This window comes from Tursiops truncatus, chromosome 3 (assembly GCF_011762595.2).
Source record: "Tursiops truncatus isolate mTurTru1 chromosome 3, mTurTru1.mat.Y, whole genome shotgun sequence".
NCBI classification, from domain to species: Eukaryota; Metazoa; Chordata; class Mammalia; order Artiodactyla; family Delphinidae; genus Tursiops; species Tursiops truncatus.
The window spans coordinates 38,110,737-38,173,932 of NC_047036.1; the positions used below are offsets into that span (position 1 = coordinate 38,110,737).

The following is a 63,196-nucleotide window of genomic DNA, read 5'->3' on the forward strand; positions in this document are numbered from 1 at the left end:
CCACACATAAATATTTGTATATTCATGCACAGGGCAAACAGCTGCATTTGAAGCATAAATAAACCCAAAGTAAGACATCAGGAGCTAGATACCAGTTCCAGGAGTGGTTAGTGGTCTCTGGGGCTCTCCTTTTAAGGATGCCAGATGAGCAGTTTGCTTAGTTGTTAGGAAACACTTAGGTGGATTAAGCAACTAGGGTTCACTTCATAAATTACTTTTTCCTGTACCCAAGACTCTGCTTGAATTAGCTTGAGAAACTATAGCCCCCTCAAGGGTAAGTATTTGACCATTAACCCAAAGGCAATGTGATTACTGCATGAGACTAAATACTACGTGGCTTGTCTAATTTGCTTTATACCTTTCAGGATCAGTTCAATAAAATACAGAACCCATAACCAAAGTTTTACACCAGAGGTCAGCAAACGATAGCCTGCAGCCCACAGGCCAAATCCAGCCTGCTGCCGGTTTTTGTAAATAAAAATTTATTGGAACACAGCTACACTCACTTGTTTACTTATTGTCTATGGCTGCTTTCACGTAATAACAGCAGAGGTGAGTAATTGTGACAGAGACTGAATGGCCCACAAAGCCTAAAATATTTACTATCTGGACCTTTAAAGAGCGTCGATCTCTGTTTTACACTAAAACACAGAGTTCAGTGGGAAGCTTATTTGAAATGTGTTTTTCTTCAGGAGTTTTAGTTACCTATTAAAATTAAGGTTCAGGTGACTCAGTAACTAAACACAAGAGATACCCCTTTTTTCATGAATGATATCTATGTATTTTATGGATGTAAAGGGATATTTTCTTTAAAATAAGAAAAGAAAAAGAGAAAGAGGCAGATGTAAAACTAAAGGCTATTTCTCTGTTTAACATCATACTAAAATTAAAATTCCATCTGTGAAATGAACCAAAACTTATACTTAGATTCTCTGCATATACTAAACAAATTACTTTGGGGACGTTGTTATATCTGGACAAAATGGTATCCAAATTGATCAGACATAAAAAGTACACAAATGAAACGAACACACAAGCAGTCAGTTTGTAAGGGGTGTTACGGTCGCCATCGTTGTAAAGCCAGACCCAAACTGCAACTGTAACAAGCTGTCGTCACAAAGGCAAAAATTTGTTAAGCAGTGGTGAGAACCCTAATGTGGTACATATTCAAAACTTCACGATGAGATGTCTATTCGCACAGTGATCTCACAGCCAAGCAAAGTGCAGCTATCAGGACTTGAGGATGTAGCAAATCATTTCTGTGACAATGGAAAGTGACCTTAGAGTGTGGCTGACACATTTATGTTATACTGGTTATCGTTCAAGAGCGGCTGCACAGCCTTGCTTCTATTGCGACGTAGATCGTGCAGTGATGTGGCGGGTGCTTCCAACAAAAAGGCTCCAAAGTAGAAGACGAACACTGTAAAATGGTAAGCAAAACCCAGGAAGTTCCAGCTGGCATTAATCTGAGTCACCACGCCAGAGGGGAACACACCCAGGAAGAGGAGGGAACAGATGAAAGCCGTCACAGACACGAACATGACCCATCCATGCAGTAGAGGTAGAGAAGCATTGGAGGAGGCGACCAGGATCCACACGAGTCCTCCAAACACCTGCTAGTGTTGGAGGGTCTCCTGCAGAGGGGGCGGGGGTGGCAGTGTCTCACCACGGGGACAAGGACACTGGCAGCAGAAGTTCTGGGAAGTACTCCTTGGCGTGAGCCCTCCCAGAGTCCGCCATTAGCCCCACCAAAGAGCCCGGGTAGGCTCCAGTGCTGGGTCACCTCAGGCCAAACAACCAACCTCAAATGTGTTGATATTTATGCATTATGTTCTCTAGCTTTATTTACCAGGCTTGTAAGAATGTTTATTTGTTTTTCAATAAACTATCTCTTAGTTCTGTTGATCATCATTTCTGATATTTGGTTATTATTGCTTCTGTTACTCTTGTCATTTTCTATATTATTAGTGTCTATTTTACTTTTGGTATTTCTTGGTTTACTACATTTCTAACTGTTTGAGACAATTGCTAAGTTTATTTATTCTCGGTTGGTCTTATCTTTTAATTATGAATATAAAATTATACATTTCTATTCAAAGATTAATTTAGGACCACCAGTTGAAACATAAAGTGCCTTTTCTGTTTATTAATTTTAAATATTTAAAAATCTCCATTGTTATTTATTTAGCAGTGTGTTATTTAGCAATATGTTATTTCATTTCCAAAATTATTGTGTTTTATTAGATATCTTTGGTTGCTGGTTTCTAATTTTAATTTATTTTGACTAGAGAGTTATGGACTGTTTGATGTTATTCTTTTGAATCTCTTAAAACTTTTGATCAGACTAATGATTCATTTTTATAAAGGTTGAAAATATGTGCTTAAAAATATACATTCTTTATTGGGTGAGTAGATCTCTAAAATATCTATGGACTAAAAAGTATTAACCAAGTTTGGATATTTGAAGACTTGCTTTTTGTGTGCTTAATCTATCAGTGTCTTAATTAGTTGCTTAAAATATCCTACCATACTTGTAGATTTGAGATTTTTCCTCTGTAATTATATCAGTCTTGCTTTATATATTGCAAAGTTCTGGTTCAGTGCACACAAGTTTCAATTGTCATATTTTGGTTGATTTTTCATTTTATCATTATGAAATTTCCCTTTGTCACTTTGAATGCAGTCCATCTTCTGGCTTCACAGATGGTTCCAACTTCTGATTCCTCACTGTACATGGGGCTTGCAGACTTGGCTTCTCTCTCTCTCCAGGTGCTGAGGCCTTAGCCGCTGTGGATTTTTTAGGTGACAGTCACTGCACAGGTCTAATGGCTTCAAATATGGCTTATTGCTATATGTCTCTTTTCTGTTTCTGGCAGCTAGACATCTAGACACTTTACTTTCTTGTTCTGATATTAAAAATTCTATATCTATACCATTTTCTACATATCTATTAATTTTTCTGTTTTGTGTGTGTATATATATATATATATATATATATACACATACACATTTTATACATACACACATATGTTACATAGCAGGAAGAGATGCATATATGTATGTGTAATGTATACGGAGAGAATGCACACAAGAATTGGTGTATTAACGTGCGTTCCTTCTGCCATCTTGACCTCGAAGTCTATCTAATCTTTTTTTAAATAGAAAATGTGATTACTTGGCATTTCCATTCAACTTCTTGAACTTCAAATGCATTTCTTTCATTTGGAATTAATTTTCCTGAGCAGTTTAGTGAATACCTCATTGCTTTCCTATGAAAGCTGCCCAAAAGATTTCAATATAAGTTAAGTTGCTAATGACTACTTAGTCCTTTCACTAGAAATGCAAAGCTCCCCTTGAGTGATACTACTGATGTATTTCTATAAACACCTTGTTAAATGCTTACTGCTTTTAGAAATGGTACCTGGGCTGATGCCCAAGCTTACATTAAGAAGGGAATGATACTAATATGCCCTTTAAAAAAGCATCTTTTATAGCCTAGCAGGAAGAAAAATCACTTTACTCTCATAATTTGCTTTATGCATTGCTGTTACCATTGCTAATTACAGTATCCCAAAAAAAGCATTTATTTATTAAGTCTCTTCGGTTTAGTTTCCTCAATTAGTAAAATTTATTTTCCTCTCTCAGTAAAATTTTTCTCCCTATTAAAATTTTTATATAATTTGATTGGATACAGAATATAGATGGATGATCAAAGTAACTAATGATAGAGAGATTGGTTAATACTTTATTTGTTTTCTTTTATCATTCTATTCAGACTTAAAAATTCCAGATCTTTTTCCTTTCTAAAAGTAAAAAAGGCTTAAGGAGTTCTAAATCTCATTTAGCCAGACACATCCACTTATGTCTTTAACAATTTAGAATGTGTTTTGACAGATTTTCTTCCTTTCTTTGCTGTCTGTATTATAATTTATGGTTTCATTGCACAGCAGTTAAATATTATAGTCATTTTCAGGAAGAGAAGAAAAGTTATCATAATCTAGCTACCTTTATACTATCATACCTGAATCATTTAGAAAATTTTAGGAATCTATCCAACTGCATTTCTCATAAAGCAATAAAACACTCCCATGTCTGTATGCTGTGCAGTGCCAAGACTTACATCTGTGTAGCTCAGAAAATTGAGATAACTAAGTAAAACAAAAGAAAAGTAATTAAATAGAGCACATTTTGCAGTACCATTGTGACCATGCAACTTGAACAAAGCCTATGAAAGCAAATTTTGTTCAACTGCAATTTCTTACATAACATTTTCCAGCATTTTACATAATATAATATGAATTAAAGATAAAGTAGATCTTTCACATATAAGCCAAAAAAAGCTGACTGATTGTCAATGACTGCTAATTATAGTTGATTGTCAATGACTGCTAATTATAAAAAAGATACAATTCGGGACTTTGCTCGTGGCGCAGTGGTTAAGAATCCACCTGCCAATGCAGGGGACACAGGTTCGAGCCCTGGTCCGGGAAGGTCCCACATGCTGCGGAGCAACTAAGCCAGTGAGCCACAACTACTGAGCCTACGTGCTCCGTGTTGCAACTACTGAAGCCCGCACGCCTAGAGCCGGTGCTCCATAACAAGAGAAGCCACCACGTTGAGAAACCAGTGCACCGCAACAAAGAGTAGCCCCCACTCACCGCAGCTAGAGAAAAAAGCCCGTGTGCAGCGATGGAGACCCAAGGCAGCCAAAAATGAAATAAATAAGTAAAATAAATTTATAAAAAAAAAGATACAAGTCATTTTCTCATCAAGATTAGAATTGTTATCCCAAATATGACTGAGGTTACGATTTTTAAAAGGGTAAAATGAAATAATTTAAGATTATAGAATTATTATAATAGCATAGCTTGCTTTTACAGTATTTTGAATCAGATTTACACATATTTAAAAAGCGGTTTTATATGGGAATATAGGTATATGTATAGCTGATTCACTTTGTTATAAAGCAGAAACTAACACACCATTGTAAAGCAATTATACTCTAATAAAGATGTTTAAATAATTAATTAATTAAAAATTAAAAAGGGGTTTTGTGGTTCAATTTACTAGATAATTTCGGTTATAAATCAGAAAAATCTTTTCTTTAGCATGTGTCCCTTCTGACATTTGACCTTGAAGTCTATCTAATCTTTTCTTCAGCAAAACAAAGTTATTAGTTGGCATTACCATTAAAAATACCTGATGAACTGGCTATTAGTCTATTGGTTTTTCTGATTTTTTATATTGGCTTGATTATCTTAATATATTCTCTTGAGAAAATTGTTTCTTCATGTATGCTTTCAAATTTATAGACATGTATTTATTATGTTCTCTTATAATCTTTAAAATGTTTAATATAGCTTTAGTTTATGTCCCAGTTTTCATTTTCAGCAAAAATGGTTATTTGCAATGTACAATAAAAATAATTACTTTGGTCATATATTAGAACATATTAGTCTCTTCCAATTGTATCATTGACTCTCTTTGATCTTGAAATTTTAACAGTTTCTGACTTTTTTTATTCTAAAATATGTTTATTGAAATTATTTTCCTATATATTGAATGCTTTAAGAGCTTCAAAGGAAAAGATACAATAAAGCAGTTTCACTTTTGATTCATCAAAAGTGTGGATTTCCTCCCAGATGAGTAAAATTTCTGATTGCATTGCTTGTTTTTATAAGTAATCATTTTCCTTTATAACAATGTATTTATAATTGCTTGAAAATATCATGGTGTTATTTTCTTCAGTGGATTTCCCAATTTCCAAATGGTTTTCTTTTGACATCTATAACTGCAATGACTCATGAAACTCCCTCCATAACAGGATATAATTGTTCAGTGGGTAAGAAGACTCAAAGTGAGATAGTGGGTCAAGGATTAAGGGGAGAAAATGAGCATATCTCTAAGCCCAGAGCTCCACAGAACAGTTCTGAAAATCTAACTGTATCCATGGTTTTTGGCTCAGTGGTAAAATGACACAAGGAAAGTGCCTACAGAATGAATAAAAAGGAGGAGAACAAAAAGAAGGAAGAAGAAGGGGAAGATAGAAAGGTAATTGGTGATTCCATTTAAATTCCTTAAATTATTATTACAGAATTTCTTTCCGTTCAGGCTGTGTCTTCAAATGAATGCAATCATAGCTTTGACAAAAAGAGCTTTGTAATTTATAAGGAAAGGGGAAGACATCATGCTTCGCCTATTCCAATTATTTTCAGCATTAAGAATAGGCAGCACAGAGACTGGCAAATGTGGAAGCCATTATGCACTAAATAGGCTTTGCCACTGAGCTTTTACTTTGCTTTATTTTTTGATAATAGAGAAGCTGCTGGCTAGTGCCATACACACACACACACACACACACACACACACACACACACATATATTTGAATGCAAACGAAGAGATGCCTTTGAATTTGAAACAAAGAATAGTCCTGACATTGTGAAAGACTACTCATTTTATGCTCTTATAACTACTCTCAAGTAAGCATTTGAAACACTTTGCAATCTCAACATATTATTAAATAGTCAGGTTGATGCAGCATATTTTAAAATAGTTTGACCTTTCTAACGATTTGGACTTGAACTTTAGGCTTTAACACAAATTACTTGGACATTGAAGTGATCTATGCTCATCTTCCAATACAGTGTCTACAACAGTTGTTTAAAAATATAAATGTTGGGCTTCCCTGGTGGCGCAGTGGTTGAGAGTCCGCCTGCCGATGCAGGGGACACGGGTTCGTGCCCCGGTCCGGGAAGATCCCACATGCCACGGAGCGGCTGGGCCCGTGAGCCATGGCCGCTGAGCCTGCGTGTCCGGAGCCTTGCTCCGCAACGGGAGAGGCCACAACAGTGAGAGGCCCGCGTACAGAAAAAATAAAAAGATATAAATGTTATTTCACTTCCCAGCTTAAATCCTCCAAGGCCAAATTTCTTAACAAAACATTAATAGTCGGGCTTCCCTGGTGGCACAGTGGTTGAGAGTCCACCTGCCATTGCAGGAGACACGGGTTCGTGCCCCGGTCCGGGAAGATCCCACATGCCGTGGAGCGGATAGGCCCGTGAGCCATGGCAGCCTGAGCCTGCGCGTCCGGAGCCTGTGCTTCGCAACAGGAGAGGCCACAACAGTGAGAGGCCCGCGTACCGCAAAAAAAAAAAAAAAAAAAGGACCTTATCAATTTTATTCACCATTTTATCCTCACAACCTAGCACTGTACTTTGGATCGAGTAGGAGGTGCTCAAGAAATATTTCTGACTGAATGCATGAATACATGGCATGATAGTTGTAGCTTTTAAAATATATGTTGATGAAAATATATTACAATCACAAATAAATAGAACTTTCATCATTTTGTAATTTATATAGGTGAATTCAGGTATTTTCAAGAGTCCTACAGTGTTCACAGTGGACATAAGGTTAATTTTTCTGAAAATTGTGGCAACATGTTTCCTTTCTGTGTTCTTTTCTCTCCACCATATTTAGAAATTTTAAGTTACACGAGAAAATATATATAATATGTGGTAGTATCTTAGTTTTACTCCCCTGACAAGTAAACCCTGAAAAAGAAATTCAAGTGTAAATAGTTTAGATAGGAGATGACCTCAGGAAACACTGGTAGCAGAGTGAGAAAGTGAAACGGAATGGAGACAAATTTAATAGCATAAAAATGTGATAACAGCACAGTAACAAGTGTGTCTTATTAAGCAAGTTACTACTTTGGGCTTTGGGACCCATTGTAGAACATGCACCTCAGCATTATCCCAACTGAGGGGCAAGGGAGCTGGGGTATTTAAATACTATCTCCTATCAGTTGTGGTTGAAAGATGTTCCCAAGGGATGTAAATTTACCAGGACTTCCAGCCAGCTACCATGCACCAGCATAGCAGCCTCCAACTGTCAGAGAAAACCCACAAAGAAATGTATGTGCTATTCTTGGATGTCTACTGGCGTGTACTACAATGCTAAGAACCTGGGGGACATGGCAGGGCACAGAGTTTGCTTACAGTAGGCTTCATAAATATTTCTCAGTACACTATGCTATATTTTGATGATTCCAAAGACTGAGGGGGTCTATAATCTTGTTTTAATCATGATATTCCTGAATTGCGTTAAAAATTCTTGGTGGTCCATTTTTAAATATAACAATAAAGAACATGACAGGAATGGACAGGTGTAGATGATAGCAAGTGGCATTGCTAAACCTATACAGAAGCAGGTAGCCTTTAAAAATACTTGGGGAAAGGAATTAGCACAGTATTTGAAGGCTTAATCTAAAATGATTATAAAAATGCTTCCAGACATGTGTGAATACAATTTGAAAAATAATTTGGCAAACAGTAGACCATTTCTTTTCTGTTCTTTTTTACCTCACATGTTGAAGTTGACCAAACTTGCTCTCCAAGTGGAAGCAAACAGAAAGATAAATAAGCATATGGGTCCTAAGGAGATAAAAAAGAGCTGAAATGGAAGAACATCAAAATATAGATATTGGTCATCTTGTGGTGTTTTCACATAAATCTGATAGACTTTGTAATTATTGTATTGGAGTTACTCTTAGACATTTTACATGATACCATTAACTTTCCACCCTAAAAATAAACTACCAAAAGAGACTGTGTATGAATGAATATTATACTTATATTGTATAGTGAAATAAAATATTGAATTTATCTTGTGATTTTAAATAAAATACAATATTTTATATTTATTTAATTAGTCTCACAATATCTCTAGATAATAAATACTGTTACTTATCTGAAAACAAGATTTGGAAACAATGCCACACAGTAAAAAAACCTTTCTGATTATTAAAGAGAATACGATAGTATCCAAATGTACAAGGGTATATCTATAATGAAAATAATTACTGTAAACAATGCTTTCAGTTTCATAGTGCTCTCATATTCATTGTTTCAACTAATCCTCAAAACATTCCATTTTAAAGGTAGGAAACTAAGTCTGACACTAGATGTCTAATTACGATGTCTCCCATCTTCAAAAAAAAAACAAAAGCCATTGGATTGGACCTACCTCAGTTTCTCCCCAATAAATCCACCAATGTTGTCTCCTTCTCCATTCATTTTCTCCTCCTTTAAAGTAGAATAAAGGAACTGACCCTCTTCCTGTTGAAGACCAGTCCTTTCACTGGCACTCTGGATCAACTTGTCTTTTGCCTTCTTAGGAAACTGACACTACCAACTATCCTTCTTGCCTCAGCCATATCAGCTTTTAAATATCTTCATGTCTTTTCCATATTTAAAACCAGGCAAAACAAACACAAACAAAACAGAAAACCTCGCCCCTAAATCCCTCTCTATCTACCCTTTCACAGCCAAACTCTTCTAATAAGTTGTCCATATTCGCTTTCGTTTCCTTCACACCCATTCACTCCTCACTTCCCATTCTCTCCCTTATTAAATGATTAACCTGACAGTTTTTTTCAACTTCATCGTACTTAATCTCCTTATAACTTTCGTACTTGTTGACCATACCTTCCTTCCCTTGGCTTCATTAGTACTGTTCATTCCCAGTCTTCTTCTCATATTCTGCCTGCAACTACTCAATTTCTTTGTCAAGTTTATCCTCCTTTACCCACACATGAAGTACTTCAAGGCTAGTACTTTCTTTCTCCTCTATTTTATCAAAGCAAAGAAGATTGTGTCTGGGGAACTTGTAACTAAAGATAGATGTTTAAGTAATTCAGACAATAGTGACTCTTCAGTTGTGAAGACATTAATTATATGAGACAGTCTGTGGACCTCCAATGTGCCTGAGTTTTGTAGACAACACATTAGAAGAAATTGAAAAACTGACTGCCATCTGTTTTGTTTTTTTTTTTAACTGTAAACGATTCTAGAAACATTAGTAGCTACATTTAGAAAAAACCTTATATTTAAGAAAGCTCTAGTTTGTGGGAAGAGATATTACCTTTCTCTCTTTCTTTCTGGGACTGGCCATATTAGACACAGTCTGACATCTTACATTTCCCCAAATGGACTACTTTTACAATTAAATGCTGCTGCAGTGACACGATCCAACTGCACTCCTCACCATGTGTAAAGGAACAATCTTAGTCTCACTTTACTTCATTGCTGACTACCCTGGAGATGCTCCTCGACAGATCAAATCCCAGTTATTCTTTATCCTTGCCCTTGAATTCCAAAATGTAAATCAAATTCATGTATATTAACTGTCTCACCTACAGCTGCTTTGCAAGCACAGCATGGCTTGCTCGTAAGTACAGATTACAGGTACAAACACAACTGAAATCAGTATCAGTTATTTTTCTGAGGATATTAAGAACACTGAACAGGTGAACTGCTGCTGTGAGTATTTTTCTATGCTAGAATATATGCAGATATCACTGCTATCTTTCTTTTGTTTTATTCCTTACCAAGTAGGCTTGAAATGCAGGTTATTGTCATAGGATACTGGTTCATTTTTACAAGAGTTTCACCATAACATTAGATATTTACAGAACTTGAGGAATAGTGGTATATTAAGACATTTCCTCACAAGTATTGGCTGGTGCTAAACTTGACGGTAAACTGATATGTTAATAAAATGCGTGATCTGAAGAGTTTGCTAAACTTTAACAAAATATTTATGAAGAATAATACACAGAGATACATACTTTATGCTGCTTGTTTTACATAGATATAATGGACTGGGAAAATATTTAACAAGTATTAATATGTATAATATTTATAATAAGGCTAGAAGTGAAAAATTTTAGCATGCCAGACTTCCACCAAGGCTTTTATAATTCTTACTGAGAAAGGATGATGATAAACTTTCACAAATGTAATCACTTAATGTAATCCCTGAAACTAGACATTCTTGATCTATTCTACTAAGTTTTGCTGGCAGTATTATTTCTTATTATTATGGTTATTTTGTCTGCACATTATCAGTAAAGTGTAGAATCAGCTAAAAATGTTAACTATGATTTTTTTCAAGACTGTAGATCTTAGATTTATCAGTCTCATTAATCTCAATGTCAGCAGTCCATAACATTCTAGATTTTTTGTCTAAGTTTTCTAGTTAAATGTTTATTTATATATCCTGTGCTGCTGCACAGTCTTAATAATTAAAATTTTAATAATTAAAATTTTAACTGCCCTGAATAATGGTATTCTGAATAATAATATTAGAAATATTATTAAATATTCTAACTAAAATCCAATAAATATTCTAAAAAAATTAGAAATGTAACTGCCCTGAATAATGTTATTCCACACTGAGTTACCTTAATTTGACTATGCCATCACCCAACTGCTAGTTACATAGTTTGTTTCAATTTATTTATTTGTTTGTTTTTCTGTATTTGGAAACACTAAAATGATTAATTTCCAGCAAATAATTGTTTACAAGATTTGCAAATAACTGTTTCAAAGATTTATTTGAATTTAAAGTATATTTTTTAAAACAATCAACTTTGAGATATAATTTATATATAGTAAAGTGCACATTTTAATTATAAAGACCAATGAGTTTTGACAAATGTACACTTTTATATAACCACCAATACAGGTAATAGAAAATTTTCATCAGCTCAGAGACTTTCTTTGAGCTCCTTTGCAGCCAATCCCACCCTCCCCCCAACTTCCCATCCCAAGGCCACTTACAAGCTTTCTATCATCGTATATTAGTTTGGCCTGTTGTAGAACGAAGTATAAATTAATCATACAGTAGTTATTCTCCTGTCTGGCTTTTTTGGTTCAGTATAATATTTTTGAGATTTATCCATGTTGTCATCTGTCTTGGTAGTTTGTTCATCTTTATTGGTAGCTAGTATTCCGTTGTGTGAATTTGTTCATTCATTCATGTGTTGAAAGACATTTGGGTTGTTTCCAATTTGGGGAGATAATGAATAAAACTGCAATTAACATCTTGTACAAGTCTTTTGTGGACATAGATTTTTATTTCTCCAGGATAAATACTTATTCTGGAATTTATGGGGCGTAGGTATCTTTAATTTTATAACAAATTACTCAACCATTTTCCAGAGTAATTGTACCATTTTACATCCCAACTGGCAACGTATGAACCTTCCAGTTGCTCCACATTCTTAACAACATGTCACTTTTTCTAGTTCTTGTAGTATTACAGGACAGTGAGACCTCACAAATTTATGTCTTGGAGACCACAGGATTTCTGAGATCAGAAGACAACAAAAATAAGAGAGTTTTAAACTGTGAGATTGCAAGGTAATGCCATGTCTTTCGATTTCTGGATTTGATTACTCAGTAACATACTCATGTAAGAGAATTAACTGGAAAGAGCATTTTCTTTGCATCTGAGACTTCCTCAGACTCAAAGCCCTCGCATCAGCTCAGAGGTTCAAAAACGTTTGTCAGGGCTTCCCTGGTGGCGCAGTGGTTGAGAGTCCGCCTGCTGATGCAGGAGACTCGGGTTCATGCCCCGGTCTGGGAAGATCCCACATGCCGCGGATCGGCTGGGCCCGTGAGCCAATGGCCGCTGGGCCTGCGCGTCCGCGTGCGGAGCCTGTGCTCCGCAGCGGGAGAGGCCACAACAGTGAGAGGCCCGTGTACCGCAAAAAAAAAAAAAAAAAAATCTGCCAAAAACGTTCGGCAGGTGTCCCTTACTCAAAGCAAAGATTGTCCTTGTTCTGGAGGCTTGCTCCTCCATCTGTCTTGTCCCCAGCCTCAGCAACTGCACCAGGTAAAAGTGTTCTCTGTCTCTTGTTCAGCTGTGAAGAGTTTATCTCTCTGGACAGTTTAGTTCTAGATTTATTTGTACCAAATAGGATTTTCACAAAATGGTGGTTTTCAACAAACACATCAGTTTTCAGTTTATTGGGTAACTTGTGTCAGTAGGAGTGAAGGTCTTTCACGTTCTTTTACAACCTAACCATAAGGAGGGCTCTTACAAAAAAAAAAAAAAAAAAAATTATTTTTTTGCTAATTTGAATGATTTCCTAAGGATATATTCCCAGAAGAACATTATTAAGTCAAGAATAATAAATGTTTTTGTAACGATTTCCAAAAAGAATGATAATATGATGAGGGTACTATTTGTCAAAAGAAATCCTATGTTCCTTTTTCCACAAAGAGTGTTACTCCACAGAGTTGAAACAGAATTCATTGAATTTTATTGCATTTGTTCTGTTACAATATTTGTATATTGTTTTCAAACTTATTTGCATGATATACTCTCCCCTTACCCACTGATCGTTTATTCAACACTCATTTTTTTCCAAGAGCAATCTTACGACCTTTCCCCACTTTTGCAAGCAAAATGAACTAAATGAGAATAATTGCTAGTGGGTATGTGGTTTCTTTTTGGAGTAATTAAAAGTTTCTAAACTTGATTGTGGTGATGTTTGTACAACTCTGAATATAATAAAAATCATTGAATTATATGTTTTAAATAGATGAATTATATGGTATGTGAATGTTATCACAATAAATCTATTACCTAAAAAATGAACTAAGGGAAGGAAATGTGAATGTCAGTAAAGCTTCTATGTCTCCAACAACTGAATTCTCACCCAACTGAAAACCAAAATCAATTTTATGGGGCAACTTCCTAGCACATTGAAAAAAGAAAGAAAATAATCGGATCTATCAGAACATCATCACAATAAACACAGTAGAATGTACTAAATTTTTGTTTGATGCCAGGTACGGAGCTAAATATTTTAAATGAATTCTCTCATTTAATCTTTATATCAACTCTAGGAAGTTACTATTATTTATGATACTTTTTGTAGGTGAGAAAACTGATATTTAGATCAAAAAATGTAACTGAAAGAGCTAGAGCTCAAATCCTAGGTTTGTCTGATTTAATTGTTTTAATCTATTGCTTCCCAACATTAGAGCATAAGATTCCACTGCTGTTGGCCAAAAAATCTGCACATGCAGAGACCCACACTCAGAGTCACTCAAAGTCCAAAAAAGTAGTATGGACACATCACAGCCTACTCTGCTGAAAACCCAGATCCAGGAATCCTAAAAGCCTAAATTGAGAAATCCTAAATTCTTCGCAGATTAACTGGAAAGCAGGGGGTGCCGAGAGATCTTACACTTAACAGGTATGCTCCTGTTCAACATCAGTTTAAAACCTCATCGATCCTGTGTCCAGCCACAATAACAATACTTTAGGTTCTATGACACTTCATAGTCAATGAAGAGATATGGTAATGGTTAAGATAACTTACGACCAGCCTTTTGAGAATTACTGAATATAAGTTTTGCAAGAAATCTTTGAAATTTTATTTTATAGGTAAGGATACAATTCCCAGAGGAGCTAAGGCAATTTTCCAAGGTAAAGCAACTTTTTGGAAAGAAAATCAGGGAACTATCTCAGGTGTTTTGAGCCAGGGTCCAAGAATTCTTTTACCACATTGTATTGGTTATTACTGATTAATAAGTATTAGTTCCCTTTTTTCTCTCCAGTCCTTTGTGAATGCCCAAACGCTGGGCCAATAATCATTTGCAATACTGCTTCCATGGTCTCTAGTATAGTCTACTCTCTGACTGCAAACTCTGGAAATAAACTTGGCATTATCCCAGACTCTGCTCCTGCCAAGTCCAGTTTCATCAGAGAGTAATAAAGAACAACAATACACATTTTTACTTTAATGTTCAAAGAACACTTCTGGATCATTGAATTTTGGACAGCATTTTATCTGTGGGATGCAAATTATTCTAATTACAACAAGTTTACCTTATAAAAAAGAACACCTGCTTTTTCAGGGCAACATCCCCTAAACAATATTGAAACGAATAAAATTAAATTTTGCTTGCACTTAATAGTAGTTAGGAAAGGATGCAAAAGAAGCAAGGAATTATATTTGCCGCTAGGGAAAGCACTGGATGGTTAGAGAACTTTATGGAAGGAACATTTTAGAATTTTATACTGTGTGCCTTTGTACCATGTGCATTCAATCAAAAAAAAAAAGAAATAATAGCATGTAAAAATTCTTCAGTGTTGACATTCTAACAATGAACTTCTCCTTTTAGAAATAAAATTAAACCGTCAGTAACTGAGGTTTGCATATTTATACATAGTAAGTTTTCCAGCTAACTAAAGCTTTCAGCTCCAAGGTGCATCACTGAGTATATTTCACTATTTCCTTCTATAAGTATAAATTCTGTATAAGGCTGCTGTGTTTGCCAGGCATGGGACTAACCCTGTGATACAACAGAGAACATGGTCCCTGCCCTTATGGTGTTTTTATAGTGTTAGAAGGATCATTACTAAAGACATCTCATTTTTGCCTCTTTAAACCAAGGGTAATCTATGCACATCCGTGTAGTCTTAATGACTTTTGATGAACATCCATGATTGAAATAAAGCACTAGGACTGTATTTTAGACTTTGTGTCTCTTCCTTCTTAAATAGAAGGCTGTCAACCTCTATGGCACTGAAGGTGTCCAAATTTACCAAATTTCTAGTATTTTTCATTTTTATAGTTTTTAATCTTCGATGAGAGGTGAAACCAGATAAGTAGACTTGTCAAAAATTGTATGCTCAGTAAATGAGACTCTGAAATATGTCCCTGTAAAGTACCTGGCCACTTAAGGGGACTCTAGGACACTTCTTCAGTGATTTTAGGAGAACCTTGGGTTCATGTATTTGCTAAAAGTTAGAGCTCCCCGTAAATGATATTACCAACTGTTAACTCCATTCTCTTTGTGAGGTTAGCAGAAGGGAAAATTGGTAACTGGGCCGCTTTGACTGCCATAACAAAATACCATAGACCGGGTGGCTAAAACAACAGAAATTTATTTTCTCACAGTTCCAGCAGGGTTAATTTCTAGTGAGAACTTTCTTCGTGGCTTGCAGATGGCCACCTTCTAGCTGTGTCCTCACATGGCAGAGAAAGAACAAGCTCTCTGGTGTCTCCTCTTATAATAAATCATCTTTATTTTTCATATCATTTATTTGTGTATAATTTATTTTATTATATTATTAATTAATCATATTACTATTATTATATTAGATAGTGATGTGTATGGAAATTCTCCTGAGACATCTATTTTAGTGTTATTTGGTTGAGTATCAATTTGTAGTTCAACTCAGAAATAGCATCTATTCTTTGAATATCTCAAAAGAGGATATCAAAGTAGTATGGCCTGTCGTTAATTTGTAGACTCAAGGCTTTTGGTTTTCATTATATATTTTGTTAACGCTATAGACCATCTGTAAGTTCAGAAATAACCTTTACTATTATCAAACACGTATGTCTCTCAAGGTCAGAGTAAAAGCTTTGTTAAACATTTTTGTTGTGCGATTGATATTACTGCTTGATGAGGGGAATGAAAGAGCAAACTTCACTGATCAAATTCGTTTTTCAGTACAGTCTCCAAGTAAGAATGAGGCTTGGTTACTAAAAAGCTTTCCTCTGGGGTTTTCTTTAAAGGGTTATAATGTTAATTTTCAATGACTGTCCTTAATACAGTAGTTGTGAAACCGATCAAGTGTAATGATCCTTTATCTGGAAATTTCTCAGACTTCATCTAATGGATCTTTAAATTGTTTGTACAGATCATGGGTCAGTGAATTAAGCTAGTGGCTTTGTTCTTGGTAGTGGTGTTAAATGGGACGATACAATAAACAGAAAACACTATGGCTTTTCTTCATAGGAAAGTAAATATACGTTATGAATATTTTTCATTTATACATTACAGTGAAACCACTAGTCCCTTCCTTGCAGCATGACTATGAAATACTTGTCTTCAATCAACAGACAGCTGGGTGTGCAACGTTTGCTAAACTAGCTGAGTACTTACACTTACAGTACTTCCTAAACTGTAATGTGTAAATGACCAGTTGAGCATAATGTTAAACTGCTCTTTCTAACTTTTAGGTCCCTTAGGTGTAGGGTGGTCCAGTAGGTGTTGCCTGAAAATTCTGCAGTTCTAGGAGTGATACTAATGTTGCTGGCCCAGACCATACTTTGAAGAACAAGGCTCCAAAAGGCTCAAGGCACAGTCATTTCTCTTAAAAACTTACAAAATGTGAACTGATAAAAATAACATTACTATCCTACTCTCTATGGGGGCTTTGAGGATTGATGAGATTACGTATGTCAAGCAACTGGCACAAGATAGTTCAAAAATGATAAAACCTGTTAGTTGACTAAATAAGAGACATTGTCTATTATGCTTAATTTTACATAGCTTTATTTACCTAAGGCAGAGAATTTGGAGGACTTGTTATGTCAGCATGGGCATGTTGACGTAAGTTTGTGAGAACCAGTAAACTCTAGAGATGTGGGACTTGATTTCCAAAGTGGGAGTAAACTCATCAGTGGCTTCCAGTCACAGTGATGACAAAGTAAAAGCAGTCATTTCATCTGGTAAAATTAAACTTTTGGAAACAAGTGTGGATGTTTTTGCAGTAATATAGATGTGACTTGATGAGGGCATGTGGGTAATGGTGGAAGTAATGAAAAGGGTGGAAGAGAGACCAGTGTTTATTGATTGCCTACTCTCAGTCAGGTAGCGTGCTTTCTGTTACACTGGTTGCATGTCAGAACCATCTGGGAGACTTTCAAATGTGTGCACACAGCCAGGTCTCACTCCCAGACCTTACCAGAATCTCTGTGGGACGGTCCAAGCAAATCTTTTTAAATGCTCTTCAAAACCTTCTCCTCTGTTATGGCCGCTGCACCACTGCCTGGAAGTCTTCCTCTCCGCAGAACTCCCACAGGGAGACCTCCACTCCTTCCCTTCCCCACTTCTCCTCCAGCCTTGCCACCTTCACATAACATCCCCCAGGGAAGAGATAAGTAGTTATGGCAGACATCTGTACTCTGCTCCTCTGACAGCCTTCTGTTTTACTCTCAAAAGTCTAGATTTAAAGTAAAAAACGTTTGAAAGTTAACTGTTTTTTCTCTTTACCTCTCTGCTCTACCTAATAACTCTAAGGCAAAGTAGATGCCTCTGTTTATGAAGGGAATCCTCAGGAAGCGCAGACGAGAAAGAGATGCACACAGTTCAATACTGCACGATCCTTCATCACTACAATAAATGGCCTGAGCCGGGGTATGATTCCAGGTCTAAGTCCCGAGCACATATCGTTCCTTCTCTGCCTTGCTGCCAAGCATTGCAAGCTCTCCAGGAAAAAGCAATTAAATGAATAATGACTTTTGCTCTTCCTTTTCTAAGTCAGGAAAGAAGTAAAAGTCATTATTTCATCTCACCAGAAGAGTACCCTGAAATATTTAGATATATAGTGCAGTAATTGTAGCAACATCTTTATCTTGAGCTACGAGGCTCTCACCACAGATCCCATTTTCATCACACATCTCTAACTCCTCACTTCATATTTTTGGCCCAACTCAGATTTTAAAAATCGAACATCATCCTTTCTTATCGATCTTTCTCTCCCACTTCTGCCTTTTCAAAGGTTCTCTAATACTTCTTACCTGTCTTGACTGGATTAAATCTCTCTTCTGTCAGAGCACCATTTGTAAAGTTTTAGCTTCCCTGAAAAGAAGAATTGAGTTGACCCATTTAAAAACTTGTATGTATTAATAATCCCATCACAATTCTGAATCCCTTTTCAAAACTGGCATTTCCTCAATATGTGCATTTTCTTAATGTATGTATGTTCTTTTAAAGTTTTAAATGCATATAGTATTGCATCGCCCTCTGTTCTTTTCTCTGGAACTTCTCTAAAATACATCTGTTATGATTTCCTGGAAACAGTGATTCTCAAGCCCCACTTACACATTAGAATCTCTTGAAGGCTTTAAAAAATATTGTTGCTTGAGCCCAATTAAGTCAGAATCTTTGGGGTGGTATCAAGGTGTGAGTTCATTTTGGGGTTTTTTTGTTTGTTTGTTTTTGTTTTTGCGGTACATGGGCCTCTCACTGTTGTGGCCTCTCCCATTGCAGAGCACAGACTCTGGACGCACAGGCTCAGCGGCCATGGCTCACGGGCCCAGCCGCTCCGCCGCATGTGGGATCCTCCCAGACCGGGGCACGAACCCATGTCCCCTGCATCGGCAGGTGGACTCTCAACCACTGCGCCACCAGGGAAGCCCGTGAGTTCATTTTTTAAATGTCAGAATTGAGAATTGCTACTTTAGGTCATGCATTGCTTTGAAGATGTCCCTTCTCTTTTCCTTGAAAATGACCACAACAACACAACAACCCTAGTGCATGGGTTCAGCGGGAGGAAACCTAGCAAGGCTTGGAGGCCTAGTAACTGGAGGGCTCCCAAGAGACAAATTTGGAAGTCACAAAATAGGAAGACATAACTCAACCAAGGATATTGAATCAGTTACTAGGTACTGTATTTATAGTCCTTGCTTCAGCTAAATCTCCTATGCCTGTAGGAAGTACCTCTTGCTCAAAATCAATGTTTTAGATGATGGAAAATCAATGACTTGTGTTTCTCTGGTCTGCATGGAAGGCTATGGGGAGAAGAGCAGAGTCAGGCATGCCTTAATTGTCTTCTCACTCTGTCACCCATATGAACCCTAAATTTTGCAGGATAAACATGTTCTTTACAGATTTATCAATAAAGGGCCCAGAATGTCTAGCTAAACCCCTGCCACAGGGACCCCTGGTACAGAAGGAGCATTGTAGGCTAGTCTGTGGTTCTGAACTTGAGACTAGGCACCAGGCGCCTTACTCATCATAATATTGCTCTTTATTTTGAACACATCAGTAAGCAATCTGGACCTCAGTTTCCTTACTGTCAAAAGGGTATAAGATCGGGACTTCCCTGGTGGCACAGTGGTTAAGAATCCGCCTGCCACTGCAGGGGACATGGGTTCGAGCCCTGGTCCGGGAAGATCCCACATGCCACAGAGCAACTAAGCCCGTGCGCCACAACTACTGAGCCTGTGCTCTAGAGCCCACGAGCCACAACTACTGAGCCCACAGACCACAACTACTGAAGCCCATGTGCCTAGAGCCCATGCCCCGCAAAAAGAGAAGCCACTGCAATGAGAAGCCCGCGCACCGGAAGGAAGAGTAGCCCCCGCTTGAACCAACTAGAGAAAGCCCGCGTGCAGCAACCAAGACCCAAAGTTGCCATAAATAAATAAATAAATAAATTTGAAAGAAAGGGTATGAGATCAAGTGCCGTACGTACCTCAGAGGGTTTTGTAAAGTGAGACAATCATAGCTGTAAGTGCTTGAAAAAGTACAACGCACAATTCAAACAAAACATGATTTTTATTACTGTGATTATTTATGAATGATGAATTTAGTCCATGTTCTTCTATCTTCTGGCCAACTTTTGTGATAGAATGAAGTTTAAGAAGTACAAACAAGAGGAAAAACAGCCTCACTGCAGTACATTTAATGATATGAACACAATGAAAACTAAAGAATTCTTAAAAGAGAAGAAGAGGAAAACATCCTGGGTATTTGTGATGACAATGAAAATGTGAGGGGAAGGAGGGGAAGCAGTGTGCATATGTTAATCCCAAACTCCTCACTCTTTTTAATTTTGCTGTTTTATAATGTATACCTTCTGCTGAAACATACTTGCTCTCCCTTTAGCAACCCAAGCATTGTTTAGGGCAGAAATGGCTGACTTTTCATTTAAGTTGACTTCTCGAAACTCCAGAAGGAACTTTTGTTTCTCCCTAAGCCAAAGTAAAAATTCAGCCTTTATCCTTATTACATTCTTCAGGGAAATGTCAGCTCCTCAGTACAGCCCCTGGGACACTGCTGCAAGGCCGTTTGGCTGCTCTAGAGAAAAAGATCTCAAACTTCCCTCGAGATGCCACCAGAACTGCTCATTTCAGATACTTATACACAGAATGTTTCATTCCCAAAATAATTTTTCAGAGACATGTTTTCCAAAGAGATTGTTAATATTAAAATTCTATATCAGAAATTACTTACTAATAAGGAGGTTAACCTCATAACAAACCAGGAAGGTTGTAAAACGTTTTATGAATACCTAAGGCTTCTGCCACAAACAAGAAAATGGTAATACACAAGAGAAAATGTATTCCATCAGGAAGAATTGTGTTCCATTTAATTCCTCCCATGGTTACTCCTCTATTCTGTTTTCCCTTAACATTTATGAAATTAGTCAATGCTATATTATTTTACTTTTATGATTACCTTTGGAAGAGTGTTTATTAAAAAATCCATGAAAACTTTTCCTCAAAGGCAAAATTGCACATTATTCAGTATGCAGTTAACACTTGATAAATACTTTAAAATTATGTACTACTTTGAATCACATGATATTACCATTTTCATGAGTCAAGTGTAATTTATTTTGTTTGTTTGTTTGTTTTTTGCGGTACGCGGGCCTCTCACTGTTGTGGCCTCTCTCGTTGCGGAGCACAGGCTCCGGACGCGCAGGGTCAGCGGCCATGGCTCACGGGCCCAGCCGCTCCGCGGCATGTGGGATCTTCCCGGACCAGGGCACGAACCCGTGTCCCCTGCATCGGCAGGCGAACTCTCAACCACTGCACCACCAGGGAAGCCCCGAGTCAAATGTAATTTTATATCAGCAATCTCATATGCCTGATTTCATACAGACTAACTCTTGTCAATCACTTTTTCAAATATTAGGTTGTTTGTATTTCATTTGTAAATATCTAAGATTTTCCCATCCATGTCAGAAAAGGTTAGATAAGTTTTTTTTTTCCTATTTAATGTAGATATTTACACTTTACGGCAATTGAATAATATTTCTTCATTCTATGATGGTTTCAAGTCTCTAAAAATATCTTTCTTTCTTTCTGGCTACGTTGGGTCTTTGCTGCTGCGCACAGGTTTTCTCTAGTTGTGGCGAGCGGGGGCTACTCTTCATTGCGGTGCGCGGGCTTCTCATCACAGTGGCTTCTCTTGCTGCGGAACACAGGCTGTAGGTGTGTGGGCTTCAGTAGTTGTGGCACGCAGGCTCAGTAGTTGTGGCTGGCGGGCTCTAGAGTGCAGGCTCAGTAGTTGTGGCTCACAGGCTTAGTTGCTTCGTGGCATGTGAGATCTTCCCGGACCAGGGCTCAAACCTGTGTCCCCTGTATTGGCAGGTGGATTCTTAACCACTGTGCCACCAGGGAAGTCCCAAATATTTTTCTTTATAAGTCTTAACATTCTTTTTTTGTTTTTGGAGGCTTTGGGGTTTCATTTTGGAGACAATATCCAGCTGCTGAAGACTTTTGAGCCCAAGAGTGATATAACAAAAACCATATTTTAGGAAGAATAATCTAGCAATGGTAAATTGGTAGGGAAGGGATGGTATGCAGATAGGTCAGAAAGAAAACTACTACAATTGTCCTATGCTCCTGAGCCCAGTAAGTTTTTTAATTTAATTTTTATTTTATATTAAAGTATAGTTGATTTACAATGTTGTGTTAGTTTCAGGTGTATAGCAAAGTGATTCAGTTATACATATACTTATGTCCATTCTTTTTGAGATTCTTTTCCTATATAGGCTATTACAGAATACTGAGTAGAGTTCCCTGTGCTGTACAGTAGGTCCTTGTTGACTATCTATTTTTTATATAGCAGTGTGCATATGTTAATCCCAAACTCCTAACTTATCCCTCCCTGCCACCTTTCCCCTTTGGTAACCATAAGTTTGTTTTTGAAGTCTGTGAGTCTGTTTCTATTTTCTAAATAAGTTCATTGGTATCATTTGTTTTTGATTTCACATATAAGTGATATCGTATGATATTTGTCTGACTTACTTCACTTAGTCTGATAATCTCTAGGTCCATCGATGTTGCTGCAAATGGCATTATTTCATTCTTTTTTATAGCTGAGTAATAGTCCATTGTATATATGTACCTCATCTTCTTTATTCATTCCTCTCTATGGGCATTTAGGCTGCTTCCATGTCTTGGCTACTGTAAATAGTGCTGCAATGAACATTGGGGGGAAGGCTTAGCGTTCTTATCCCTAATTTTTTATTTTAAGTACATTCCCTTGATATCTTGTAGACAGTTATGTTGAACCAGAATGTTTCAGCTTCATTTTTTCTTGGGCTCAATATGTTATCTCTATACATAATTCACATGTTAGCTAACAGCATTCTTATTTCTTTAACACCGTTTTCAAATTGTGTTTATCCAAACTTGAAAAGGCACATCCCTAAATTTCCACTGCAACAGATACTCAGGCAAGTTTTTTCTTACCATTTCAGTTACTCAGTCCTACTCTTCACTTGCCCTTCCTCCCAATAGAAAAACAATGTTTAAAATTTTATTTCACAGTAAGAAATATGGATTTCCCTTCTAAGTTACTACTAGAAATCACAAACGTTAATAATATCTAACAAAGACATACTTAAGGTGATTGCACGTCGTTCAACGCTGGTTTAATTCAACTTTCATGACTTTCTTCCCACCACCACACCAACAGAACCTCCACAAATATTAAATAGCAAAACATTATAAAGACTGCATACTCAAATTGTCACTGCCTTTTCCATTCTATTTTCTAGCATGTAGTTCACATTTTAGGATCATTTGTTGACCAAACCTTGTACACAGCAATGCTTCCAAAATACTGATATCCCAGAGAACCCATATTTCCCAGAGAATAATTGTAGTTGTTTCCCTTTATGTTTAATAAGATTCTTTGTCAATATGATGAGTCCACTCTTCCCCATCCCAATTTTCTACCCCTTAATTTTAGTTTATGTACATTTAGAGGTTGTTTTGCTTATTCTCTGTACCCTTCTCTAGGGCAAATGCTTTTTCCCTTCCCTAGGAGTTTTATGTTGACTTTTTCTAGTAGCTGTGTAAACACTTTCACGTGCCAATTCAGCATTGTTCTAGTTCCAATTTCAGCCGTCCTTTGAAGATGTTTGTCTACAGATCTAACCATTTCTTTCTTGCATAGAAGAATCACCCTTGATGTCTCTTTGCATGTATTTATTTTCCATGGGAGGAGGTGGGGGAGAGTAAATGTGAATGTAGTTTGAATAAGGAAGAGGGAGGAATGGAGGGTTGGGAAGGGGAGGACAGGAAGGAAGGATGTGGAAGAGGAGAGCAGAACAAAGCTGGGGAGTTCATTGCTTCCTCTGAGTCTATTCCTTGCTAGAAGGACCCGCTTTCCAAAGGTTCTTAAGACTGAGGGAAGGAAAGACATGAGAAGAAGCACAAGAAAGTGGTGACTGCAGTATCAGTGTTAGTCTGACAAAGAACTATGTAAAGAGGGTAATCAAAGAAGGACCAGATGTTATGTGCTCATTTCTTCACACTTTTAGACGGTTCCTCCTCTCCCTCTCCCACCCGTGGCCCAGCTCCGGCTCACGCGAATACCCTGGGTCATATCTGATCAGTTGTTAGAACTTGTCTCCAATGTGTTTATTTTCTCTCTCCTTTATATTGAAATTCAAAACCAAACTCTAAAACAATCTTAAACTGATTTTTCCTAGTCATTAATCCATGTCTTCATAGCATAATTTTGAATAACAACGACATAAATTCACACTGTTTTTCTCTTGAATTGTTAAAATAAAGCTGGTTATCAATGGATATAGCTATTTTCAGAAGCTATTAACAGGAAAATTCAAGCAGAGTTGGTTCTGTAGATGTGAAAGGTAAAATCTGTCTGGGACTGAAGGACTGAAAATCAGCTTGGACTGAAAAAGAAAAAAGTAGTCCTGCCGTTAATCATGCTGGGAGGACAGACACAGATAAAACCAGCTGCAAACTTAACAGGAAACACTGTTTCTTCCAAGGTCATGCAGCTATAAAATGCCATCATGAACCCCCCTCTTTGTGTGACCACTGCTTTGTTACTAATGATGCCTCCAGCCCTGCTTTTCTATCCTCACCCATCTATTACTGGAGATACTCAGTTACTAAACCATCCCTGCCTCAGGATAGCACCCAGTTCCTATTTTATCCCTGCTTCTCCTAATCCTGCTGCAGAAACAGCATCCAACCCAGAACTGGTCTCCCTTCCCTGAGAGCTGCCTCAGAATCCCTTCAGCAGGAACCCAAACCTTGCAAAGATGGCGCCCTCTTCCCCCTCTGGAGAGCACCATTCATGTTTCCTCTGCAGTGCGCTCCCATGCTTGCAAGTCAATAAATAAGAGTTTGTCAAACTACAGGTTTGAGTGTGGTAGACTGGATGGTTGAGCCTCAACAGATGTCAAGTAGAAGTTGGAGAGTTTGAATGATTTTCTTGGATATTTGGAGTTTTAAAAAAAGATTTCCCAAATGCCAGCTGTTGTTTTGGTGATATATAAATTATAAGAAAAAATGTCTTTTAAAAAAATCGAAATCCTTTGAGACATAATGAAATAAGTATCTGAGTGAGGTTTCATGACTTCATCTAAAGCTGAAAATTTTCAATAATAAAAATTCTTTCAATGATAAGAGACATTACTTTTCTAAAAGACATGACAGTTTTGCTAAGAAGAAATAAATTTCCATCAAGTGTTTAAGTTTTAACAAGTTGAATGATCTCTGGGGTTTCTCTTCTGTATCAAAGCTTGAATCTCCTTGGCAAGTACCCAATACAAACATTTATTTGCCTTCACTCTTCAAACAGGTACTGTATTGCGTATACACCAGTAGTATTTGATTCAGAAGAGTACTACACGTATGGCCTATTTCTGACATATCTACTTCAGTTCTATGCATTGCAGCTTCAAAATTCATTTTATATCTGATGGGAAAATCCTTTCCGACCATCCTCATCTTTTTTCAAAATAGTCTAAATTGTTTAGACTGTTTATTCTGCCAAATACATTTTGTTAAAATGTGGTTCAATTCTAAAAGAAAATTATATTAAATGCTCCCCATGGTAACTTTATTAAAAATAACATTAAACTTCTAAATTAATTCTGAAACAGTTGAATTTATAGTCTCAGGACTTAGCATGCTTGTGTTTTTCAAATATTATTTTGTTTCTCAGTAAAGTTCCTTTTATAGATGTGTACCTAATAGTTTTACTATTTTAAATACAAGGTTTATTGTTTTTCTTTCTTTTTAAAATTTTTTTCATTAACAGAAACTGCCTTTAGAACTCTAACATGCTATTAACTGTGGTACCTCACAGATGATAAAAATGTCAATCAAATTATCCAACTCATTATTTTTCTTTAATAAAGATAATACTCATGACAGGAAAAGTTATAAAATGCAAAAAAATACATAGACCATCATACTCCTAATAGGCCATGGTATTATCTTATTATCTAAACATATTAGCAATTATATCTCAGCTTGTTAAAAAAGTTCTCCCTTCTATTCTTGTCCCATGTTGTGGTAGGCAGGATAATGGCCTCTCAAAGATGTTCATGTCCTAGTCTCTGGAACCTGTGAATATGCAAAAGGAAACTCAGGTTTCAAATGGAATTAAGGTTGCTATTCAGCGGGCCTTAAAATAGGGAAATTGTCTGGATGGCCCCAGTCTAATCACAGGAGTCCTTAAAAGCAGAGAATCTTTCTCGGCTTCAGTCTGAGAAGGATGTGAAGACAGAAGAAGGTCAGAGAAATGAGACATTAGAAGGGCCGGGCACTGCCTGCTTTGAGCCAGGGAATATGAGTGGCTTCTGAAAGCAGGGAAAGTCTCCGCCACAGCCTCCAGAAAGGACTGCAGCCCTGCCGACCCCTGGATGTTTTCTCAGATCCGTGTCAGACTTGTGATCTACATAACTGTGAGATAATAAATTTATGTGTTTTATGCCACTAAGTTTGTGATAATTTTTTACAGCAACAATTGAGACTAACACAGGTCTTTACATTGATCTGAACAGTACTGAATAATAATGTCAAATCTGGGGTGGAGAAAGAGACATTTAGGTCCAAAAAAACAAATGAGGCTGCCTTCCCTCAGCAACAAACGATACAAGAATTCTCCCCCACTTCATTAAATTTCTAATCTAGTTTTATTGATCTGATTTCTAATGATATATTTTAACGCCTCATATTTCCTTTTTCTGGTTTCCTTCATTTATTTTTATTTGTTACTTTCTTGACATACCATTTTCAAAGGATTATACAAGATTTCTCCACATCCTTTTTTTTTTTTTTTTTTTTTGCTGTATGCGGGCCTCTCACTAACGCGGCCTCTCCCGTTGCGGAGCACAGGCTCTGGACGCGCAGGCTTAGCGGCCATGGCTCACGGGCCCAGCCGCTCCGCGGCACGTGGGATCCTCCCAGACCGGGGCACAAACCCGTGTCCCCTGCATTGGCAGGCGGACCCCCAACCACTGCGCCACCAGGGAAGCCCTCTACATCCATTTTTTAAGGAACTTTGAGGTGGCATCTTCTCTAATGGGTTCTTATTTGAAAGTCATAATCCCCTTAAAGTATTGGCCCCTTCTGGTACGTTTACCATCATATCTCTTTATACCTGTTACGACAAGACTCAGGTCTTACGTTCATATTCTTATTTTCATCTTTTTTTTAAATAAATTTATTTATTTATTTATTAATTTATTTATGACTGTGTTGGGTCTTCGTCTCTGTGCGAGGGCTTTCTCTAGTTGTGGCAAGTGGGGGCCACTCTTCATCGCGGTGCGTGGGCCTCTCACTGTCGTGGCCTCTCTTTTTGTGGAGCACAGGCTCCAGATGCACAGGCTCAGTAGTTGTGGCTCACGGGCCCAGTTGCTCCGTGGCATGTGGGATCTTCCCAGACCAGGGCTCGAACCCTTGTCCCCTGCATTGGCAGGCAGATTCTCAACCTCTGTGCCACCAGGGAAGCCCTTATTTTCATCTTTTGATTTTTCTCACATTTAAGCTCTATGTCTAAAGATAGATATTATATACTATATGTAGTATATATATATAGTATATATATATATATACTACATATAGTATATATAGTATATATAGCTAATGACCTTGCCCCATTCTCCTCAATTTCTCTCTGTAGAGATCCAGTGGTCGTGGGTAGGGTGAATATCAGTTGTTGTCTTTCCAGTAGCCCTTTCTCCTCCTTTTTTAATGGCACAGTGCTCTTAGACTAAACCACAGTGACCTGCTGCTTCCTAACTAACAGGTAGTACATAAACCAAGATTCTGTCTCTCCTGGGAATCTGAGTCTTGAATAGAATGCCATGGTGGTCTTAAAGGTGAGTTGTGGGCGCTCAGAAGAAACTGTCTCTGAATTTCTGACTGAGATGCCGAAAGCTGTCATAGTTCAATTTTTTTCCTGAGGCATGGTTATCCTGTTTTCCCTTCTACTGTGTGAGCTATGCAACATCTTCCTTTTAAATACGTTTATTTACTTAATTTAACCAGAGCCAGTTTCTAATTAGCCTCAGACTGATAAACAGAAGGTGGTGATTAAGATGGTATATAATATTCTCACCTATTTCCGTGGATTAGTGCCAGTGTTTCTTTGTATGCTATCTTAGTTAAGAATCTTTTAGTTCCACTGTAAGACTGGAGATAACAAGAAGAAAGAAAATATACCAATAAGTATGAAAAATAAGAATAAGAACACATTCGTAGGGGATCTCCCCAGTGACTCCGTTGTCACCAAGTGTGCCTTCCAGTTAACTCCTGTTTTCTCCAACCTGTGAGGCTGCACACAATGGATGTTGGAGTGAGATTAATAGAGTGGTGTACCTTTTGCTCCCTGTTTTGCAGTAAGGATGTCAGCAAACCTCTTTCCCAAGTCAGTCCTATGTAATCTCAAATTAAGTAAAATCTTCTAGCAGCCATGGGTCTATGTCAACCCACTCCAGCCCTCAGCTGCCAAACGGTGACATATAAATGAGGAAAATGTCCATGTAATAATGTGACTTAATGGTCTACATGGCAAACAGGGCAAGACATCCAATGACAAGGAAATGAGTGGCAATGAGGGCAGTCCTTGAGGGAAAAGCCAGAATGACATACTGGCATCAGATATGCTAAGTGATAGACACTATGAAGTAAGATTTAATAGTGAGTTCTTTTGGCCAGAAGAACCTTTCTCTAAACCATTAGAACACCCACTACTTGCCCCACCCCCCAAATGCACATTTATAAATCTGAGTTGCCCCTATCCCCTTTACTGGAATTAATCTTTAGGAGAAAAATTTCAGGGCCCAGTCACCAATGTATATAAAACTTCATTTACCCTGAAGGGAGAATAAAAGAATTTTTTGAAAAGTTACTCAAGCATCTCTGAGAATCTAAAGAAAAGTTGGAATACCTAACCACAAGAATTGCCTCAGAGAAACTGAGAAGTAGGAGTGCGTGTACCTTCCTTCTGTAATTCTACCAGGAATTTAACTTAATCTATACAGTTGGGGAGTTGTAATCTCCTTATGTGAGAAATGTTTGTGAAAAGACTTTAGAACAACAATCTACGGTAATATGTTTGGCAGACAGAAAAGACACATCCTACCTCAGGACCCTCACAGCTGTAACATTTTTTAGTTTCATTGTAGTGCTTCTTTTCTTCTTTGTATTTCCTCTTTTCCCACCTAACCTCCATTATTCTGATTTTTACTTTCTCTGCCTTTTGTTTTTTTCTATTTCTTAGATCATTCAGTTGCATTCTGTAATTTTGAAAATTTATTATTTTAATATCTTTTGATCAATTTTTCTCTTAAAACTTTTATCATATTTTAAATTGTTTCATTAGTCTCCAAAATTTTAAAAGTTAAAAAGGATTAATGGTTTCCTCACCAGTGTTACCTTTCTTTTATATATACGATATATGAAGTGTGAAAGCAAGTTACAAAAACTAGAGTGAGAACATCTTATTGTTATAGAAATAATGTGTATATAATAAATTTATACACCAATGTCTAAATCTAACTACCAAATTGCAAAAAAATTTTAAGGAAAGAGGAACAGAGTAAGTCAAATGACAACACAAAGGAAGCAATCAACCAAATCCAAAATGTGGGAAATTCTTCAAAACAATGGACCTAATTTCTTCAACCATACATGTCATAAAAATAAGTGGAAGGAGAAACGATTAAAGACTTAAAAATTTGGTTTGTTACAAAATTCTTGTATCCTCATTTGCAAACAAGCACACAAAGACAACTGTTAAAATACATTTTTGAGAAAATCGTGGAAATTATATTAAGGAGTAATTAACTTTGTTATGCGTGATAATGGCATTGTAGCTATATATTTTTTAAAACCTGTCTGTTAGAGATGCACACTGAAGTATTTTCTGGTGAAGTGTTACGATAGGTGAAATTTGATTTAAAATATTCCAGCCCCGCTTGTCAAACTGTATGCTTTGGAATGGGATGGGGCGATAGATAACAAGATTGACAGGATGTTGATCATTATTAAACATGGGTGATGGGTACAGGGGATTCATCATACTCGCTCTCTACTTTTATATATTTTTGAAAATTCCCATAGTATGGATGGTGAGTTTATAGGTGATTAATCTCTTCTTTTTAGTATTTTCTAATTTTTTACTACAATGAATAAGTATTAGTTGTGCAACAATAAAATTTTTAAATATTTTAAAGTTATGTCCTATATTTTAAATGCATTCCCATTTCTAATAGAATTTGTTCATCTTTTATGTGCTCCTGCCAGTTATTCAGGTTTTGAGAAATGAATTTTGACATTATCAGGAAAGGTGCCATCTTCCATCACAAGGCAGTTTTGTTTTGGTTTTTGGTTTTGGTTTTTTTTGTGGTACGCGGGCCTCTCACTGTTATGGCCTCTCCCATTGCGGAGCACAGGCTCCGGACGCGCAGGCTTAGCGGCCATGGCTCACGGGCCCAGCCGCTCGGCGGCATGTGGGATCTTCCCGGACCGGGGCACGAACCCGTGTCCCCTGCATCGGCAGGTGGACTCTCAACCACTGTGCCACCAGGGAAGCCCTACAAGGCAGTTTTGAAGTTCAGTTGAGATCACATTTCTGAAAATGTAGTGTAGCCATCACAATATTATCCAAATGTATTGGTATTTGTTATTGACTTGCTTCTTGCTTTTCTTTCTGTTTTCTTTTTTCATATTACAATCCAAACTGTAAGCACATATACACAAATACATGCACTTTCACCTTATGTTCTTCTCCCTGAGATGCAACTAAAATCTCCTTTGAATAACTTCTAGATGCAGGGAAATTATCCTCAGATAACTTTTCATATTTCCCTTAAGAGTATCCCTATTAGAAATTGTCATGTTCTCCTCTCGAAAGAAAGCAGCACATTCTCAAGAGATAAATGTAAAATATCTTGGTGCATGGAAAATACTGAGGAGGAGTAGTAGTAATAATAATAATAATTTGCTTTCCTCTCCACGCCCTTCAGTTTCTCTCTTTCTGCTTCTTCCATTTGTCTCAAGGCTTATTGTTATTTCCCTGCCCCTATCCTCCTAGTTCTTCCAGGCATAATGGTCCATTTCATTGGGCCTATTAACTTGATTTCTTTGAGCCTTTTCCTCTGTTGCTTTCCTCTACTGATGTATCCATATATTCTTTTCCTCTTTCTACCTTTCCACTGCTAGACTTAGATAAAACTTCTTTACTAAAAAGAGCTATGGTTTAGGTGCTTTCTTCTTTATGCATATAGTTTCATTTGCAGCCATATTACCTGTCTTCCTTCACACCACCTCTATCAACAGAAATCTATTTTCTTTGTTTTTGGTCTCATTTCATTCACTGCACTACACAGTCTCATGTGGCTTAAAAAAAAAAATAACAGTCATTTGTTTTGGGCAGAGTAGCCAATTTATTTCTTTAATTTCCCATTTTATTTTTTGGTTTGAAACTGGCCTGTGTCCCTCTTACTTTGTTTTCACCAGTTACTTAGAGCCCACAGAGCCTACAGGGGACCCTTGGGGATTGTAAATCTAACTCCTTCATTCTAATGATGAGAAACCAGAAACCCATGTTTCCTGATTCCCGGTCCAATGCGGGAACTCTTCTCATGACACCTCAATTCATCATACATTTTAGTAGTCATAGTTTATATTTGCATAATACTATTGCCTTTGTAGTGACTTTCACATCTATCTTCTCATTTGCCTATAGTTTAAAAGCCACTCCTGAGCACTAACTTCTAATCGTATCAGCCACACCTTGGGATGCACCTGTGACTGCACCTCCTTACTCTAGGCCCTCAGGTAACAGCACAGAATCCTACACTGCATTTTCTTTAATGCTTTCTCACCTTGTTATATGCTCTATTATCATGGTAATATTCGCCTTCAGTTCTCTGTGGAAGCATTAAAAATGTGCATAATAGATATCCTTTTAAAATATTATCTTAATAAACAGCACTTGGGGTGGAGGGGAGCTGGATGAGTAAAGGAAGGGTATACTTCCTCCCAAACCAACCCACCAAGGACCTCCTGCAAAGAGCAATGACAACAATCTGGGTGAAGGAGGTTCACTTCAACAACAAAAGCGTAAGAGCCCGGATACTCCTAGATAGACCACACATTACCTTTCTGTGGCACCTCAGTGTTTCCTAAACCTTTTCACACACTGTCTCTTTTTTCTTCTCTGGGGTGCCCCTTTCTAGTCTACACATAATTCTTTTTCTTATATATATAAATTTATTTATTTTTAGCTGTGTTGGGTCTTCATTGCTGCACGAGCTTTCTCTAGTTGCGTTGAGCAGAGGCTGGTCTTCGTTGCGGTGCATGGCTTCTCATTTCGATGGCTTCTCTCATTGCCGAGCATGGACTCTAGGTGCATGGGCTTCAGTAGTTGTGGCTCGCGAGCTCTAGAGCGCAGGCTCAGTAGTTGTGGCGCGTGGGCTTAGTTGCTCCACGGCACGTGGGATCTTCCCGGACCAGGGCTTGAACACGTGTCCCCTGCATTGGCAGGCGGATTCTTAACCACTGCACCACCAGGGAAGCCCCTACACATAATTCTTTTTTCTAGAAATCAGTTACTTCCTTTTCTGCCAAACATGCAGCACTTTTTGCTTTGTTATTTTTTTCTCAGCCTGAGTCAGAAGGGACAGGGAGGAAAAATACAGCTTCAGGTCTGTTCCATAAGCCTGCAGAACCAGTAGGACCAGAAGTGGTATTTTTCACCTGGGTATTCTTAGTATCTTGCACTGCTCCTGCCACCTGCAGGTGCTCAGCGTGTGTAGAACGATGAAGAAATGAAAGACCTCAGTGGGATTTCCACTCTTCACACGTTCTCATGCAGCCCACCTCCCTCTAGAGTGTGTTGTTCTACCTGTTTAGGTAATTTACCAGTTGCTTTTAGACACATTTATCATTTAGACCATGTTGTCTTCATCTCACCAAGTATTGATTCTTAATACAACCCCCGAAGGAAAGCAGGGAACTTTACAGAAGTGGTTAAAAAAGAGAGAAATTAAGCCATTTGTTTAAAATCACATAACAAGTAGGTGACAAATCCTGAACTAAACAGAACTCAGGTCTCTGGCTGAAAGTTCAATGCTCTTTTCATTTCAACTACATTGCTTCTCAGGAATAATAAAGATTTCCATAGCACAGTCCACCTAATAAAATAATGGATGTGGAAATGGATCCATTGCACAGAAAGCATTTGACCACATGCCATCACGATCCTCCTTGGGTGTTTTGTTTATATACTTTAGTTGGGTGGCAAGCAGGTAGCACAACAGCTCTCAGAATGAATTGAGGCCACAGTTTTATGTGGCTGAATGTGTTGAGTCATTTCCCTTAGTTCACACTTCTCCCTCACTCTGTCTTCTAAGTTATTATCATGGCTTTAATCTCGCCTTTATTTTGACAGTTGGGATTTGTTTTAGCCGTTATCCAAATGAAATATTGATTCTCACTTATGAGCCCCTAATCCTTCCCCAATGGAATTGGCTATTTATTTGATACAATAGCTAAGTCAGTAGGATTAAAAACACTTTACAAAGACATTAAGGAGTTGTTTACAAAAACGACAGTTAATTTACAGAAAATAGAAACTGAAATTTGAGATGATTGCCGTCAGATTTCTCTAATATGTACTCAGCTCTTTTTCCCCTGTGATATAAATTAAAAGCCTTTTTTAAAAAGACTACTACCATTCAGGTGAAAAAAAAACCAGCCAAATCACTGAATTAGCTGGTAGACATGGCTTCTGGGCTCCAACTATTTTTATATTCTTTTGTAATATAGTCGTTATTTCTTCAGGGCTCTATAATGTTGTACTTAACTAATACCCAAGAAAGAAAACTATGTAATTTCATTATTTATTACTCCCTGATTTTAATCTTTTATTTGATAAAAACTCAGCTTGTTTTATATGTAAGTATTATTAGTAGCCTAAAAATGACATTTCTGAATGAACAGGACGAATCAATTTGGGGAACAGAGAATCAGGTAATCACTATCAGGGGAATTAGCAAATAGAAGGAGTCTGTCCAGCTGGAGGGTAGGCAGGTGGGTCGGCAACATGAAAATATTGGAGAAGCTTGTTGGAAGGACAAGACCTAACACAGTGGATCTTTACACTTGTAAAATATTTTGCTTCTTGCCTCCGCTTGAATGCCCCTTGTCATTTATTATGACTGGATTTATTGTTCCAATAGGGTTGTACCTAGTGTTTTGACCACAGTCAGAACAAACAAATCACTGGATCAAGCTGAAGGCTTAGATAAATTATATAGTAGGGATTCATGCTCAGATTTGCTCTATTGCCCTCTCAAATTTCTCTTACCATCAATCCATCCAACTGGTGTTCTCTGAAGGTCATCAGAGGTCAATATAATTTCAGTAAGGTTTTAACTGAAGGTGGCCTTAACGTTCAGTGACATTCAGCCATGTTTACAACTGAGAAGCCACTCCCCCTGTTGAATGGTCACCTTATACATGAGTCACCCAGCTTGTGTCCCATTTCCCAACAGCGCCCATGTTCTGATACATTAACCATTGATTTCCATAAGCCCAGCTCCCCCCAACACTGATGATCTGAAGAATCTGAATTATTTCCTTGTCTGCGTCAAAGCCATTTCATTTCTTGTCGTCACATTTTTGCTTTCATTGTTTCTATCTGGAATGTCCATATGTATCTACTTCATCTTCCATTTCATCATTCCATCACCTACATGCTCTACAGATTACCTATTATCAGAACTGATCTTAGCTGACTCTCCATCAAAGTGCTTTCCCCGAACTCACCCTGAAGTAACATTTTTCTCTGCTAAATCACTGCTTGTCCTACATTAGTGCATGGCTTCTCTAACTGTCATGAAATGGAGTAGATGGGGAGAAGATGGAACTTGAAACAAAATCTGCTCATTTAAGGCAGATTCTGGGAGAACAGGCCTGGCTGGAGGTGATGTACAGTCTAGATGATATTTTCAGAACCTGTAGATGGTAACAACCAAAAACCAGTGCAAACCCAGGCAAGCTGTCAGTGCAGGACCAAAAATTAGGTATTTCAAAGAGTGGATAAATCAACTTGGGGAACTGTGTTAGTAAATAGAAGGCAGACAGGCAGAGGTGTGGTACAAAACTATTGAGGAAAATGGCTGAGAGATAGCAAGACTGATGCATGGCCTAAATTGTTAAGAAATTAAGCCTATTACTGAGTCACTGAATCAATTATAGGGGCATAAGACAACATAAGAACATAGATGAGGTCAGGATTAGCAGCAAGGGTGAAATACTATTGAGTTCTGAAGTAATGAGCTAGAAATACTTAAAGCCTTCTTGCCAAAGGTGAATATAAAGGACATTTATTGGTTCTGGGTGAATTTCAGGTCTTTTGTTAAGAAGCCTAGAACAAAAATATTCTCTTCCTTTGAAAGTGAACAGTGAAGCATAAAATCCCAAATATAGCTGCAGGTTCCATCACCTACTGATTTGTGTATGGAGCATGAAAGGAAGGCTCAGAAACAAAAGCATATGGAAAAACGAAGGTGGCATTTGCTTGCAAAGAAATATGAGGAAGTCAACTTCAGAAGAAGTAGCCCAACAAAATAAAAAACAGGACCAGTCTTTTAAAGTAAACAAACAATATTATAAAGACTGTCAAGTGTGTTCATGGTGGCAAACAGCAATTTTATCATGGTTACCATACTCACGAAGTTCATGATATATCTTCAGACAATCGCCTTGTCGACAATAAAGTCATTTTTATTGAGTTAGCAATTTAAAGAAAATACTCAAAGTTTTATTTATTTGGGGGACTAGATAGAACCAGACAGACAGAGCCTTTTATTTTTTATTTATATCAGAGTGAAGTGTGAGGGTTTTTTTTTTTCTTTCTTCAGTGGTGGGATGTGGTACATGTGCTTACAATGGTGGCAGTGCCAGGTGTCACTTCTGCTTTTACAGTCCTTCCTGTGGTCATGTTTCCTGCCCATAGGGCACATTTGCCTACCTACATTTGCTTAACATTTTCTCAATCAGTATTATTCATTTTATATTTTACTTTGACTCATTTTATTTGCATAGATGTAACAAGAAATGTTGATTAATATGTAATTATCTCTTTGTATGGTTTTTTAATGGAACAATATGATACTAAGATTCAAGAGTTTACTTCTATCTGTAGGTTTGTAAGGCCCTATGGTTTGTTTTTTGGTTTTGGTTTTGGGTTTTTTTGCGGTACGCGGGGCTCTCACTGTTGTGGCCTCTCCCGTTGCGGAGCACAGGCTCCGGACGCGCAGGCTCAGCGGCCATGGCTCACAGGCCCAGCCGCTCCGCGGCATGTGGCATCCTCCCGGACCGGGGCACGAACCCATGTCCCCTGCATCGGCAGGCGGACTCTCAACCACTGCGCCACCAGGGAAGCCCAGGCCCTATGGTTTTAATTTATTTCTATGTGCTTACTAGTTCAGTTGAGAGCAGACTAATCCATCCAATTCATTCTACCTGATTCTGTCTACAGTACTTATAATTTTAAGGGTGTCCTTTTTATAAAAGATACTCAAGTTTCTTACTGTCCTTGTCCTGTCAAGAAGTGGCATCCTTTTCCACCTCCAAGGCTGAGTTCCCTAGTCCATAGAGCAAGTACCAGATCAGGTTCCTGAAGGATGCTGTAGGCATCACTTCTGCATGCAAAACATAGAACATGTTTTTATTACTGGGTCTGTCTTGTCTAATTAAATGGAATTTGTAGCATGGTAATGGTAAACATTTGATTTTTCCAATTATATTCAGGTAAAAAAGAAAACCAGTTCTTACTGAACCAATACAAATAACTACATTGTCATGAAAAGTAAAGGTCTTTATTAAAAGTAACTTTGGAGGGGGGGGAAGTAATTTTGTATAATGTTTAACCATTACAACTAATTTCATGAGTGTTTTAATAGACAAAGCCAAATGTAGCATAAGATTTTACAAAATCATTAACTCTATTTTTTCTTGGAAACTTATTAGTTTCAATTCTATATAAAGAATTTTCATAAGGTATATTTTTCTCAACACTGAGAATTCCAATTCGGAGTGTTCCATTTAGTTTTTACACAATTTAATCTTAAATTGAGGGTTAGAAATAGATTCAGAAGAAAAAAAGGGGTTCTCTCGTGTTCATTAAAATAAAAAATTAGATTAACCCCAACTAAATCACTTTATTAAGTCCCTTTAGTCCTAAGCAATTACTTCTTCTTTTACTGGTCTTGAGCTGTGCAGTCTACCTTCATGAATTCACCTGCTTCTACATAAAAGACTTGGAAGTCCTGACTCATTCACTTGGTATAGTTAGAATATTGTTTGTGAGAACAAGGTCAGCTCATTTGGGAGGCTGATATCCATGAGTCAGTTTCCTGTGGTATCAAGAGTATCTACCGCGTCTGGTACAGTTCTTACTGAAGCTCTTTTGACATTGCTTCTAGAGGCCTTTGTTTTAAAGAGAAAGAAGATGTTGATAACAAGACCAAAAAGTCTGGTTTATTTTGCGTCATAGTAAACAACCTCACAATGAAGGAGAATGAAATTCTCTTTTGAGGTATAATACAAATTCATTTAATAAAACTTTTATCAGTGAATGCCATAAAAGAACAAGCATATTAAGGACAATAAGAGAATTCTAATACATCTCTAGGGCCTTTAATTTACCCCATAAAGTATATATTATTACTGTCACCAGTTGATAAGGTTATTTTAAAAAAATTAATTGGTGGACAGTTATTATACCAGTCTTTGTACATGACCATAAATATGCCTCAATCCAACCTGAAAAGTACATAATTGTTGCAATGTAGCCACAGTAATTATAAATAATTATTGTGTTTAATTAATCTAGGACTATTTTTACTTGTTAGGTGTTCTTATATTGTGGGCTTGAAAAGCAGAACGACTCCCACTGGGAGTGTTGAGCTAATTAAGAATCTGGAGAATGCAAAATACCACCTTTATTTCTTATTTCTTCTTGTATATGGCTAGAAAGCAGATCTCTGGGGTTGCCCAGTGGTCATCTAGGAAACCTAGAGATATTGTATTCATAAAAAAAATCTTGGGCTTGCCTGGTGGCACAGTGGTTGAGAATCTGCCTGCTAATGCAGGGGTCATGGGTTCGAGCCCTGGTATGGGAGGATCCCACATGCCACAGAGCAACTAGGCCCGTGAGCCACAACTACTGATCCTGCGTGTCTGGAGCCTGTGCTACACAACAAGAGAGGCCGCGATAATGCGAGGCCCATGCACCGTGATGAAGAGTGGCCCCTGCTTGCCACAACTAGAGAAAGCCCTCACACAGAAACGAAGACCCAACACAGCCAAAAATAAATAAATAAACTCCTACCTGCAACATCTTCTCAAAAAAAAAAAAAAAACTTAATAGTCTGCTATTTTCAGTTGGAGGGTTAAATTTTGGAAAAGTAGTATCAAAAAGAGTGTCAACAATAGAGGTTGCAGAGTCAAGAGCCCTGCCATCAGGTAACCCCAGGTGGGCTCCCAACTTAGTTCAGCATCCCAGCTGCAGTGGTGCCACTCTGGGAAAGCACATCTCCTAAAAGGACAAGAATTTTTGCTAGCCCCCTACAACTCCACCCCAGCCTATTACACCCCTGCCCCCGCCTTGCCCTTGAATCTCTGTCCAGGGATCAGGTACTGGGGCTTAAGTTGGGAGCTGTCCTGTGAAGGGCAGAATTAAGTAAATTCATCTTCTTCTGAAGCCTTAAGTTTGATTGTGGCCCAGGTGGCACTACCCGTGATTTTCCAGCAGAGGTTGTGGAAACCTTGACCAGTAGCTACCGACCACTCCCCCAAGGGGTTTGTGAGACTGGGCTTTCCCATTGTCAATTAGTGGGAAAGTTCATGTAAATGTGTCCCTGCCTTAGACTGTACCGATATATGGGGCTTCTGTCTGTCAGAAGACAAACAGCAGGTGATGGGACACTTCAAAGAAAAAAATGTCTTCAGATAACAGTTGATGTGCAAATGATGGGGAAAGCCAATTATCCTAAACTAATCAGGAAATCGAGAGCTTCCCCTTTGGCCCCTGAGGGTTACCAGTTTTGTAACTATAGTGTCCAATGATCTTTACAAGTTAAAGTACAGAAGAGGTCAGAAAATGTTCATTCATTTTATTCACATGAGACTTTTTACCCAAGGATTAGTCATAGAAGCTTTGATTCTAGGTTTTCTCTATTCTGCAGGTAAGAATTACATTAGACCTCGATTCTTCAATGTGACTAAGAAATGAAGCTATTTTCTGGGAGCAGGAAGACAAGACAGTTCTGAACACAATTTTTTATGAACAATGAATTTTCAATATGTAACAACTTATACTGCATAAGTTATCAGATAGAATTCTCATAGCCTTGGTATATTAAATCTCAAAGTTTTAAGAAGTTAATTTCCAAATAAACAATCATAAATAGTCAACTTAAAGATATCCTTTGTTGGTGTCTTTCAGAATTTAGGACATAATTTTCTGACTTGTAAATTTTTTACTTTCTAGTTAATGGCAGAAAATAATCTGTATTATGCCAAAGCAATCTGAACATTAGAAGTTAGTTACATAATGGATGCAGAAAATTTTTCTATGTCTATGTTAAATGCCTCACACCATTCATCAGCTTAATGTTCTCCAAATAGGGCAAAGTAATTAAGGCTTTCTTAACTCCTTTTTATAATGACCAAAATGACATCGGAGGAGAATGGTCGTCCTGTTATTTAAAGTTGATTCACCACTCTTCACCTCACTCTTATATGGAAACATGACTGCTTTACCACAAAAATAAATATATCAGAGGATATAAATATGAGCGTAAGGTTTAAGCACCTAAGGACAATGAATAATAAAAGGCATAAAAAAAGCACCGCAATAAGAAACACTGATCATTAGAAACAGTGAGACAAAATGGTTATTAAAAATGAGATTTTGTTAAAGAGTATTCAAATACATAACAGAAGCAAAAACATTGAGTGTCTTGACTAAATGAAGAACCTTTGCTATCTGGAAGAGAGTAACTTTACTATTTTTATGAAGAGCATGCTAGTATACAAACATTGATTTATCATTTTATGAAAAAGAAAACCCAAATATTATTACTTTTCTTAGATCATCTATGTAAGATTTTGCAATAAGAGAGTCAAAAGCCCTTTTACATTTTATATATAAACTCATTAAATTAAAACAATTTAGTCAAAACATTGTAAACATTGTATTGCTCATTTAACCTCATTATATGCAAGTATCATGAACTATATAGTGAATAAAGTTTACTTGCCACAGATATTCTACAATTGTTATATACCCTCAGATTTGTATTTTAAAGTCTAATTTGGTATTATGGCAAACCATAACAATTTTACTATTTTTAAAAAGTTACTCCCTTTTTGCCTTGATAAACAAAAACACATTATCTTGCATGTGCTTTGCCTACATTCACACTGACTTGATTTCTTAAAATAGAAAAAGTGGGTGCACCAATAGGAGTTAAAGATATTTGTACATACTGTTAATTCTTTTATCTGGTAGTCATTCTATAACATATAAAAATAAGGGACAGGGATATATTAAAAATTTTGCTTGAGTATCCAGAGATTATTTGTTAATTATCTCAATGTAATATTAATCCAAGTTCTTAAAGTTAAGTGGTATATTAAAATTCAATTTATGCCGACCCATTACAGAGAAACAAAAATGTATGTTAAAATTTTGTTAGGTATGAAATTTGAAAAGTTTTTCCCAGAGTGTGTAATTTTGCCTAAACAACGTAATGATTTGTAGCCCTACCTCAAGTTCCAGGAATAAAACTTTTTAAAAGACAGTACTTACTATAATTCAATTTAGTTGAACCATAAAACCAACATGGGACATTTAGAGACTTCTGATTAATTAGGGTATGTTATAAATTAGAAAAAAATGCTAACATTAATTCTAACATTGTGATAAAAACAGGAAGAAAACATATGATTTATTTAGAACAAAACTATCAAGCCATATGCATTTATTCAAGAATTTCCCGTGATTAGAAATATTAGTAAGCTTCATTTTAATTCAATAGTAAAACCCTTCAAATTTTGTTTTAAAGTACCAAAGTCCTTAACATTATTTGATTCCTTTTACCCACCTGCCTTCCTTTGCTTTTTCTCATCTCACATAGCAGTGAAGTCCATTAATTCAACTCAAAACTAAACCTCTGTATTTTTTCCTCTGAGCTGTACACAGGTCAGCAAGTTAGTTTATATAGATATGCCAATGAAAACAGGAGCTTCATTAAATTTAAGAGATTGTTTACCCTAATTTATTAATTTTCTCCAAAGATGGTAAAATATATAAGAATTTGTCTAAAAGATATTTATATCACACAACAGAAGGTCATTATCAAATTCTGGGCCAGTGATGATTTTCTCCCTATTTGATTGTGTACCTTTATGTGCTGTTTGTTTATAGTCCTCATCCAGTCAGATGGTGGGTCAAGTTAGGGACATAATTGTTGAGATTTAGTCATACCTTATTGTTGGCATACTGAATATCCCTCACATCTTATTTTGACTCATTTTTATATTTCTGTGAGATTTTCCTGTTTTCTTTTGAGAGAAAGGAGAAAGTTATACACTCCAAACGCTTTAGAGTTTTCAGAAGGAGATGCCACTTCAGACAAGTTAAAAGCAACAATTCCCACTACAAAACGTACTCAGGCTCACGAAAAGCTTGGTTTAGACAAACCAAGCAAAACCCTCTCAAAAGTTAGAACTCTCCATTTTACAAGCCATGCAAAACTGTCTTCATTAGTTACTGCTACAACAGTGATTCAACTTGAGTGTGCAGGAGAATCACCTGGAAGGAAGGCTTATTAAAATACAGATTCCTTGACACTCAGTTGGCAATAAGTGCTTTAGTACATAAAGCCCAAGAATTTGCATTTCTCACAAGTTCCCAGGTAATGCTGATAACACTGGACCAAGGACTACTTTGAGAACCACTGTCCTAGAATGTTCACAGAATGACTGATTTTTGTGCCCAATTAATCTGCCAAAGATTTTGGAGAGAGAGAGAAAAAAATGAAAGAGTAGTAACACTTAAAAACAGACCACTTTAGGGCTTCCCTGGTGGCGCAGTGGTTGAGAGTCCACCTGCCAATGCAGGGGACACAGGTTCGTGCCCCTGTCCAGGAAAATCCCACATGCCATGGAGCGGATGGGCCCGTGAGCCATGGCCACTGAGCCTGCACATCCGGAGCCTGTGCTCCGCAACGGGAGAGGCCACAACAGTGAGAGGCCCGCGTACCGCAAAAACAAAAAACAAAAAACAAAAAACAAAAAAACAGACCACTTTAAAGGCTAATTAACCTTTTCTCATAAGAATAGGGAAAAACTTGAATTTCATTTCACATCCACAAAAAGCTTTACAATTTCATTCATGTGTCAGAAAGAAGCAGAGAACACGAAAGTTCACTGACCCACATCTCAAAGTGTGACTCTCCATTCCAATGAGTGCAAAAATTTTGAGCTCATGCTGTTGTGCAAAAAGAAAAACAACACAGAGGATGCTAGAAGGCATCAACATCTTCAATACAAATAGACCAGAAAAAAAAAAAAAGGTGTAAAAGACTATCTGCCAGATGCCCTAACACTTCCACCTGACAGAAAAGTGGCTCCCTGACATTACACAAAATCAAAGAGCTGTGGTCTGACAACAAATTTCCAAGAGTCTTGGACACAGAGGCCTAAAATCAGAATGTCTGGGTTCTTCAGGCCTAAGTAATATCACACTTGTGTTATCTCCAGCCCAGTCCACAAGCTGTAGACCATGCCGGTGTCATTGCTATTTGATTCTGTTTTCTCTATTTTTGCTATTCAAGAATTCTAAAGATTTGGAATTTCTTCCTTTTCTCCTAGGAGGACATAAATACATTGATATAATAAAAATTGTTATTCCTTCTTCCTTGAAATTTTATTAAGAATTCCAGAGTAAAAGATTCCATCACCCTCCAATTTTTTTTTTCTTAGTTGTACAAAAGCAAGGATGAATGGCTCTCATTCTTCATTGCCTCAACGTAGGCTGACCCCATTTAGTGATACAGTGGAGGATAAATTGGCACCAATGTCCCCAAGGCCATCAAAAATAAGCTACACAAAATGATTCACCGTGCTGTTTTAACAATTTTTGAGGAATTTATATGTAAATTTTTACCCTTTATAAAATCTGTAATAAACTTTATAAATGTAATTTGACTTTGCCACTTAAACTCATATAAACATATTGATTCTCTTACATGTCATACAGTATGAACACTTCCCCAGGTCAATAAAAAAAAAATCAAAACTGTTACCTTACATAACTGCATAATATTTACATATAGATGTAAATAAAATGTATGTATGTGTGTATGTGTATATATGTGAGTGTGAATATACATATAACTTAATTCTACAAGTTATTTAATCATTCTCCTGTTAATAGAGATTCGCCATGGTCTCATATATTTTGCTACTGCAAATGAAGCAGCAATTAACATCTAACTTTCTGGAATATGTATTCTTTCACACTGGTGCTTCAATTTCCATAGGCCCAAATCCCAAAAGTAGAACTTCAAGGTCAAATGGTATTTTGTCTTTAAGAAAAATAATGATTATTGGCAGATTACTTTACAAAAAGTTTCCAATTCACCTTTCTACCAACAATGTATAATGTTGGTATCCCTGAATCCTCACCAGCTCTGAATTTTTAAAATATAATTGGATGGATGAAAAAAATAGTTTCTTCTTCAATTTGAAATTCCCTGTTCACTAATGAGATTAAATATCAACATTATTCCTTTAAAATGCAAATTCTGAAAATATGTATAACTATAATAAATGCCAAGAGTCCTGGTAAATTAAATATCAGAATTCCTGAACAAACAGAGCACTGGCTGTGGAGCTGGAAAGTTCCTATATAAATCCTAGCTCTTCCACCTACTAGTTTTGTAAATGTGGGCAAGTTGCTTAACTTTTCTAAGTTTTAGTTCCCATAATATCTAAACTGGACTAAATCATCATACCTTCGTCCTGGGGTGTTGTGTTCACGTTAAGGAGTAACATCTTGTTAAAGTGGTCAACACAATTCCTGGCACATAGAAAGAAAGCAACGATAAACATTGGCTGGTATTACCAGGATGCTTACCACCTTCTAATACACTCTCTAGGTTCTTGAGTGAAACATGTGGATGCAGAGCAAAAGTAGAATGTCACCTTGGTGATCTCAGTGTATTCACATTTCAAAAATTTTAAAATATTTTGCTGGCAAAACAAAAGACACCAGGGCTTCCCTGGTGGCGCAGTGGTTGAGAGTCCACCTGCCGATGCAGGGGACACGGGTTCGTGCCCCGGTCCGGGAAGATCCCTCATGCCGCGGAGCGGCTGGGGCCGTGAGCCATGGCCGCTGAGCCTGCGCGTCCGGAGCGGGTGCTCCGCAACGGGAGAGGCCACAACAGTGAGAGGCCCGCGTACCGCAAAAAAAAACCCCAAAGAAACAACAACAAAATAAAGACACCTACTGTCTTTATTGGTTACTGACCCTGTCTTTAAACTCTAGAGGCAAACAGTATAAAGTGAGAACATCAGCAGCCCCCTCCAAAAACAAAACCCCAAAATAAAGCAAAACAAAGTGAAGCAAAACAAACAAACAAACACATAAATGCAAATCTTAATAGTGAGTTCATGGCATTCTTACTGGTGAGATGGTAGTGTTTTGAAGATTGAAATTTCTTCATAAATGAATAGGTCTCTCCTGTGAAACCATATCATCACCTCATGCATCCACTCACTGTTCCTCTTTCCAGTATTTTACATCTTTGCTATTTGTCTCTGTAAATTCACTCATTCTTGCCGATCTTCTATTCTTATACTTTGACTTGTTTTATCAGCTTATAGTAACCTTTATTGAATGGTGGTTTGCATTTGTTTACCCTTGGCTAATTCAGAGCACTTGGTATAATTTCCTGTAAATCATGTTCCTCCCTCTCACAGCACTGCATTATTTTCAATTAATTTCCAATGAACTTTTAGCTGTCCATGCTCTGTTAGAGCTAACAGAGTGAATCCCTGTTTAAGCTAATGGGTTCAACTTCTTCAACAAACAAATCTTTCATGAAAGCTGCTGACAAGCCAGAGATGAACTGAATCTAGTTTCATTACTTCTCACTTTCCTTGATCTTTCTCTTACTCTCTGAGAAAGAGTCCTAACATCCTGGTGCTGATAATAATATGATGAAAAGTAGAGAATACAGTCCAAGGAGCCAGAATATTTTTCTTAAATCTGGTATGATACTTCTTGAGCACCAACATTCAGCAACAAAAAATGTTAAATTTGTATCCAGCAATTTCACTGACAGGAATTTATCACATAGATAATCTTGCAAAGGTACATAAACCAAGATTAGACATTAATGTTGTTGGTAGCAGAGGGTTTAAATGAAGTGTTCATACAATGCAATTGTTAAAAGTAAGAATATCTTGAAGATAAATTATTAAGTAAAAACACAAAGCCTAGGTAATCATTTTCCAATGTATATGTATATCAAATCATCTTACTGTACATCTTAAAGTTACATAATGTTGTCAATTCTATCTCAGTAAAGCTGGGGAAAAAGCACAAAGCCTAGGTTCTGAGCATCTTTTTGTGTAATTCTGAAAGATAGTTATATTTTCTATAACTTATTTAAGATATATATTCTATACTGGGGGATATGTGTTAAAATCATTTTTAGAAAGGCAAGAAATTGTTAACAGCTATCTGCAGGGAAAGTTCTAGATGTATGGTGGTGGAAGACTAGAGAAGAAGAATTTTATATTTTATTTTTACTTTAATTTAATTCTTGGATTTTCTTATCTGGTGCATGAATTATATTTTTATGTCAGCGTGAGTTATCAGGTACATGAAATTATGGCTGTTTTTCTGTTTTCTCCCATTTATTTTTGTGTATAAATAAGGAAAAATGTCTTTTTAAAATTTGATAATTTTTAAACCACGATTTTTAGGAAAGTACTCTGCTATCTTCCTAACTTTCCTTTCACAAAGTCTGTTTATGTTGTACAATAATTATTTTTTCAGGACGGAGGTCTTATAAGGTAGATACAAAAAGTGGCATATATCTCTTGGGTCAAACTAATTTCATGTTATGAGCAAGATTGTGTAATGTCATCTTTAAAGACCTTTCTCTGATCTATCAATCTACAAAGTTAAATAGCTGAAATCACTTCCCAAACAAATTCTTTTGCAGTCAGCAAAATGAAGCAATTACATGAATAAGTTTTTCCACTTGGCCTATTTTTCTGCCCATGGTTATTAATCAGTCTCACTGACTACATTTTCCGTTTTACATCCACTTTCAGGCACTGCTCCAGGTGGCCAAACATTTCACATTACGTAAATAAAATAAAACAGAACGTTTGCCCGTTTAACAAATGGATGTACTTCATATCTAACACTTCCAGCCTCTTTCAAAGCACTCAGAAAAACACAATATTGTTTCTATAAAAGGACACTCAATATTTTCATTCTATTTGGCCAACTGGAATTTAAGTGAAATTTTACTCCAGCAATCTTAACCAAATAACTGAATTAATTTAAATTGACACCCTATTATCTACTAGCTTTTCGAGACCTTTGGCTTGATTGTTTTATTGCTTGCCTTGTCTCCTCTGAATTCAAAGTCTGGAAAGTAGCTCTTCTGAAACGGGTGTTTCACATAATGATTGTTTTGAATGCTGGATCTTAACCCTGGCTGTGCAACAGAATCGCTATTTCTTTATACTAATACTCTGGACACAATCAGGTAGAGATTTGGATTTAATTGGGACAGTGTGAGGCCAGGGCCCTTTTTTTAAAGCTCTAAACATGATTCTATTATGCCCACACATATGCCTTAGGCCTCAAACAGGACCAAACACCACTCCTGCATTAATGATACTTCTCTTAAATTTAACTCAAGTCCTTACCACTGATAGATTCCTATAGACTGATCTGGCCTAGTGATAACACAGTTGTAACAAATCTACTTACAATATCTGTGTTCTTCATAGGAATTGCACTGTTATAAGATTAATGGTTCTTGGGTCTGAAAGCTTTAAAAAATAATGATGCTTGTCCTACTCCCAAATTCTAAAGTGTGACTGAGCATTGGGATATTTAAAAATGTTCCCTAATGAGCAGCCAAGGTTGAGAGCCACCCTATAGGACTGAGATACTTAAGAAAATCCAAGTCCTGTCTTGTCAAATATAATGTCCCTTTTTCCCAAAGAGATCCCGAGTATATACCTAACCACAGGATAATGACAGACAAAGGGAAATAAAATACAACAACTATATGGACACATATTCTGCTTTTTGAAACTTGGTTTGAAAATTTCTGTTAGAGTTCATTACTAGAAGTCTACCTCTTGAAAGCATATTTTCACTCTGCAACATAGGGTCTAGGAAAATTAGTGAGATTAGAAAATTTTTTCCATGGCCTCCTCTCAATTTCTTTTATCAGCTTCCCCTTTTTCTCTATCTAGGAACCATTCTTACGTCACAATCTCCAAGGGCTCTGCTCTCAGCTAATTAACTAAGACATTATCTTTCAAAGTATAAGATATTTTCTCACAAGGATGCAGAGTATCAATATTTAATAGGGCAGGTAATGGGAAGATTTCAACTGTCTTTCCAGGGATATTACATCTTCTCGCTCTATTCATCAGAACAGTCAGGTCTCTAGACCAACATAAAAAAAATCACAGTTGAAAAGTGAATTCCTGTTGTGTCCAGTACTGTCCTGATTTTAGCAACAAAGGTTCCACATCCGAAAAACCCCTCATTCCTGAGCAAATTGGGAGATTGATTGCCCCCCTTTCTACCTGTGTCTCTCCCTTTCGTGATTGGCTTATAAACATTGCTGCTATGGTCTGAATGTTTGTATCTTCCAAAACTTATGTGCTGAAATCGTAACCCCCAAGGTGATGGTATAGGGAGATGGGGCTTTGGGAGATGATTAGGGAATGAAGACAGAGCCCTCAGGAATGGGATCAGTGCCCTTATGAAAGAGACGCCAGGGAGATCCCTCCCCCTTTCTGCCATGTAAGGACATGTGAAAAGACAGCTGGCTGTAAACTAGCAAGTGGACTCTCACCAGATACCAGATATACCGCTGCCTTGATCTTGGATTTCTAGAACTGTGAGAACTGTGAGAAACAAATTTCTGTTGTTTATAAACCACCCAGTCTGTGGCAATTTGTTATAGCAGCCCAGCAGACTAAGACAATGGCAAAGGTCACAATTTTTTTAAAAAATTATTTTAGTGCATTACTCATTGCTGTTTTTGTATTTTTTAAATACTATATACTCATTAAGAGACATTAGAAATATATAGAAAATAGTAAAGAGTAAAACCAAAATCATTGACAGAAATAGTCACTATTAAAATCTTAGCACATTCCCTTTCAGTATTTTTTTCTCTGATTTATATTATATAATGTCAAAAGAAAAAAAATCAGAGATTCACTCCTGTCGACCAACTGTCCTTTGCCTCTAGATAATTTTGGACAAATACATAACTTAATTCTATCCAAGCTTCCCTTTTACAGACTCCATGCAGATTAACCCTCTTCTGTTAAGACATCATTTCCTGAGGCAGAATAAATATGGTTACTAAATATATAAGCTTTCTGAGTTAAGCCATAGTTCAGTTATGCTTCCCTAAGTTTGTAGCAGTTGGATTTGGAATGGCCACAGAACATTTCTTGGACAGCTTCTAAGAATGAGTGATATTTTCTTTTGCAATTTGCTTCTTTCTTTTTAAATTCAATTCTTGTAACATAACTATAACTTGGGGTACATTTTTGTCTCATGTTCATATTCTAGCTTTCAAAGTTCATGTATATTTCCATATTTATGTATTTAAATACTATTATGTAAAAGATGTGCAACAATAATGGGATTATACTGTACATACAAATTTGTATACAGCTGTTTTGAAAAGTAATTAAATACTGAATATATATAAAATAATATTTATAAAATAGGTATAAGATATTGACATACATAGTAAAACAATAATGTATCCACCTCTGAGTTTCAAAACTAGGACATTGAAATACCATTGAAGCCACCTGCTTTGACCAGTCCCTCTCTTCCCTGCTCTATTCAATCATTTATTAGGTCCCAAACTAGTTTGTTCTCAGATTGCTTCCTATCTACTCTCCTGCTCTGTTTTGTATTTCAGGAAAATACATTTCCAGGCATCTGTGAGAGGCAGTGGAAGAAGCCAGGGTATCAGCTCTCTGTCTCCTATGGTATCTCCTGCAAAGCTCGTCTCTTTCCTGGGGGCCCAACTCCTGACAAATGGCCCCTACTTTCATGGAGCCAACTACAGTAGACAGTGCTGATCTCAGCTCTAGCACCTGCCTGAGATTCTGGTCTCCTGTCTCTGATAATGATACCTCCTGAGGCAGGAGACAGATGGGCCCCCAGGGCAAACGGTTTGACTTCGTTCCTTGTGGACCGCTACTCAGAGATGGGAATAACAGGACAATTGAGAGAGGAGGCTGGGCCCTTCCCAGATAGAAGGTAAGAGACCACATATTCCTCATTCTCAAAGTCAGGAGACCTCCCCGACTACACATGAGCAGAAGGGCTCCTTAGAGGCCAAAAGGGGAGTGATGCCAACTAATGCTCACTTACCCATAGGCCTCTTCAGTAGAATCCGTCTTGGCTAAGAGATGTGCACACACACATGGGAAAATCTTGAGATATACCAAATACAGACTTTGAACCAGGCAGATCAAAATGATTGGTCAAAGGAAAGCCAGAAGAAATGCCCCATAAAAGTGATTCAAACTGCCACGAGGGCACGACTCTCTCTCTCTGAGCCCACCTGTGTGTCTATCCACATGTACTGTACTTCTTTTTTCTCCTAATACATACTTTACTTGTTTCACTACTTTCCATCTTTGTGGGAATTCCTTTTCTGCAAAGCCATAGGGCCAGGGCCTTGTCACTGACCACTGGTCTACTGGCTACGATTCAGTGCTCTCACTGACGTGACCTGACCTCAGTCACTGGCCAGGAACCAAAACAATGCTACAAGCCGCTGCAGGCTGAGGCCACCAGAGATCACTCTTACCGTTATCCTTCTAGCCCTAGGGGAACTGCTGGTTTCCTGCTCTTAAGTAGCTAACTCACCATGCCTGGTTTGGCTTCCATCATCTGCGTAATTAATTATCTCCATTAACTCACCTCTACTTGAAAGACCAAGAAGAGTTTCTGATTTATAAGTGGACACTAAAAGCTCTTCTATTTCTAGTCTGCTAGATTCATCAAACTTAATTATTTAATTTTATTGAATTTACTTTCTGCATCTCCTGAAATGATGATTTGCTTTTCTTCATTTCACTTGTTAATGTGAATTACATTTATGGATTTTTTCTATTGTTAAAAGTCCTTGCATTCATAGAATAAACCCAGTTTTCATACTATGTTATCTTTCTTCATAGATTGCTAGACTTCATTTGCTAATTTCTAATTTACAATTTTTGTCTTTAGTTTCATGAGGGAAATTGATTATAATTTTCCTTTATTGTACATTTCTTTTTTTCTTTGCGGTATGCGGGCCTCTCACTGTTGTGGCCTCTCCAGTTGTGGAGCACAGGCTCCGGACGTGCAGGCTCAGAAGCCATGGCTCACGGGCCTAGCCGCTCCGCGGCATGTGGGATCTTCCCGGACCGGGGCACGAACCTGTGTCCCCTGCAGTGGCAGGTGGACTCTCAACCACTGCGCCACCAGGGAAGCCCCTATCGTACATTTCTTGTATAATGTTGGTATCAAGATTGTAGTGGCCTCATTAAATGAAGTGTTCCTTCTTTTTCCATTCTGGAATACTTTTTGCTTTTTGTGTGATAATACATTTCTTGAAAACATTTGTTAGAACTCACCAGTAAAAATGTCTGGACATGTTGGTTCTCTTTTTGTGGGAAGAATTTTTAGCTTCTAATTAAATATGTTTAATAGGCTAGGAAATTTTTCAAGTGTTTTATTTCATCTTGAACATTGACAAATTTGAATTATGAAAAGTCCTCAGATATTATTTCCATGGATATTATCTTTCCCTAATTCTATTTTTCTTTTGTTGATCATATTAGATATTGACCCTATTTCTCTCTCTGTTTCAATTCAATCTCTGTTTCACATACACATTTTCCTTTCCTCCCTTTGCTATATCCAGTATAATTTTTTCACATCTAACTTCTAATTCACTTATTTTATCTTTGGCTGTTTCTAATCTAGTATTTAATCTGTCCTTTAAGTTTTTGATTTCTATGATATTTTTTATTTCTAAAAGTTCTCTTAAATTATTTCCCAATCTACTTGATATAATATATTTTTTTCTAATTTATATTCCTGGAACACTTCTTTGATTTCTTTAAACATCTTAAATATAGCTTTTATGGTTATATAATAGTTCTAATATCTGAAATCTTTATCATTCTATTCTATGTTTCTGCTCATGATGCCTATATCCTCATGAGTTTTGTGATAGTCTTGTTTTTAATTTCATATTTAATGGAATTTTGTCAGTGGTAATTCTTTGAGACCTGCGATACATATGGATTTCTCCAAAGTTGTTTTGTTTTTATTTTGGCTAGGTTCCTGGAGATAACACCAATCAGGGACAGCTATAAAATAAATTTTCAATTGAGTTTTTAAAAATTATATAGGTAGTAAGATTTTAAAGTACAAATTCATGTGAAGATGGACTTGTTATTCTTCCTTCTCAACCTAGCATTAAGTTTGGGGCAGAAAATTTTTGTAGTTGGCCCCCTCTGAGAGGCAGCGTTTTTCCTAATTTTCCCTTTCACTGAAATTATAGTCCTTTGGAGTTCTGGCTTTAAGCAGAAGACTCTGGTTGTGGTGGTTGCGTATCTCTCTGGATTCATATAGTCTCCTCATGTTTAGCCTATCAGGTTTACCTTAATTCCTTTACAGGTTAGCAGTACTCATTTTAAAATGACATGTACCTTTTATCTGGTATGAGTACATGTTATATAGCAGATTGGGGGTTCAGCAAATCCAGTCTACCATATTCTTGGTAGAAAAATATCTCCTGCTTTTTGAAAACATTATGTCAACCATTTTTATTGCCATTAATATTTTTTATAAATGTGCTTCCAAATAACTTCACAGCCTTTTTAAATATTTGTTTGTTACCCTGTATTTAACTAATCTGCCCCCTCCTCTCTGTTTTTTTGAAGTGAAGGTTGTACTCAACTCTGTTTTAAGTTAAATTATTCTCATATTTATATCCTGTGAAATTTGTTGGCATTAAATATTAATTATGAATAATTGATCATACATAATGTCTTTAATAGAATGTTTTTTCTGTAAATATAAATTTCATAAATCTTCCTTTAAATAGCTTTATAGAATTTCCTCTTGTTTAAATAATTGAAGACAAACCTCTTTCTTCCATTTCCTATTGCTTCTGGTCAGTTGCTCTCTCTTTTTTCTTCCATAAGATAAATTAAAAATTTTTAGTACCAGACTCTATGATGTAGTATTTCTTACTCCAAGCCTCCCACAGCATTTTAAGGATTCAAATTGACCTTTTCTTCTATTCTTCTTATTTCAAGTTGCCAGTGTGCCAATACCTGGGAAATCTCATCAAGGGTTTAACAATCTATACCCTACTGACTCATTCTTTATTTCAATTTGATCTTCCTTATTCTCATTCAATTCTATTTTTTTTTTAGTAGTATAAGGTCTTCAAGCTCTTTATTCTCTAATGCATTTTTCCAGGTTAGCAGCTGTAACCCTTACTTGCCCTCATTCAGCAAAAAATAAATGCACTAAGCTTCTTGATAGCAAATTATTATAACAATTTGAGAACAAGAAAATTGATGTACTAATAAACAAATGAGAACCTTAAGGTCGTGTTCCTCACAAATGGAACAGAGCTGGGAATCCCTGGGACCCTCCTGGGTTGTATTCTGAACAGGCTAAACATATCACTACTTAAAATTAAGTTTTTCTACAGTTCTCTGATACTTGTTTACATTTATTCATGTTTACACTTGTCCAGTTTCTAATTCTCTAGATTTTGCTGCTCACAAAGGGGTCCTGGGATAAGCTTCACTTGGGGCTTGTTAAGAAGGCAGCATTTCAGGCCCCTTCCAGAACCATTAAATCAAAATCTGCAATTTATCAGGACCTCCAGTTAATCTGTATGTGCAATTCAGTTCAGAAGCACTGATCTGGCAGACTGGAAGATACTTTTACCTGCCTCATAAGTTTTAGGTGACATAATTAATCAAGCAAAAAGATCACATTTCTTAACAGAAGGAACGATCACTGACTATACTTTGAGGGGCAAAATGATACAAAACAGTATGGTACTAGCAAAAAAAACAGAACTATAGATCAATAGAACAGGATAGAAAGCCCAGAAATAAATCCACACACCTATGGTCAATTAATCTATGAAAAAGCAGGCAAGACTATACAATGGAGAAAAGACAGTCTCTTCAATAAATGGCGCTGGGAAAACTGGACTGCTACATGTAAAAAAGATGAAACTAGAACATTCTTTAACACCATACACAAAAATAAACTCAAAATGGATTAAAGTCCTAAATATCAGACTGGATAATATAAAACTCTTAGAGGAAAACGTAGGCAGAACATTCTTTGACATAAATTGCAATATCTTTTTTTGATCCATCTCCCAGAGTAATGGAAATAAAAACAAAAATAAACAAATGGGACCTAATTAAACTCAAAAGCTTTTGCACAGCAAAGGAAATCACAAATAAAACGGAAAGACAACCCACAGAATGGGAGAAAATATTCGCAAATGATGCAACTGACAAGGGATTAGTCTCCAAAATTTACAAACAACTTGTGTGCTCAATATCCAAAAAACAAACCCAATCAAAAAATAGGCAGAAGACCTAAATAGACATTTCTTCAAAGAAGACATACAAATGACCAAGAGGCACATGAAGAAATGCTCAACATCACTAATTATTCAAGAAATGCAAATCAAAACTGCCATGAGATATCACCTCACACCAGTCAGAATGGCCATCATCAAAAAATCTACAAACAATAAGTGCTGGAGAGGATGTGGAGAAAAGGGAACCCTCCTACACTGTTGGTGGGAATGTAAATTGGTACAGCCACTATGGAGAACAGTATGGAGTTTCCTTAAAACAACTAAAGCTAAAGCTACCATGTGACCCAGCAATCCCACTCTTAGGCATATATCTGGAGAAAAACATGGTTCAAAAGGATACATGCACCCCAATGTTCATTGTAGCATTGTTTACAATAGCCAAGACTTGGAAGCAACCTAAATATCCATCAACAGATAAATGGATAAAGAAGATGTGGTACATATATATTGTATTGTGGTACAATACAATGGAATATTACTCAGCCATTAAAAAGAATGAAATAATGCCGTTTGCAGCAACATGGATGGACCTGGAGATTATCTTACTAAGTGAAGTAAGTCAGACAGAGAAAGACAAATATCATATGATATCACTTATATGTGGAATCTAAAAAAAAAAAAAGATACAAATGAACTTATTTACAAAACAGAAACAGACTCACAGACTTAGAGAATGAACTTGATAAATAGAATATTTATAAATGGAATATTTCCTGCCATATCAATACACAAAGGATGTCACAGTCATCAATGATTGCAACCCTCCAACATGAGCCGGTGAACCCTGAGGAAACTCAGGGCTGAAAAGAATATCTGCCTTCTAGCAGCCGTCAGACTGCAGCCACTCCCTGCAGTGAGCCCTGAGGAAACTCAGGATGTGAAAATACAGGATCCTGGCCCGAAATGGCTTAGGTGCATATCAAAGGAACTATTTCAGTGAGCTCAGACTCTTGCATCTTCCCATACATAGAAAAGCGCTGAATTCCTTAACTTGAGATGTCTGGTTTTCTTTAATTAACAATAATCTTTTGATGTTCCCGACTACCTGCCCTTATCGCAAAACCCCTGTATATCCTGGCTCCCCCCACCTCGCCTCCTCGGAGCAGTTTCTCAGAGTTACCTGAAACACTGTCTCCCAGGCTGCAGTCCTCATTTTCTCCAGATAAAACTTAACTTGCAACTCTCACATTGTGCATTTTTTTTAAGTCAACAAACTTAGGGTTACCAGGGGGGAAAGGTGGGGGGGAGGGATAGACTGGGAGTTTGGGATTGACATGTACACACTGCTATATTTAAAATAGATAACCAACAGGGACCTACTGTAAAAAAATAAAACAGTAAACTTACCAACCAAAAAAAAAGAAAAATGAATAGAATCTTAAGAATCTGTGGAACAATATCAAAAGTTCTCATCTATGTGCACATGGATACCCAGCCAGAGAGTGAGATAGGGGGATAGATTAAAAGTGGACATGAGAAAAATTTCGGAAATTTTTCATTAACTTGATTGTGGTAATGACTTACACAAATGTGGAAACTCATTCAATTATACACCTTAAATTTAAATATAAAAATTTAATGTCAATTGTACGTCAATGAAATTGCTTTAAAATTTTTAAATTACATACTCACACAAAAAAAGAAGAAAAGTAAATGTCCTTACACCCCCCCAAAAAAAGCCCAGAGATGATAGAGACCCAGACGAAGATTTTTTACTTAAGACATGCCTATGATGCAGTTACAATTGCTGAATGAAACTGCTTAAACAATTCGATCCAGATTTCATCTTTCTTTGAGGCAAAGGGAGGAAACAATAGGCTTACAGAACTCTAGGAACTAGAAGTCAGCTAGCAAAAACATACTATCCAACCTACTCCATCTCATCATATTGCTTTCTTGAAAACATTGTACAGAGCCAGTTAGCATTCAAAAAGCCAACGCTTCTAATTCTAAAAAAATTAAAAGACACACTGTAATTTTATTTCAAACGTCTTATAGAATACTACTTAAAATTCTTTTCTTCTTGCTTCATTAAAATCTGATTAGCAATATGTAAAAACTTCCACTTTATTAGCAATCAGTAACCTCTCTTCTTCTGACCAGCATTATTTTCTTTTCTATTAAATATAGAAAATGAGATTCTGGGAAGTATACCTAAACTTTGTGATCCTGAGATTTTGTATTTTCAAATTGAAGTTACTATCCTCTTGTATCACAAAAAAAAGTACTTAAGATGGTTTAGATTATATTTAAATATTGTTGGATGAAATGTACTTAGTGGCTGAAGCCAATTATGTTACAAACCATGTGTTTTTCAGTACCAAATTAAACGAAATGGAAAAACGATGACAGTTATATCTAGTATCCCTGCTTCAATATTGCACAAATCAGGATCATACATATTCTGTTATATATATATATATATATATAAGTTCTGGGGCTTCTCTTCTACTTAGAAATAAAATAATTGATAAGTAAGGAAATTGTGTGTTTATGTGTATAATAACAAAAGAATGGGTAGATCTAGAGACCCAAATTGCCTGAATAGCCAGCTGAGTACTTTAAGCAGTATGTATTTTTACTGCAACAATTTTTTATTAAACTTCAGTGATAAGTAAGCAGTGTATACTGAACATCATGAATACTTTCCTTGGTGAGTCAGGATTATCTCAACACAATACCAGTATCATATAGATTAGAGTTAAAAAGCGACTGCTCTTGGGACCTTGGGGTATTTGAGTGATGTTGATAGCACATGAAGAGAAAAACATGCCAGTAGAATTTAGTCTGCCACCTGCATGAACACACTCTTGCTATTTCTGAATGTAAAGGATTCCCTTAGCTTTTGAAGCACTTCGACTCGTGTTTGGATTTACCTGTAATCATGGGGCTTGACAGGCTCTACCTTTCTGGTCCACATTGTGCAATGAATACCTATTTTCTGTTTCTTCCTAATCTCACCCATTTTGATCTCTTCACCTCTAAATCTTATTTGTATTTTACAGTAAACATACATAACACATATGCCAATAAGTAGAGTGGAGGATGGAAAAATTGCCAGACAACTTTGTTTAATATTGTTCTTTTCACGAACTAGACACCATAACACAGAAAAAAATTTAAGAATGTGTGCATGTTCAGTAGCCTTCAGTGCTTACACTGGTTATTGCAAAATTTGCAGGAATCAAAATTTGTTGAAGATTCACTAGGTCTGTGCTGGTTAATTTTGTGTGTCAACTTGATTGCATCACAGGGTGCCTAAATATTTGGTCAACCATTGCTTTGGGTGTCTCTGTGAGGGTGTTTTTGGATGCGATGGATATTTAAACCAGTGGACTAAGTGAAGCAGATTGCCCTCCCTAATGTGAGTGGGCCTTATCTAATCAGTTGAAGCTCTGAATGGAATAAAAAAGCTGACCCCCCGCTTGATTAAGGGATTTCCTGCCTGACTGCTTTTGAATTGGGCCATCAGCTTTTTTCTGCCTTCACATTTGAACTGAAGCATCAGCTCTTCCTGGTTCTTGAGCCTTCCCATCTTTGAACTGAAACTATACCATTGGTTTTCCTGGGTGTCTAGCTTGTGGACTCACCCTGCAAATCTTGGACTTGCCAGCCTCCATAATCATGTGAGCCATTTCCTTATAATGTATATACTGTATAATATACAATATCCTTTTAGTTCTATTTCTTCAGAGAACCCTAATACAAGGTGCCTCACATAATTTCAGAATTTTGACTAAGAAATAATAATGAAAATGCATTTCTTATAGTGTTCTTTAATCTACTATTTCCTCTACATGTGGTCTTATTTGTGTGCATGGTTATTGTTATAAGATCAGAGGCTAGTGGAGGTATTTGTCATGACCTGTTAACTTTTTCTTCTATACTCAATTTCCTGACCAATTCATGCTTTCCTTTTGCCCACCTCTGCCAGATTTGGGGACAAGTAATAGATTAGCTCATGGTGGCTATATTAAAGATGAATTTTCCTTCAATCAGTCCAATTTTTAGAAAAGAGACTAGTGAAATTATTTCAGATTATAACTTCAAAATCATTAAGTGGGTTATAGAGCTAGAGAACAGAGTTGACCCTCTCCATTCTCAGATGGTTATAAGGAAAACTGTATCCACAAAAAATATAATGGAAGCAGAATCTCTTGTTGCATATTCAACAGCTATTTCCCATTCCTCCTTTTTTTAAATTTTTTGGTAGCCTTTCAGAAGCTTGAGTAGGCCAATGTCAAATGTGTGTTATTACTCAGAATCAGGCTATTTATTAGCTACCAAGCAAATGTATGTTTACTGGAATCATCGGTTCTTTTTATTTTATTTATTATTTATTTATTTATTTTTGGCTGAGTTGGGTCTTCATTGCTGCACGTGGGCTTTCTCTAGTTGTGGCGAGCGGGGGCTACTCTTCATTGCAGTGCATGGGCTTCTCATTGCGGTGGCTGCTCTTGTTGCGGAGCATGGGTTCTGGGCGTGTGAGCTTCAGTAGTTGTGGCACGCAGCTTCAGTAGTCGTGGCTCACGGACTTTAGAGCACAGGCTCAGTAGTTGTGGCGCACAGGCTTAGTTGCTCCACGGCACATGGGATCTTCCTGGACCAGGGCTCGAACCCGTGTCCCCTGCATTGGCAGGCAGATTCTTAACCACTGCACCACCAGGGAAGCCCCCCCATTCCTCCTTGATAACAGATCCCTATTATCATTTAGGACCCTGGTCTCAGTTGATGAACCATGAAGGAGTCTGAGTCAACAAGGTAATATTTTCTCTTTGCTTGTGGTTGTTTTAGAGGCAGATCTGTGATGTATTTCTGACCTCTGAGATATAAGAAGAAATATGTTGAAGACTTCTGGGAAAGATTTCACCTCTAAATAAAAAAAAAAGAAAGCCTTTTTTGCCCCTTTCTCTATTTTCCTACTTTGGAAACTTTCAAATAAGTAGAGCTGCAAAGCTATTTACAACTTTGAGGTGATGAGCCTGCTGGTGACATTCGATACCCTGAGGAAGGCAGAGTGAAAGGATAGAAAGAAACTAGTTTTTTAAGATACCACTGAGCCACCAAACCAACCCTGGGACCAAGTACCTTAAGACTTCTTGTTAAGTAAAAATCAAATGTTGCTGTGTTAATTAAGTTTTCTATTGCTTTCAACCAAACACAACCTAACTGGGATAATCTAGAATGATTAATTATGTATTACAGTGCATGAATTTGTCTTTATTTTTCAATGGTTCTTTCTGGTTATGTTGGCTTCATACTGAGTAGCCTATCTTTTCTTGCATTATACATAATTGCATTATGTTAATTTCTGTTATGATGTTTTCTATTGACATTCTCATTAATGTAATACCATATGGTTGCCTTTGCTTGCACAATGTAATCTGCAAACATACATTATTAGAAATATAAATAAAGTATTTTCTTTATACTAATGGTCTGAAGTACCCCTCAGAAGTTCACAGAGTTTAGAGCAAAATGCTTTTTTTTTGGCAAAATAACATTTTTGTTCTTTAAAGAAACAACTCTTGATTTGATTCCAGGCCATTGTAGAGACTGAAGTCCTGTCAATGAAACAAACATGACAACATGAACTGCTTTTCCTGAAATGAGTGCTACCCAATTAACTAGTCTTCTCCATTAGCAGGTGGGAACAACATATGTGGACTTGAGCCAAAACAGATTCCAAAGACACAGTAAGCTGCATGAGCTTACTGTCTGCACTGCTGCCCCTCCTTAATGCTCACCTATGTCTTCATGGGAAGTTCCCTCTGGCCAGTTGACCAATGAGGGGAAAGCTGAGCCTAATTTACAGAAGTCACTGCACAATATATCAGCACCAGAGAAAAGTAGATTGCTTAGGCATTATGGTCCACTTGAGTGTAATCTTAAGAGAACTTCAGGCCATATATATGGTTGTTCACTATTCCTGTAAGGAGAGATAGTATTGATTTATATGTGGTGGCTAATGATTGGCTAAGCGTGTAGGGACTTGGAAGGAACAAGACTGGAGGTTGGTAACAATGAGTTTGGGGGAAGAGACATGGGGATGAATCACTGAGAATGAACCAGAGTAGGAGAACATTTGTGCTTAATGGGAATGCTCACCAAACTACTGTCAAGAAGATTATCAATCAGATATTCACTTCAGGTGTGATACAACCTCTTTCACCAGGCGCTACATTACTTGTCAGAAGGCTAGTGACCACAGCAACCTTGGTGGTGGCAGTAGAGAATATGCTTGGGCTCAGCAGCATGCCCCAGTCCTCTCCAAAGCCAGCTTATCTGCAATACTATTAGGTGTCCAATATGCAAGCGACAGGGATCAAGGCTAAGCACCCAATAATATGTCACTGGTGAACGAACCACTCGCTTTTTGGCAGGCTCATTGATAATCCTGGCAATCTTCTGTCACAGTGGCAACAGGGAATTTTATAACTGGAATAGATGTTCATTCTAGGATTACGTTGTCTCCATTACTGCACACCGTGCTTCTCTGATTACCACTCTCCATGAGCATATCAAATACCTTATATGCTGCTGCAGTATCCAATTCTACATTGCTCCTATGCAAGGAACCTGTTTTATAACAAGAGAGTATTCATTGAACTTGCCTGTCTCACCATTTACCCTATCACCCCAAAACAACTGTTATTACAGAATGGTGAATGTTCTCTTAAAGTCTCAATTGCAGTGCCACCTGAGAGACAATGGCTTGTAAGGTTGGGCTGATACTAGAGGACGAGGTGTGTGTTCTGAACTAATAACCAAGCATGAGCTTGTATGGTGTCTCCCACAGAGCAAATACGAGAATCTTTGATCTGGGTTATAGATGTCAGAATGACACCATTCACTGTTAAAACTACTGATCCTTTCCAACTTTTTGTCTCCTATCCCTGAGATTCTAGGCTTTGCTGAATTAGTACCCAAGAGGAAGAGCCACAGCAATATTCCACTGAATTTGAGGATGAGACAGCTATGTGGCCTTGAGGGGTCCTCATGCCCCTGGACAAACAGTAAAAAAATTTAAGAGTGGATCCATTGTTGGCTGGGTTAATAAACCTTGACTCTAGAGAGGAATTAAAATTGCAATTCCTGAGAAAGGTAGAAAGGACCCAAGGGTATCCCCTAATTCTGCCAAGTCCTGTGGTAAAAATTAATGAAGACTAATTGCCAAAACCTGGAAGCAGCCAAGATAGCCTTCAATAGGTGGATGGATAAATAAGCAGTGGTACATCCACACAACGGAATACTATTCAGTGACTTTTCAGAATGAGCTATCAAGCCATGAAAAGACATGGAGAAAATAGATGTATTTTGCTAACTGACAGAGGCTAGTCTGAAAAGGCTGTATACTGTAGTATTCCAACTATATGACATTCTGGAAGCCACATAAAGACAGTAGAAATATCAGTGGTTGCCAGGAGTTGGCAGGGAGGGGGATGAGTACATGGAGCATGAGGTTTTTAGGGCCCTGAAACTATTCTGAATGACACTATAATGGTCAATACATGATATTATACATTTGGCAAAATGCATAGATCTGTGCAACACGAAGACTGAACCCTAATGTAAACTATGGGTTTTAGTTAATAATAATAATAATAATAATAATAATGTATCAATGTTGATTCCTCAATTTTAACAAAAGTACCACACCAATACAAGATGCTAAACTTTCTTGGAACTCTCTGTACTTTCTAACTCAATTTTTCTGTAAACCTATAACCACTCTAAAAAATGAAGGCTATTAAGTTTTAAAAATAAACTAAGAATGACTACAGCAAGCTCATACAAATAAATTATGAAGGACGTTTCTGTCAGGAATGAAGATTTGGTCACTTTACAATGTAAAACCTCAACTAGCAGAGATGTTAGCTAGGGGCACATGGTCATAGATACCTGGTCACCAATAATGACCTGGTGACCATCCACAGAAACAAGGGCCTTAACTTCCACCCACATTTTCTTTCCTGTATTGTCTTGTATATATTTATATATCTTAACAGTTTTTCCATCTTCTTTCCTTTCCATTTCTCCCTCTTTTTTTTATGTAGGGTATATTGAAGGTTAATTTTGAAGCCGTACTTGACAAAATATCAAGATAGTATAGTGATGGACTTAGAAGAGGAATGGACATCACCCAGAACTCTTGGACTTAAAGTAGATGCTGCAACTGGTGATATTTTTGGATTATTCCCTTGTTGTAGAGATGTAGGTAAGTGTTCACTTGTGGAAGAAATTGTGTTATGTTAGGAGGAAGCATGGGTCTTTTGTGATTAATTGAAAAAAATAAAAGTTTATGTTAATATTGAGCAAACCAAAAGATGGGTAATTATTATAATTTGAAGTTTGTTCCTATTTTTGCGGAATTCCCTAGCCTATCAGTCTTGATGGGAGTAAGAAACTATTTCTTGCTTTAGAAGCTAATACACCGAATGCATGCTTTCTCCACCTCCTTTGCAGCTAGGGTACCAGCATATGATTTAGGTTCTGCCAACCTGTTTGCCGGTGCTGAATTTTGACTTAGGAATTCATAGAAAAGAAACAGATTCAGTTAAGCTTTCTCTGTTTCTAGTGGAGGCAACGCAGCAGCTGCTAAAGTGTCTGCGGTGCGCTGCACGGTGGGTGTGATAATAGTTTAACAGTTGGCCTCGGATTGTGCAACAGGTACAGTTGCCGCCTTCTGCGAGCTGCAGCGTTAGTTCTTAGCGACGGTGGCAGTGGTTTCCTCTCTGGACCAGTTCTACAACATGGTTTGGGGCACGTTTCCTGTCTATTTAACTTTAAGTCTGGTTTTACAGCCTTTTCCACAGTTCCGCAAGCTCCCCAATATTTCTGTGATAAGCTTATTTACTGTTAAAATCAGGCATATTAGGCATCTGTAATTTATATTTTAAAAAATCCAAGATATACAGTTATAAGAGAGGCACAGCAAAATTTATCTTTTTAATTTAAGATATAATCTATGTCACATCAGGTAAAATGAACAAAATTCAACAAGTTGAATTGAGGTAAAGACCAAAGATATCTTAAGCCTGGCTGGTCTTAAAAATGTAA

The 63,196-nt window shown here is 37.1% G+C and overlaps 1 non-coding gene and 1 pseudogene across 1 annotated transcript; one reads left to right on the top strand and one right to left on the bottom strand.

The window, feature by feature from the left end:
• Positions 1 to 25,924: 25,924 nt before the first annotated feature.
• LOC117312005 (small nucleolar RNA SNORD28) lies at positions 25,925 to 25,998 on the bottom strand. Its single transcript, XR_004526184.1, has one exon. It is a non-coding gene; the product is annotated as a small nucleolar RNA SNORD28 (small nucleolar RNA).
• A 13,129-nt stretch (positions 25,999 to 39,127) lies between these two features.
• LOC109549032 (HIG1 domain family member 1C-like) lies at positions 39,128 to 39,420 on the top strand (annotated as a pseudogene).
• The last annotated feature ends 23,776 nt before the right edge of the window (positions 39,421 to 63,196 follow it).